This window comes from Oryctolagus cuniculus, chromosome 12 (assembly GCF_964237555.1).
Source record: "Oryctolagus cuniculus chromosome 12, mOryCun1.1, whole genome shotgun sequence".
Classification (NCBI taxonomy): Eukaryota; Metazoa; Chordata; class Mammalia; order Lagomorpha; family Leporidae; genus Oryctolagus; species Oryctolagus cuniculus.
In genome coordinates this window covers 13785472-13857560 of record NC_091443.1, presented here as the reverse complement: position 1 = coordinate 13857560, position 72089 = coordinate 13785472, and the positions used below count along the sequence as shown (strand labels likewise).

The 72089-nt window shown below is 36.8% G+C and overlaps 2 protein-coding genes and 2 non-coding genes across 11 annotated transcripts; all 4 read right to left on the bottom strand.

Annotated features, from left to right (window-relative positions):
* Positions 1 to 21803: 21803 nt before the first annotated feature.
* SNRPN (small nuclear ribonucleoprotein polypeptide N) lies at positions 21804 to 45472 on the bottom strand. 4 transcript variants are annotated; one of them, XM_070053557.1, is made up of 12 exons: positions 45321 to 45461; positions 40712 to 40859; positions 39614 to 39765; positions 38555 to 38666; positions 37981 to 38133; positions 37458 to 37596; positions 37056 to 37181; positions 36324 to 36969; positions 34412 to 34561; positions 33914 to 34093; positions 30506 to 30626; positions 21804 to 22943 (listed from the first exon to the last, which is right to left on the bottom strand). In XM_070053557.1, exons 2-8 carry the CDS (start codon positions 40712 to 40714, stop codon positions 36932 to 36934), a joined length of 723 nt encoding a protein of 240 aa, XP_069909658.1. In that variant the 5' UTR covers positions 40715 to 40859; positions 45321 to 45461; the 3' UTR covers positions 21804 to 22943; positions 30506 to 30626; positions 33914 to 34093; positions 34412 to 34561; positions 36324 to 36931. The 4 variants fall into 4 exon arrangements, with proteins under 4 accessions (XP_069909658.1, XP_069909659.1, XP_008267990.1 ...); XM_070053558.1 differs by lacking the exon at positions 30506 to 30626 and having other exon boundaries at positions 45347 to 45472; XM_008269768.4 differs by lacking the exon at positions 30506 to 30626.
* LOC127484054 (small nucleolar RNA SNORD64) lies at positions 26509 to 26575 on the bottom strand. The gene has a single exon (XR_007910835.1). It is a non-coding gene; the product is annotated as a small nucleolar RNA SNORD64 (small nucleolar RNA).
* LOC127484060 (small nucleolar RNA SNORD107) lies at positions 34287 to 34360 on the bottom strand. The gene has a single exon (XR_007910839.1). It is a non-coding gene; the product is annotated as a small nucleolar RNA SNORD107 (small nucleolar RNA).
* On the bottom strand, positions 40712 to 56277 carry SNURF (SNRPN upstream open reading frame). 5 transcript variants are annotated; one of them, NM_001082714.1, is made up of 4 exons: positions 55516 to 55577; positions 49816 to 49911; positions 45347 to 45472; positions 40712 to 40859 (listed from the first exon to the last, which is right to left on the bottom strand). In NM_001082714.1, the coding sequence occupies exons 1-3, from the start codon at positions 55527 to 55529 to the stop codon at positions 45367 to 45369; spliced, it is 216 nt and encodes a 71-aa protein (NP_001076183.1). In that variant the 5' UTR covers positions 55530 to 55577; the 3' UTR covers positions 40712 to 40859; positions 45347 to 45366. The 5 variants fall into 5 exon arrangements, with proteins under 5 accessions (NP_001076183.1, XP_069909362.1, XP_069909361.1 ...); XM_070053261.1 differs by lacking the exon at positions 40712 to 40859 and adding an exon at positions 44714 to 44749 and having other exon boundaries at positions 45321 to 45472; positions 55516 to 56277; XM_070053260.1 differs by lacking the exon at positions 40712 to 40859 and adding an exon at positions 44714 to 44746 and having other exon boundaries at positions 45321 to 45472; positions 55516 to 56277.
* Positions 56278 to 72089: the final 15812 nt, after the last annotated feature.

Below are 72089 nucleotides of genomic sequence, written 5' to 3'. Positions count from 1 at the left end.
AATCCACAAATTTTTCTCACACTTTCATGATGCTTCCTGTTTAAGTTTTAGTGTCTCCAAAAGTAACAAAGCACCCTGTATTTCAACTTCTGATTGAAATGTAGTCTTCTGACAAGAAGTACAAGATCATCTATTCAAATATAACCTCCAAATAATCATATAGGTCACAAAGTAGGTTTGATGAGAAAGAAATTTAATTTCAAGCAACTCAAACAAAAATATTATCTATTGTTAGCACAGCCAAAAAGAGTAAGCCTTAACGCTATTACCTGTAGGAAATGTCTGCTTGGTCCTTACTTGGGAAAGCTTGTGAAAGAAAACAAAATGGGTGCTTGAAAATATCAAGAATTTTCACTCAGTCATCAAATGAAAGGGTGTTAAGATATATTTTCACCACACCAGGAATGGAATATTCCTCATCTCCTGTATGCTCATCCTAAATAGTCACTAACAGTTCTATTAATTTCCTAAATAATGCACATGGAACTGAAATTCAACTTAATGCTGTCATTACAACCTATATTATACTTGCCTTCGACTTCGCTTTCTTGACATCTTTTCCTATGACATCTACTCATTCCTTATTTACCTCTCTCCATCCAGCATTAATGCATTTATTCTGCAATATTCATTATCAGAGAATATAAAAATTACTAATTGATGAAAAGTAGCAAATAAAAATCGATAACCCATATATCAATAGTGCAATATCAACATTTAGAATTTCTTTTATCTATTCTATTGCATTTAAAGGTAATCACTTCACAATATGACAATCTTTTATGTTTATAGAATTCTTATGAGTTTAGATTTTAAAATACAACAAATTGAATTCAACTTCAAACTGGCAAAAAATTTAAACATACAGCACAACAGAGTGACTGATTCTTACCAGCACAATTGAAGAATGAAGTCCACAAAAATGTTAAGTACAGTTATTTGAATTGATATGCATATGCCATGTAGTGAAGCATCTAAATGTTTTCATTTCTCAAACTGGAAACACCTCAGTTAAAACTGTAGAAAATACAGGGAAATCATGACATACAAAAAACAGCTTATCATAAGCAGAAGGTAAAGTTGGCTCATTCATAAACCTACTATTCAGTCCCAAAATCATTAAAATAGAAAAAACTTTAATTACAGGAAACTACTTTCTAAACTAAACTAACTAGGACTAGTTTTTGTATCTTAATTATTATATTTTCAGAACTTGAACATCAACAGTTTCTGATTTCATAAATAAAAAGGATTCACTCTCATCTTGTAACATTCCCCATTTGCTTCAACTTTAAATATGACCTAGTTATCCTATCAGTCTATTCTCATACTGATCAATATTCTACACCACTCCATGAGGAAGAAATCCAAATGCATAACTGAAAGACACTGGACTATGACCTGAGTGAGGTTTTTGGTTTTTCCTACTGGGAAGGGATTGAAGTATACTCAATAAGCAGAAAGAAAATTCAATATTCATGTCCAGAAGGTATCCTACGGTAAGTAGAATCCAATATATACTTTAAATTTGATTTGTTTCCTGATTTAAAGCAATAAAATGTATACATTTATGGAGAACTTGATAGTTTGATAAGGTATTGATAATTCACAGAGCAATCACCCGTTTTATAGTGAAATATTTGAAATGCATTTATTTTAAAGTATAAGATTTTTTACAATGTTTTTATCTTTTCAAAAGCATTGGAGAAGTACACTTGCCAAATGCCTATTTGTTTTAGGTATCCATGCTATCTATATTGCCAATGTATCATTGTGCATTTAAGAGCTATGGCATATGGCATAACTTTCCAGGATTTCCCCCATATTAACAATGAAGTTCTACTGTCTTTGTGACATGCAGCCCATGAGGAACTCTCATTAGCACAGGATCCCTAATAATTCCTGATGGACAGTTGTTACTATGAGAAATACTCATAGTTCTAAATCACTGAGATTTTCTTACTATCTTAAGTTCTTTAAAGCACATATCCATAAATTATTCCATTCTTCTATCCATCTTGCATTGATTTTGCATTCTCAATGGTATCTTTCCAAACATTTTTATCAACAGTTCTACATATACAGTTCTATTTACAATTCTTAGTTCCATCCAGAAACCATTTCTGGATCCATCCAATCATCCATCTGTCTTCCAAACCACCCTTACAGCAATGCAATTGTATAACAGCTATTCTTACTCCACCAGTATTCCTCACCTGACACCTGTCTAATACTCATTTATGTATGGTTGGGTTTATTTATCCATTCTAGCACTGGCTAAATCATGCAAGGATGTATTCTACTATGTGTATATCAAAACATTTATGAAGGAGGCAGAGAAAGATAGTGAATAAGGAAGACGCTCCAGTGATCATTTCTACACAATGCCAACAATTTGAACACCTTCACAAGAGCTAAGGGACCCACAGAAGAGAACAAAGTCATCATCACTGATCATCAGGTAACTAACTGCACATCCAAGTATGAGATGATATCTATGTTACTCCAGTTAGAAGTTATTATAAGGAATAAAATTTAAACAAATAGATTAAAAAACTGCTACTCCAGTTAGAATGGTAATTATAAAGAAGGAAAAATAAGAGAACCCTTATATGGCATTCCTTGGAAATTAAATCATAACAGCCATTATAGAAAACAGTACAGACTACCATATAACCAAGAAACCCCACTAATGAATATGTACAAAAAGGAAATGAAATCAGTCTACCAAAGAGACATGTGTACTCTCATATTTATAGCAGCACTATTCACAGCAGTCAAAAAATGGAAAAAACCTAAGTGTCAATCAACTGATAAAAAGATAAAGATTATATATACACATGGGATACTATTCCTCCATAAAAAGTTGAAATCCTATCATTTACAACAACATTTAAGTCATTAGGCTACATTAAATGAAATAACCGAAGCCAAGCATTCTATCACTCATCTGTGTAATTTAAAATAAACTGACCTCATAGAAGTTCAAACTGGTACCCCATACATATGTACAGCTTTAATGTATCACATAAAAATAAGAGGCCAGCGCTGTGGCTCAGTGGGTTAATCCTCCACCTTACAGTGCCAGTAGTCTATATGGGTGCTGTTTCTAGTCCCAGCTGTTCCTCTCCCAACCCAGCTCTCTGCTGTGGCCTGTGAAAGCACTGGAAAATGGCCCAGACACTTGGGCCCCTGCACCCATGTGGGAGAGCCAGAGGAAGCTATTGGCTCCTGACTTCAGATCTGCACAGTTCTGGTCATTGGGGCCATATGGGGAGTGAACCAACAGATGGAAGACCTTTTTCTCTGTCTCGCCTTCTCACTGTAACTCTTATCTCTCAAATAAGTAAATAAAAACAAAAAATGAAAAAAGGGTCGTGGAAAAATACAAAAAAGTACCTGCTGTGATAGAATATTTTGAAATCCATGCATTGGTTTTCATAATAAACATTTTAAATCAAATATATGAAGTCTTTTCAATTCGCTGATAAATAGCACCATCCCAGCTGTGGCAGGAAAATTCATATAGCTTGAAGATATTAGGGTACCTCAATATTTAGACTAATTAATTTTCCCCCAGACTACTAGATATACAATAAGCCTGGCTATAAGCTAACTACAAATAGCCTATTTACACCTTCTAACTTTGAAATCATTAACTAGAAGCTCAGCTATTTCTAAAATAGTTCTAAATTGGATTGTCCTGGAATATGTGTAAGTATTCTCTGTAAAAGCTCTGAGAAATAATGAACTTCTCCAATAATGTGTCCATGTCTCACCTCCATATATAATGTGGCTTTAATGATTACTGGACAAACAAGCATAAGTGTGAAGAGTAGACTAAAACGTAAGAATAGAAGTAACACTAATAAAACTTGTTTTAAAATGGGAAATACAAAAGAACTCTATCAATATGCTTCCAGATTCTTAGCTACTACAATTTATTCATGTCAGAAAGTCACTTTCTCATGGAAAATGAAGAGCAACACATACTCCAGTCCAATTTTCTTTTGCATTTACTGTTAAAAAAAAGCACAATGCAAAAGGGGTCAAAGATGACAGGGAGAAATGTTAGCAGCTTAATGAGGGAGGAGATATTGCTAAATAATCTGAATCACAGATCATTTATTTAATGACTTTCATTAAGTCTCGTTGTCCAAAACTTCAACATCTAATCTTCCTTCCTCAGTACTACATAGAAAGTCACAAAGTAATATTAAACAATTTGTGTAACATATACAGTGACTATTTTCACAGAATGCTAAACTTTAACTGGAAAAATAATATTCAATAAATGATCATTTTACTCTAACACATTTTACCTTCAATTTTGCTAATTCAGCCACTCTTAATATGAAAAGTAATGCACTCATATAATCTCCATTCCTCTGTATTAACGTGTGATGCATTTTTTTTTTTTTTGACAGGCAGAGTGGACAGTGAGAGAGACAGAGAGAAAGGTCTTCCTTTGCGGTTGGTTCACCCTCCAGTGGCCGCCTCGGCTGGCACGCTGCAGCCGGCGCACCGCGCTGATCCAAAGGCAGGAGCCAGGTACTTATCCTGGTCTCCCATGGGGTGCAGGGCCCAAGTACTTTGGCCATCCTCCACTGCACTCCCTGGCCACAGCAGAGAGTTGGCCTGGAAGAGGGGCAACCTGGACAGAATCCGGCACCCTGACCGGGACTAGAACCAGGTGTGCCGGCGCCGCAAGGCGGAGGATTAGCCTAGTGAGCCACAGTGCCAGCCGTGATGCATTCTTTTTTCATAGAGGGTTCATAATAAAAGTGTGAACAATGTTTGAAAACTAAACAAAAAACCCACTAATTGATAAAGCATTTGCATTTAATATAAAAAACAAAGAGTAGATTGGGATATGATTTAATGTGACATTTTAGAATGTGTCCTAAGAATGTAATGGATATAGTATCTGACCTATATAATTATAATCATCTTTGGTCATACAATCAAAACATAACAGTAATCCTGCTAATTTTGGTCATACAATCAAAACTTAACAGTAATCCTGCTAATTTTGAAATTCAGGGACAGACACTTGGCATAACAAAGACATTGCTGGAGTCCAGGCTCTACTTCCATTTCCAGTGTCCTGCTATTCCATACCCAAAGGGCACAAGGTAACAATGGCTCAAGTACTTGGCTCCCCACCACATATGTGGGGGAACTGAATTGCATTCTGTGCTCCTAGCTTGTCCCAGCTGTCAGCAGGCAATTGGGAAGTCAGCAGATAAGGCAATAATGTCAGCTCTTTCTCCCTCTCTAGCAATTTTTTAAAAAATTGAAATAAAAAATTTAAATTATGGAATTATACTTTTTATAACATGATTAGTAAAATTTCAGGATCTTTGTTATTATTTAATGATCATTCTATTTCCTAAATTATTTTTTAAAAGTATGGTACTTTTGTAATCAGAGAATTATTCAACTTTTGCAACTACCTAATAGGCTATACTTACTTTTACTTCATTTTGTCAACATGAAAATACTTTTTAAAGTATCTAATTTCCTAAAACTATATTTATAATTACAAAATAAAAATAATTATTTCAACCAAAAAGTATTAAAAAGTAAATAAAAAACCTTCAAATGATATAAGGAAAATTATTTTTACATTTGAAGTGTTTATACAGGAAAATACTTAATTTTGCTGACTCATATTTGTGAAATAAATTATTTTCTTTTCAAGAAGGTTCTCTATGGGGCCGGCACTATGGTGCAGCAGGTAAAGCCACCGCCTGCAGTGCTGACTTCTTCATATGGGCTGCTCCACTTCTGGACCAGCTCTCTGGTATGGCCTGGGAAAACAGTAGAAGATGGCCCAAGTCCATGGGGCCCTGCACCTGCATGGGAGACCTGGAAGAAGCTCCTGGCTCCTGGCTTTGGATTGGCGCAACTCCAGCCACTGTGGCCAACTGGGGAGTAAACCAACAGATGCAAGACCCCTTTCTCTCCCTCTCCCTCTCTCTCTGCCTCTCCTTCTCTATGTAACTCTGACTTTCAAATAAATAAATAAACATTTAGAAAGTTTCCTAATAACTAGAATTTACTCTAAGTTATGTAAATAATATGATTTGTAAGACTCAAGGTTCATACTTTTTTTGTTAAGAACCACAACTATGTTAAAAATGGTTTAATGTGCTAACAGGTATAATAACATTGCTTTCTTGGGCGGCTGCTGCTGTGGCATAGTAGGTAAAGCCATGGCCTGTAGTGCTGGGATTCCATTTGGGAACCAGTTTCGGTCCTGGCTGCTCCACTTCCGATCCAGCTCCTTGCTAATGTGCCTGGGGAAGCAGAGGAAGAAGGCCCAAGTGCTTGGGTCCCTGCACACACACAGAGACCAGGAAGAAGCCCCTGTATCCTGGCTTTGGATAGGCCAAGATCTGGCAGATGTGTTCATTTGAGGAGTGGACTAGCAGATGGAAGATCGATCTCTCTCTCTCTCTCTCTCTCCGCCTCTATAACTCTGCCTTCCAAATAAATAAATAAACTTTTTTAAAAAAGACAACTTTTAAAATGTTATATACTAAGGGATTACTTACTAATTTGCCTTATATTTCCATAAACTGCAATGTGATTATATAATCAACACAAGTATTACATACATTATTGGTGTTTCTACCCACGTGTTATTACAGCCAGAAATTCTTAAATGAGTGCTATGCAATGCCAAGCCCTCCTATAGCCTTCTTACATAAATTCCTTTAATACAAGAACTCCACAGAAAAGAGACAATACACAAGGAATGTCAAAAATCTTGTAAAAAAGGAATTGAAAAATAAGTTTTGGGGGAGAGGGACATCACTGCAATAACAGTTAAGCTAACAGGATACCAGAGTGCCTCGGTTAGATAGCTGACTGACTTCTGATCCTACCTTCCTGCAAATGAAGACCATGGTTGGCAATGGTGAGAGACCTGGATTGAATTTGTGGCTCTCAACTTCAGCCTCCCTGACCTGTGGAAATGGGAACCCATCTGCAAAATGGCAGTATATTCTCTCTCTGGCCATTATTGCCATTTGCAGAGTGAACCAATAGATGGAAGCTCACTCTCTCTCTCTCCCCCTCTCTCTGTGTATGTGTCTACCTCTCTTTCAAATAAATAAATAAAAAATGTAATATATAGACATATAAACCTTATAAAGATAGAAATATACATCTGTAATTTTCAAAATGTGGTAAAATATTGACAATTACCAATTTTAGGTGATAGGTACATAAAAATTCATTAGTTTCTTCTCATTTCCAGTCTACAATTTTTCATAACAGTTTCTGTCTCCGTCTCTCCCTGTCACTCTGTCTTTAAAAATAAAACAAAAAAATGGTCTAAATGCTACTAGTATATTTGATAACTCTGCTACTTGTTTTCTACAGAACTTAAGACAATATTAAAAATCTAACATCACAAGGGTGAGGACATAAACTCTTAAGAGAGTACAGTTGTGTTAACCTAGAGTAAATTCAGTTAGTGTCAACTAAATACAACGAACATGGTAAGCCAAGAGAAACAGGGAAAACTTGATTAATGGGTATAACTTAAAATTACATAAGATAAATAAGTTCTAGTGTTCCAGTGAACAACAGATATGGTTTTCCATGTCAAAATTAGAAATAAAGGATTTTGAATGTTTTCCCACAAAAAATGATAAAATGAGAAATACTGATCTACTCTGATTTGAAAATTACACAATGTATAGTTGTATATAGCAATACCTCATGGTACCTCATAAATATAATTTTTTGTCAATTTAAACATGTAATCCCCAAAGAGCTAAAATTAAAAGGTCAGTTTTAATAAAACACATTTTCAATGACTTATACACAAAGGGAAATGAGAACACTAATTGTTGAATTTTCACACTTCACTATTATAAAAACAACTAGGAGTCAGCATTGTGGTGTACAGGGTTATGCCACCCCCTGTCACTCTACCATTCAAATAAGCCAATAAATGTTTAAAAAATGCACAACCAAACAGACACAGTGAAACCAATACTAAGAAGAATTTTACAGCTATAAAACACTAAAATAAAAAAAAAGACTTCAATTTAACAACTGGAACTGAAGAAAAGAAAGACAAAGTGAGCAAGACAATACAGAGAAGAGATGATCAAACAGAAAATAGAAAAACAATAGAAACAAAACAAAACAAAACAAAAACTCAATTCAACACTACTGACAGGACTAATAACAAAAAGCAGTGATTCTTAAATTATGACAATCAGAGGTTAGTATTTAGACTAGCAGTTACACTGCATCCAATATCAGAGTGCCTGGGCTCAACTCAAAGTTTTGGTTACTGATTCCAGCTTCCTGCCAAAGCGGCCACTGGAAGGCAACAGGTGATGCTCCTGTCATGCATATGGGAGACCTGGATTAAACTCCAGGCTCCAAGCCCAGCCACTGTGAGCATTTGGAGGGTGAATCAGTGAATTACATGGCTCTTGTAAACTATTTACAAAATTAAAATGAGGAAGTAACCCAGTGTCCATAAATGTATGGATAAAGAAAATGAGGTATATACATACAATAGTTTATTCAGCTTTAAATGGTGGGTAAGTCTGACAAATTCGACAACATGAACCTTGGGTCACAAAAAGACAAATACAAAGGGGTTGGCACTGCAACGTGCCAGGTCAAGCAGCCAACTCCCTGCTAAGATGTCTGACAAGGCAATAGAATATGATCCATGAACACGGGTCCCTGTCGCCTTCATTAGAAGCCCAGATGTAGTTCCTGGATTCTTGCCTAGACTAATGTGGCTATAGGGGGAGTGAAACAGCTGACTAAAGATCAATCTCTTTCTAACTCTGCTTCTCAAACAAATAATTCTTAAAAAAGACAAATACAAATATACTTATATAAGATACTCTGCAAAGGTGGATGATAGGAACTGAGGAAAGGAGGCATGGAAAATTACCATTTAATAGATACAATTTACAAATGATATATATGCAGTGGCATGAATGTGGTTAATATTACTAAATGTATAGTTAAGAATGGTTGACAGTAAATTTGATTATATGTATTTATCACAGTAATAAATAACATTTGGGGGACTGATAGCTCATATTCATACATGTATTGCCAGTTTCCAGTAAGGGCTTATAAGCAGTGCAAATCCAAAATAAATGACAAATAGCACCTGTATCTTGCCTCGCAAATGCCATTATCCACATAAAGCAGGAAATTAAGGAGAAATTAATGGTTCCATAATTGTAGCAGGAAAAGAAAAAATGACTCTGGGGGCCAGCACTGTGGCATAGCAGGTAAAGCAGAGAGCTGGATCAGAAATGGTGCAGCTGTGACAGGAATCGGAGCCCATATGGGATCCCGCACTGCAGACCAGGGCTTTAACCTACTGTGCCACAATGCCAGCTCCATCAAAGTTTTTAAAATAAAATAAAACTACTAATAGTCAAACTGAGATATTTGGCACAGCAATTAGGTAAACTTTTGGACACCCACATCCCATATGAGAATTCCTTAACTTTAATCTGGCTCTAATCCCCACTCTAGATTCCCTGGAGGGAGCTACTAAAGATGAAATTGGTTAGCTCCCTGCCACCCACATTGGAGACATGGATCAATTTCTCAGCTCCTGTTTTCATCCTGGTCTAGGTCCAGCAGTTGTATTCATTTGGGAGTTAACTAGCATATGAGGTCACTGCCTTCCAAACAAATATGTTTTTAAAAAGAAAGGCAAAAAAAATCTAACTCAATATTAATATAAATACTTGAAATAATACAGATCTTTCCTTATACTAGAAAATTACAAAACATAAATAACAATTTAAAATCAGAATCTAACACCATACTATTACAAAAAATAAACATTTATGTATAAGAAAATAATATGAAAATAAAAACAGTATTTATATTACTAATTATTACACAGGATAATCAAACTAATAGCACTAAAAATATTGAGAACACAAAGTCACTTCTACAGTATCTTTCCACAAAATGTATAACCTCAATTTCAATGACTAACATGACATAAATCCACACTGAAAGATGAAAATGTTCTATAAAATCTTTAAAAGCATATGGATTATGCTTTTGGAAACATACCAAACAGGAGGCATACGACAATCTCATGCAAACTGGTATACAACATCAAATTACAGACCAATAAAATGATACTAAAGCTACAAATATGCACATGCTACATGGATCAGTTAACATATATCAATGTTAATTTCCTGGTTTAGGTAATTAATTAGTAAAGAAAGAAGAGGACTAATAAAAAAGTGATGTGTACTGCTTTAAAGCCCTTGTGTATAACCCTGTGGAACAGTAGTCATTCTACTTTTAACTTGTTGATAATTTAGCTAGTGGTGCATTAAGCCTGTGAACATAAAGTATACTGAAATTATGTTACTGCAAAAATTAAAGAAAAAAATAAAGGAAGGAAGGAGGGGCGATTGAAGGAGACTGGCAAGGAAGGAAGCATGGTTATCTTACCATTGCTATCTATGAAACACATGAAATCTGTTCTCTTTATAGTAATAAAAATTAAAAGCAACTGATAAAGATTATTGCAAAATAAAAAATTTTCTATTATTTTTAATAGTTATTAATTATTGAGACTGTGCTGAAATTACTCACAATGGTTTTATAGAACCAGTGAAACTATACAAAACCCTACCATAAAAATAAGGTATTATTAAGGAATATAACTTCACAAATTATAAATAAAATTATAATTATTGGAGGGAATATTAAAACTAGCTTTTTCATTCACGATATGCATGTTCTATTTTATAAAAATTTAATTCAAAATGCCATTTAATTAAATCTAAATCTACCATTAAATCTGGTGAATAATATTGAATAAAAGAAGTTCCAAAAAGTAGCATCACAAGTTAATATGACTGTTAACTGTTAACAAAGCCAAGGGTGCTTTATTCCTGTATATTCTGAATATTTACCAATATACTTCATCAAGATAATAAATGTGATCATAAATTATTAATTTAAACCACTAGTTTTGGAAACTCAATGAAATACAAAGTATATAAAAGTATAATTCATTTCAGAATGACTATCAATTACTAAATTAACTTTAAAATACTTAAAATGAAAAGAACCCAATAAAACTGTACTGTGCAGTATTCCAAAATAATAACTTGATTAAAAATAGACATACCTTGCAGTTGTATAGGAAGACTCAATTTAAAGAGATCTAGTCTCTGCTAATTAACCTATTATATTTGGTGCAAATGAAATTAAAACTGCATTTTTTCCAACTTGCTATATAACTGTAGTCAATTGAGTGAAAAAAATGCAAATATAGACAGGGAATATTCTGCAAAAGAAGAGAAATGAGATAGAGCTCAATGGAATAACTGAGACAGTATAAAACATCAATTACTAAAACGTCAATAGAATGGAAGATAAATAAGTTAAAAGAAATTTGTGAATTCTATGCAGAGATTTCCCATATTATTGTGGTAGAACTTAAAATAAGCACTAACTATGTAAGTCAAAGTGAATAATAATATTTAATTCAGTAATACTACAACAATCACTGAGAAAATGATAAAAATGAGAAAATGGAAAGAAAATAATGATACTAACATAAACATGCTTTCAAAGAAAAATAAAACTCAAAAGACCATAACAGAAACATGGTTGTATTTTCAGTACATAAATTTCATCAAACAAAAGTAACACTATATTAAAATAAAAGGGAAAAACATGTTATTTCATTTGTAATGAATGCCAAAATGTTAACATACTTAAATATAAATAAACCCTTACAATTCACAACAAAGAGAATAAGGCTACATGAAGATGACCTCACTCAACATTTACATGACAAGAAAATTCTTATGAAGCATTATTATTAAAATATTGATATCTAATATATACACACACACACATACACACACGATTTTAGGAAATGAGGAATTATCATCCAAACTCTGGTAAGACTTTCTCCAATTAGGGGAAAACCACTCAAATATAGATGTTGTATGTTTAGCCCTGGAAATTGCAACAAACAAAAATTGAGACTGCTCACTACATAGAAACTCTGTAGATAATACACAGCTCATGCAAAAAAATTAAACTCCCCATTGATATGCAAAAAACTCATCAATAGTAGATATGATTGGGGAGTAGAATTAGAAAGCAAACACTTATAAGGTGTAAAAATACTACATTCCATAAAATTCTATCTCCTTTGAGTTCACTCTGTGGTAACTGATAATTATAAACACATGCACTTCATACTTATGGTAGCACTCATATGAAGCCCTTGTAATTCCACCATCCAGAGCTTCTCTGAGCAATAATGTCCTGACTTTCCAAGTCCTTTGATTCAGTCCAACAGTAATAATGAGAGCAATAATTATGTCTAGTGAATATTCTCTTCAATGAAATCTTTTTGGTCACTTGTCAAAAAAGTCCAGTTTTTCTGATCTGCAAGGAGTTTCCACCACAACACATATTAAGGCAACAGTCGTTCTGCATTTTGAAGACCAAATGTTTCTGCTGAAACTGGTGGGATAGCTTCTTTTCAGTCATCACCTGATAGGTCACAGAAAAAAATGGAAAAGATTAGAAGCAAACTAAAAAATGGTTTGCAAATGATGTATTAACAGCCATTCTTATAAAAAACAGTTCAACGTTACTCCGAGATATTAGCTCTCTTTTATATATCTTGCTACTATTGAAATATTTCTGAAACATTATACTCCCATTGTCCACATATTTGGTTGCTTGTATCTCTAGATCACTCATTCATACAGAATGCAGTCTTCATGAAATAGGACAATGGTGCCTGATAATTCCACTGGAAATAACAAAGAGCTCAATACACTTTATGAGAAAAATAATAAAAATAGAGGATGTCTTTAGAGAACATTTAATTCCTAAGACATCCTTGGCAGTGAATAATTCTGACCCACAGAATCCATACATAAGAACATGATTGCTATTTAGGACACTGTTTCAGAGTAGCTTGTTACGTAACAACAAACCAATGCTAACTAGCTGCCTTACCAAAATGGCATAGCTTAAAAGCAAGATATCTCAACTCTAATCAATATAACTCTCAGCTCATACAATCATACCGCCAAAGGGATATTCCAGAGAGAGATCGGAGTGAAGAACATTTGGATGAAAAATTATTGTAACAGATCATTCAGCAGAGAAGTGGCCCTTCTTCGAACTATCATCCCTGGCACAAAAAAAGAAGAACTATTGTAAGTGAAATACACATTACTATAGAGGAACAGCTATGGAAGCAAGTTAGTAGATGTTGATATGGAATATTTCCAAGAACTACTGTTAACAGCAACAATTTCTCATTCATAAATCTTATAGCTGAGTCAATTGATCAAATCAGCTATGATTCTATACCTTTGGAAATAAGGAATGTTTTGTGGTTTCCATTAAGATCTTACTTTCAGAACATCACAAAAATATTTGACACTATCAATTACATAATTTCTAATCATTAAACATTTAGTCATTTACTGCATGTTAAGGTGTCATGTTTGGTCTCAACTCAGCTGATTAAAGGATCACAATTCTGCAACATAATCTTCTTACCTATTACTTTCAATGCAGATCTACAAATTAAAAGTACTCCACAGGAACGTGTTCCAGATTATTTCAGACATACTCAGGTTAGCTGCAAATGTCTTTCTTTCAACATGATCACCTGAGAAATATCAACATCCAATATAGCCACAGTTACACACAAATCAAACCCCGGACTACATAAGTAAGAATTACTAGGCTGGTCAGACAAGGAACAAAGAAATTTAGTGAAAACAGAAAATCCTTGCCCCTAAAGAAAACCTTTGTATACACAATGTGGTATATCCTGCAGCATCTTGATCTAGTTCAGTGTATTTAAGAATGGCACTGTAACTATCAAGAATTTATCATCTTTATATAATGTTTATTATCTTCTTCATTCATTTGACAAAATATAATTGTCTGACACCTACCTCAATTTCCATCTTCAAACTTCTTTTTCTTGGGCATTCCAATACTGTTTCACTTAATTATTTGCGGCACTGCTGTCTAATAGCCTCTTCTTGAAATGACTAAAAAATTATCCATAATGGTCACAGGAAATACAAAGTTGAATAAAACAGCCCAACATTCCCATATTTACGGGTAAGGATGAGACAGGCACAAATGGCTGTCTCTTTAAAATGTCCTCTGTTGTTTAAATGTTCATATTGAAAAAAATATTTTAACATTTCAAGTGAAGAAAATAGAAAAATCTACTTATATTCTGATTATGCAGAACTTAAAATTTTTTGCCCTGTTCTTCCTGTCAGATTTCTATTCATATAAATCATTATGTTCATTCAAGATTTAGTCACAAAGCAATATGCAAATATGTAGATATACAGCCACTACCTTATATTTTATACATATAAAACTATCAAACAGAATATTGAAATGAGCATCTTAACTATTAGAAATATTAGAAATGTCAGAATATTATTTCCCATACAAAATTAACATTTTTTATACTTAGGTATTAACATTTCCAGTTAGAAAAACTGAGACTCTGGTGTATCCTCTGAAAACAGCTAATTGTTGTTAGTTGCTTAATACCATAATTGCAATTATCACTACAAAAGCAATGAAACACTTCCATATTGATTTCTTTTTACTAATGGATATTTCAGGAAAGAGTATAGCATATACTCATTTTTAAAGTGAAATTATTCTTCACTGTGAATTTCTGAAACTTGGAATGAAATTCAAGTTGTCAATTATGGCAATTTGATTGTCATTGCCAAATGGCTGTTCAAAAAATACTGATTTACATTTTAATCAATATCAAATATGATCTTTATCAGAAATATTCCTACTGTGCATTGGAGATAATGTTTGACATCTTTTTCTGATTATCATGCAAAACACCAATATCAAAAATATTTTATAAACATAGATTAGAAAAGAATAATCAGCTGTTTTGTTCTCACATAGATATATAAATACAGAAATAGATTAGAAAACAAATTGTTATCGATATGATTATTTAACATATTACCATACTTTCAGTTGTGGCAATAAGCAGGATCCTGGAAGTGTGTGCAAGTTTGAAATACTAGTTCCATAATTTTTAATAACAATTAAAATGTAAATTAATAAACAAAGAACTGACATAAGGGTTAGCCCCTTGAAAGAGCAATATCTGACATACCACTAAATCTGATTTTCAGTATTCATGTAAATATAAGCATATACATAAAAATTAAGTATAATAAAGTGTAGTAAGTAACAACAATAGGGGTATTTATCACTGATTAAAAAGGATATTTCCCTAGTGTATTCTCTTAGTCATACTAAGAGAAATATACTTTGGGATTCTTTGTTATAAGCATACTATACACTGAAAGAATAATAATTATTTTTCTTGTTAAGAAACTCTAACACTTGGTAGTGATGGGAACAATTTGATGAAACAGCACTCCTGAAAACACTCAAATGTTACAGTCTTAAGAGGCCCATTATTATGCAAAACACTTATAATGACATATTTACAAACTTATACTTTGTTGAGACACCATGCATCTGAAAAATCAGTTTTTTAAATTCAACATATTATCTACAAAGTTGTCTTCAACTTTCATACAAATCCAAATAAATACAAAACAGTATTAATTCCAAGAGGTAGAAGAAAAATTTCCTTAGAACACATTTCCTATTACAACTATAAAACTATGAGTTAGTATATTTTTTAAATATATAACCCATGCCCTAATCTATGGTTAGGATATAATACTTTAGATGAGAATACAATGTAAAAAATATATTCTTCTAATGTTTTCCTTCTATAACTATCCAATAAACAGATACTAAAATACCTACATCACAGAACTCACAATTTTATCAATTTCATTACCAAAATATTTGCAAAATACAATGAAACCATGAAATTTTACAATGACTTATTTACAAAATTATACTTTGTGAGACTCTGTACATCAAGACTAGGTGTTAAAAATTGTGTATCTGTGTACTATTTACAAAGTTGTCTTGAATATTGTCATGCAATCAAGTGAGCACATACAGAACTTTATATAGTTCCAAGAGGTAGAATAAAATATTTTTGATGAAGTATTTATGTCATATATTAACAGAAAGAAAAAGACAATAACAAAATATTCTATCAGGATGCTTATGACACCCAGAAAGGCAAAAATGAATTTACATAGCATTCCATGTTAGGCTTTTTTTTTTAAAACATGCAACTGATACTTCTAGAGGCACTAGATGTTTAATATTAAATACTTACAAATGTATTTGGTTATTTCTATGCAATGACAAAACACAAAATCGCATAATATAAAATGTAGGAAAAATGAACCACTATTGTGAATTTCTTTATATACAGGAAAGCAAAAAAGAACTCTATGTTCTTTAAATAGACACAAATTATACATAAAAAGAAAACAATTTAATGATTACAATCTAATTCTGCTTCTAAAAACACGTAAACCATTTTCTCTCTCTAGCTAACTCTATATATGCAAATAACATGTAAGCTGTTTAATAACTCAATATGCCAGAAATATTTGACAATCCCAATGAATACAATGAAAATACCACAAAATGAAGGCCGGCGCCATGTCTCAATAGGCTAATCCTCCACCTTGCGGCACTGGCACACTGGGTTCTAGTCCCGATCGGGGTGCCGGATTCTTTCCCGGTTGCCCCTCTGCTATGGCCTGGGAGTGCAGTGGAGGATGGCCCAAGTGTTTGGGCCCTGCACCCCATGGGAGACCAGGAGAAGCACCTGGCTCCTGCCATCGGATCAGCGCGATGTGCCGGCCGCAGCACGCCGGCTGCGGCAGCCATTGTAGGGTGAACCAATGGCAAAAGGAAGACCTTTCTCTCTGTCTCTTTCTCTCACTGTCCACTCTGCCTGTTAAAAGAAATAAAAAGAAAAAAAAAAAAAAAGAAAATACCACAAAATGAAAAAATCTGTGTTCATCATCTGTTTGTCAACAATCCATATATTTAAAAAGCCGAAACTTTATAGATGACTATGTCAAAACGTAGCCGTTTAATAGTAAATCTGACTGTGTATACTAGAATATATTCCTTCAAAGAAGTGTATTTTTCTACCCAGTATCCAAATTTCCTCTTTCCTCCACCCTTTGTATATATCATGAATAACCAGAAGAAAGGAGGTTGATGGCTCCAAAGTAATAAGTTAGAAATATTAACCTGATTTGATAAGTACATATGATGTATACACAGAAATATCACATAATTACTGAGAAATATGTGCAACTATTCTAATAATTTTTGAGACATATTTAAGGATGAACAAAAACGATCATACAAAAATAAAAATCTGTTTTTCCTTAAGTGAAAAGAAAAAAAAAACACCAGAGGGCCACCCAAGTCTAGCTCTTAAAATTTCAAAGTTAAACATTTCAACTTCTTATATATAATTTAGCAGTCACAATTTATATAATAGATGAAAATACCATGATTGCATATTGCAGATGAGATCAAAATACATCCAACAGCCTTTATTCATATAATCTCCAAAATATATAGAAGTTAATTCATATTAGTAAAAGGTTGTGATTTTTAAAAATGTATATCAGCTGTATGTATGTAGACACAAAGAGGTTTTTAACATATAAATCACTACATATATGGCATTCAAAAATTGCCACTTATTACAGAGGTTTGTTCTAACATTTCACTTTAACAAACAAAAACCCTATACTTTTGAGAAAAACAGTCACAGAATGTAACAGAAATTTCTTTTGCATCTACAAGTGTGAAGGACACAATTACATGCACACAACTAGCAGTGAAATAAACCTCCCCATACAGTCTCAATGTAAACATAGTAGGGTTAACATTTCCATGAGCAATAGAGCTTCGCTATACTCTATCTGCCTGTCCCATTACCCCAAAACCTAATACATAGAGAAGAGCTACCAATGAGAATGGAAAAAAAGTACGCAAATTTATGTGCAAACAAATATGTCCAAACATAAATTAACAAAGATTATCTTATTGAAAAACCTTTAAGGATTCATACGAAACATACAAAAACCTAAGCTAATTAACAAAGATACTAACTCTATTGGTTATATACTAACTCTAACATTTGCGTCACAAGGAAAATTTCCCAATATGACTGACACTGCAAATACAAAAAAATCTAAGACATGAATGTTCTATATAAAGCAAGGTTAAAACATAGTCTCAATGAACCAAATAAATCTCAAAGATAGTCTAGCAATTTAATTGTCAAACTAACGTGTTTCTACTTGTACATAGCAATCTGTTATTCAAAACATATACAACTACCAGCAATATGAAGACAGACCTGTTTATCATATCTGGCATCAATAAACGTCTTCTAGCAATTGAATGAAATTTCTATGATTTTAATAAATTTTACACTGGATATTAATGTGAATACAACCCTGTATATACATGTGTGTTCAGAGATCTCTATAATCCCAAAAAATGTTAAAGGGAAATAACTATATGCTATGTATACTTATCTACTTTTAACAAAAACACCCCTTAGGTTATTCAACTATTGGAAAGAAGACTTTAACTGTGTAAATATTTAGAAGACATGCAAATAATGCAACACCAACATTTTTCATAATGTAATCAGTCTATTATATAACACTATTACAGTGGTCAGCCAATAATCTACTAGATATATTATAATTGTTATCACCCACATAAAACTTACAAATTCCTGTTACAAGCATGTCTATATTAAATAGAAAATAAAAATATTATTGAATAAAATCGAATTCAATTGGGAAATAAAAACTTATCTAAACCATGATATTTGGACACATGTTGATTTTATGTTATACTCAAGAACAGTGTGGATTTTCATATAAACTATAAATCAGAGCAGACCAAAAGTTGCAATGTCATTTCTACTAGGTTGCATCTGTCAAAGTCTCACTGTCTTCTATGATAAATAAATAGATGTATATATATTTAGGATACTATAATAATATTTCCTATAATTATGACAACCTAAAATTTGAGCCAAATGATACAATGAGCATGGGTTTTTCAAACAAATTGGCTATATTGTAGCACTTTCATAGGAATTTATAATGTTTATATCCATATATCTAAAATATCATTTTTAAATTATTTAAAATGGTAACATTGTTCGTAATAAATATTCAACAGTATCTACCACTTAGTGATTCATATTGAGAGGCCATTTACTGAATTAATGTTCAGTGTTACTTAATAATCCCATAGGCAAAGTAGGGAAGAAAGTCTGCCTCTTTAACATTAGGATATTTACAATTTGTATGTATTCATTTGCACCCAACATATATTCATGGAATAAAGCCTAGAAGCCATATAAAAACCATATTGTCACAAGTTTCTCAAAATTCTACTCTTTCTTCTATTTTTAGCTACCAAGGAAATAAATGTCAGTCCAAACATTTGATTCTACCTCCAAATTTTCAAATTACAAATTTAAGATCAGTATCAGTTCCTTTTTTATAATATATGGGATAACAGAAAAGAACACCCATCCCTGAATACCTAAGTTTTGACGGAAGTTGATTTCTTGAAATTCCATCATTACAAAAAATCTTATACCATATTAATTTTAAAACAAAGAAGTCTCACATCTACATTTACAAATTCCATACACAGCAGCCTTCATAAAATTCTTCATAACATTTTACACTTAAATTTCTCCCCGGGGGGGGGAAATCCACAGCAAAAATCCAATAAAATTTTTTTTACATATATCATTGAGATATTCTAACAATTCCATTTCTATAACCCAGCACTGAAATATTTATACTTTTTAGCAACTTTGCATTAGAAATCTACCTCAGCAAATGTCATAAACAATATTTTGTATTTTATATAATGTTGTCAAATGCACATGAACAATGTCTTATTTTTTAATCAACATAAACCATTTCCATGACCCCTTGCTTCCTACTGCCCTTTATCAATCAAAAACCGAATGCAGAATTGTATATAGATTTGACTGAGAATGCCTCCCTATGTTTCAAAGGACAATTTTACCATTTTTAACAATGTCGATACAAAGCCAGGCATGTCATGACAGCAATCATTAGAAAGATTCATTTAAAAAATTAAGTATTTCTGTCTGATTACATCGATTTCTAGAGATCAAGCCAATAAAAATAAAACATGAATCAGTAAAAAAGCTGCATATATAATTTCATTCTCTGCCTCTTACGCTCCAAAGAACAGTTTGTACACATCCAAGATGAAATGACAATTTATATTTGTTTCAATACCACTATTCAGTTTTTCCCAAGTACTTAAACAAAATACATGAGCTAAATATGTTCAGAATTGAACTATCAATAAATATAATTTGAAGAGTTAGAGGTGTTTTTTAATTCTAGAAGGAAGGAGTAGTGTCGGTTTAATGCATATCCTTACAAATATTGTACATGCAGTACTTCTACTGGTAAACCTTTCAAAGGCACCTGGGTACTCCATTACAAGAAAAACAAACATTCTTCATTTTTCTTTCTCCAAGTCCAAAGATTATACAATGGAATATTAAGTATTTGAATGACAAGATGAAGCACAAGGTAGTAGTAATCTGTTGTGAGAGGTTTTGTAGCCAGTGCAGCTTTTAGCTAAAACCACCAAGTGATTCCTTCCCTTTCTAGGAATATATTCCTGTAGAGTTAGCTTGTCAATTTGCGTTTGTGTGTACGAGCTCAGATATTTGAAGTTTTATATACTTGAAATTATTTCCAATTTGAAGGATAGTACTTAAATGTACTGCCTAGCAGTGATTCAGAGGCCATTTTGGAGAGAAATCTGGAAAATTGCTGTCCTGATGCCTGCACTGCAAAGTATCCGGAGATTGGTTTTACAATTTTACAATTTCATCCTCACCAGACACCGTCTGTAAAGATTTATCTTTCCATAGCAGACCGAAATAAAAATCATCCAGAAGTGCCAGAAGAACCTGTGACTTCAGTTTTATCAGATCAGGGCAATCACTCAGGATGTAAGTTCAGCTTATGAATGTCAATGGAAAACAGGTTTGCAATTCTACCATAAACCATCATAGGTTGTGGTATGTTTCCTGCTGCACAAATTTCTGGAAACTCTTAAGGAACAGATGATGAAAGTAAAAGAATGCTGCAAAATGAATGAATCCAAATGTTCAGTGCCTACAAATGGTAGATTTCCAGTTTTCACTATGACAAAGCATACTCAAAATATTATCAGTTTAATTTTTGTAATCTTTGTCCTCTTCTTTGATTATATTCCTAACATTCCTGAAATAGGCCAACTTCAGATTAATCAAGAAAACCTAATGAGATTTGTTCTATCTTCATGAACACTGCTCCTCAGATAGATGAATTGAAAAGTCTGATGTTAGAAGCAAGGGAAAGAGATTCAAGATTATAAACATAGTTTAGGTAAAAAGACCCTCAGGTAGAAGAGTAGCTCCACAATAGTCACATAATCATCTGTGAACAGTGTCCGATGTGTAGGTTTCTAGAGGATGTCCTGATCTATGTTTCATGGGACAAATTTTTTCTAATAAATGAATCAGAGCTCTTTATCTCACTTCAGGCTGGCATCTTTCTACATCTTGTCAGAATTAATATTCAAATATGCTACAGTAAATTCCAGTTATTTCTTGTTGAATTATGTTTTTTACATTTTAATGATTTTCAATCTTTTACACTGAGTTCCAGATGCGTATTACAGTAATCAATACACTAATCTCTTTTGCCAACCCTTAAATGACAGATACATTCTCATTTGTTTTAATGTAGTCATTTATTACCCTACCCACTAACAATTTTGTATTATTTTCCTCAATAGCAGTGCCACCCTAACTTCTAAAATTTATACAAAGAACAGATGCCTTCAAAAGAAACTGGGTATATTTATTCTCCAGTGAGCTAGCCTGAACCAGGAAGACATTTAGTAAAAAACAGAAGATTCCCATTCCTCTTTCCACAACCCTGATATCTTGTAAGTGCCTCATTAACTGATGAAATAGGGAACTATAGTTTAACACAAGAGTATTGCTCCAATTTCTAACTGTTCTCGATCTATAAACTCTAACAAAGAATAAGAGAAATTGGGGGTTAACAATGGAAGTCAAACATTGTCACTTTTCTTTTTGTGGGCACATTTCTTGTACCACCATGTATTTAACCTAATTTTGGTTATAGAGCAGAACAAAATTTGCCTACCCATCAAGCACATAAAGTGCTATTATGTGAAGCCTTGGAGAAAAATAAAAAGGGGACACAGGCATTTAGCAAACCATTATGTTTTCTCTATAAAAGAACAGTATCATAAATCAATTTTATAGACTCTTGGAGCTATATTTTCAAACTCTGACATGCATCTTAAATAAATGAAATGTGTTCTTAAGTCAAGAATTCTGTGAAAATACTACTATGACTTCAACAATTTCTTACAGAATTATTTTGTTGCTGTTTGTTCCCTTATCATTATTTAGGATCACAATTCACTTGGTAGATAAAATTCTCGATCTATGTAAAATTTCAAGCCTTGATTTTCAGCCGAGCTCACTAGAGAGGATTGCACATTATACAATTGATAATTAGAATGAAAATGTATCATGTGTCACACTTTTTAGCAAAAATAACAAAATAATTGTATTAATTCTCAGTAAAATCACATAAAAGCCACATTTTAAAAGTCTTCAGTGGTATCTTCTTATTTTATTCAATCCATCCCAAAAAGGAGTCACCTTGTTTGAAATCTGTGTTTCTTGTTCAGTTGCTTTATCATGGGGAATGACTAAGACTTAATCTTAATAGGTCCATATTCTTCAGCATTTCCAACCCAGTGGAGTACCAATGAAAGTGGATAATTTTACAAAGTAGCTATACACTCTGTTATAACACCATTCCAGTGGAGAACTGCCATGAGAAAACAAAAAAAAAAATCAAGAACCAAATAAAACATTTATAGCTACACTATAATAGTGATATATAAATTTCCCACAACAAACCCAACTCAAATGAATACAGGGAAATTGCCAAACATGGACCACATAAAATAACCAAAAGTTGGAGGCTGGAATGAAACAAAAAAACTATTCTTGCTTACAAAATATTGATATGATGAGCTCAGTATTTAAGAATAGGGTTACCTTTTCCTCAAAATGATAAATATTAGGTCAAAACTGTCATGTCTAGGTATCAACAGAGTATTCACAAAGACCACATCATCTTTTTATACTGTACTGCTTTCTGAAATTTTAACTCATTTATCTTTTACTATCCAATGTGATTTCAGTTGATTAATATAATTTAGTGAAACTTGCATTAAAAATTTTCATTCTTGATTCACTATTAGAATTTATCAAAAATAATTTTACTTCTTCAAAAGAGAAGCATAATTTAATTGTATGTTACCAATTTGTTCTGAAAATTATATATATTCATATTCCCAAGGAAATTAAACATTTATGTCTTTCCAGACATTTGACCATAGTATCTACTAACATTAATTCTTGTTTCTTACAACCTTTACAAGAAAAAAAAAACATTTCATACTGATTGTGATTTTTCAGACAACTTTCTTTCAGTATCTTCACATATAAAAATGTTGTATTTTAAGAAAATGAATGTTGCATACTGAATGCAGTTATTTTCTAAATGTTGTACCTTAACTGGTAGCATTTCAGGGTACAATTAAGGGACCGGCACTGTGGCATAGTGGGTAAAGCTGCCGCTTGCTGCTCCACTTCTGATCCAGCTCTCTGCCGTGGCCTGGGAATGCAGTAGAAGATGGCCCCTGCACCCAAGTGAGAACCTGGCTCCTGGCCTCAGATGGGCGCAGCTCTGGCCTTTGCAGCCATTTGGGGAGTAAACCAGCAGATGGAAGACCTCTCTCTATCTTTCTCTCTCTCTCCCTCTTTCTGCCTCTCCTTCTCTCTGTGTAACTCTGAATTTCAAATAAATAAATAAATCTTAGAAAAAAAAAAAAGACTTCCAGGAGAAGTTTGAGAATGACTGACTTAACCAAAGTTGATTAGAAATATATAGACCTTTATCTATTCTAATAACTTTAGATATTTTTATCAACACTTCTTACTAATCATAGTAATCTCAACAAGATATGATCCTACCTATAAGGTCATCTCTAGAAAAGTGACAAGTAAATACTAAAATACACATCTGGCTGAGAGATGTAATTGATGATACAAATGACAATTCTTAATCTTCCCTATCCCCATTGTTCCAAAATTCAAACTTATTGTCAAAAGGTAAAACACATCACCACTACTCTGTTTACTTCTTACAATTCAAGTCCAAAAACTTTCTTTACTCTTTTTCTCTCCACTCACTTACTAATAACTCATTCCTTCCATTAATCTCTCATCATATTATCTTTGATCACACACATAGTTTTCTGGAACGAAGATTCCCTTTAAATAGAAACATCAACAAGTGGAAGAAATAAACAAACCTTATCACAAAGCCAACCCTTCACACACTATCCAACCCTTAACACACACATACAAAAAAAAAAAAAAACACTATTCTCTTCTGCAGATTCTAATTAGTTTATTTAGTTCAGCTGTGAATAATAATAACAATCATGTCATAAATGGGGTTATTTGGACTGAAGCAGCAACTGCTACTGTGGCTTCTAGGTTGCACCAAACATCCTGTGGTCAAGGAACTGATGCCGACACTATACAGCAACAGAGCTCACATTAAACACTTCCTTTCTCATTATATGGCTTTCCTCTAATCTAATTCAGGAAGAAGGTAACTTACTTCTCAGCCTATGCAAATATAGCCCTAACAACCATAATTAGGAACACTAAGAAAATGTCAAGAAATCCTGGAACTTACAAATGTAGTTACCATTTCAAGCAGAAATCAATAAAGTAAAAAATTATACAAGAACTTCTCCACTTCACTTTTAAATAAATGTTTATTTCTTTGAACCTCAAAAGCTTTTCACTGTAAACTAGTCTCTTAGCATATGGGCACAAAGACCCACAGATCATTTATTAACATGCACACATTGATAAAAAAGATTACATTCAGATCTTATCAACTAATTAAGATCATTTGAGAATAAGGTATTGCTACATTCAACTCTCTGTGGTAAATATTCAATAGTCTATTTTAAAATTAACTGAAAAATCACTATTGCTCACTCATAAAAAAGTACCAAAGCTAAAGCATATAGGCATAGGACCTAACTACACAATATCAATCACAGATTTAAAAAAGGTGTGGGGAGAGGACACTGGTTCATATCCAGGCTGCTCTACTTTGATCCAGCTCCCTGTTAAGGCCTGGGAAAAGCAGCAGGAGATGGCTCTAATGTTTGGGCTCCTGCCCCACACATGGTAGACATGGAACAAGCTCCTCATTCATGGCTTTTGCCTGGCACAGCCCTGACCACTGCAGCCATCGGGGGATTGAACCAGCGGAGGAACTCTCTCTCTGTTTCTCCCTGACTTTCAAATAAATAAATATTTTAAAATAAAACACTCATCACTCATAAAAGCAAAAATAAAGAGAATAATGTGAGATAAGAGAAGTGATACAAGAAATACAAAGTATTTAGCAAATCATTTCATAGCTCTGGGACTCAGCATCAATTACTACAGAATGCTAATTACATTTCCTTAACTGAATTATCAAAGGTCAAAATTTCTAAATCACCATTTATGCCTTGCCAAGTTAGAGAAAATGGTAACTTACTGGGAGGATAATTAATCTTTCTGAATGTATATTTAGCATTCTGCAAAATTATAAATCAAGGGAAGTCCCACCTTAGAGCAAAATGATGGCTCACTAACAAACCAGCAGTTTCTAATATTTCTGATTAATGGAGAACCTGCTTCCAAGGTAGGGTTTGGGAACAAATTGTTGAGAACTGGGTGACGTTAGTAACAGGGAAAAAAGTGTAACTTTTAAATCTGTACTCTTGAATTTATCACTCAAACATTCGGTGTAAAACACAAAGGTAGGGGACTGGCAATGTGATGTAGCAGGTAAATCTGCAGCCTACAGTGCCAGCAACCCATATGGGTCTGGGCTGCTCCACTTAATACTTTGCTCCCTGTTAATGTGCCTGGGAAAGCAGTGGAGGAGAGCCTAAGTGCTTCGCCGACTGCACTCATGTGGGAGACCTAGAGGAAGCTCCTAGCTCCTGATCAGCTCAGTTCCCATCGTTGCAGCCATTTGAGTAGTGAACCAGCAGATGGAAGGTTTCTCTCTCTCTGCATCTGCCTCTCTGTAACTCTACCTTTCAAATAAATAAATCTTTAAGACAAAGAAAGGTACACTATATCAATGCTTTGAATATAGAAGATCTTCTACAAAGGGAACTGTATTAGTAGATACGGAAACAATTCCCTGCTACTACAGTAGAAAAACCTACAGTTCTATTAAAGTATTGATAGGAAATGCTCATAAAATTTATGTCCTGAGTCCTTGGACTGACACTTAGGCTGGACTTCAGAGTAATCACATGGAGCCTCCCTTCATTATGCTCAGTAAATACAGCTCATCATAAATCCAGCCCAGATCTTTCCAAGGTCTTCCTCAACCACTAAGGCAACTTTGTAAAAGTATTAATACCTGCAAAAAGTACATTTCTACTCATACTCCTTTGCCCTGGGAGAATAATCCACTTTGTGACAATGGATGTGAAACAGAAACAAAGTAATTCAAGAGACAGAATTATAAGGAAAAGAGAGACAAAACACACACACACACACAGCCTTGGCAATATGCCAGAATAATACTGAGATCATTGGTTTTATAAAATTAAACATAATACTAACAAATTGCCACACGCAACGAAATAAATTGAAATTAATACACTGAAAGTGAAAATAATAAAGTGTCACCACAGTCAAATGACATAGATATTAGTAACTTTCTATTCTCCCCAAACTTTTACAAACTAATTCAAGGACTTAAAATTAGACTGAAAACATTCAAAGTATCCCTGAGTTATATGTAAACTAAAGAATGAAATAACCAAGGTGAACAATTAAATAAAATTGCTAAATAAGAGCCAGGGCAAACATGAAGCACGAAGTACAACAAAACTATCCTAAAGTTCTAAGATAAGTTCTCACATCTCAGATACAAGGATCCCAAGTATTTCTGTGGCACAGTTTAAATTATAACAGAAATAACAGAATCCAAACCACTCTTCCCACTACATGTCACACAGTTAACATGAAATTAATAATTTTAGAAACTGCAATGTATTTCTGCTACCAAACCACAAAATGGTTTAATAGAAAAAGAACTCTTTGGAACTAGTACCACGGCTTAGTGGGTAAAGCTGCTTGCCTACAATGCCATCATCCCATATGGGTGCTGGTTCGGCTACCACGTGCTCTACTTCAGATCCAGCTTCCTATTGATGGCCTGAGAAAAGCATTGGAAGATGGCCCTAGTACTTGGGCCCCTGCCACCTATGTGGGAAGACCCAGATGAAGCTCTTGGCTCCTGGCTTCAGCCTAGCTCAGTCCTGGATATTGTTTCCACTTGTGGAGTGAATCAGTTGATGGAAGACCTCTCTCTCTGTCTCTCCCATATTCCTCTGTAACTCTTTCAAAAAAGTCAATCTTAAAGAAAAGGAATTCTTTAAATATCAACACAAATAAATTATATAAGATGGGAAAGCAAATAATCCAAACAATTCAAATACATAAAATGTCTACCCTCACCAGCTCATTAACGCACAATGACCCCCATTCATCAAATATCCAGTTGCGCTATGGAACCACTTAGAATCTATCTCATCTGATTCTTGAATCATGAGCACTTAACCACTAGCTCACATATTTATATTTAAGAGGCACAGTAAGAGACAAGGAGGGAAAAAGGGGGAGAGAAACAAAGATAAATCTTCCATCTGCTAGTTGAAGGACCAAATGGCCACAGCAGTCAAGGCTGGCCCAGGCCAAAGCCAGGAGCCAGAAATTCCTTCTGAGTCTCCTACATTGGTGACAGGAACCCAAGTACTTAGGCTATCATCCCCCGCCTTTTCTATCATATTAGTAAGAAGCTGATCAGAAGCCATGTTGCCTGGACTTGAATTAGCACTGATATGGGATATGGGTATCCCACACAGCAGCTTAATCCACTGCACCACAATGCCCATCACATCCTCAAGAATTTTTAACTTAATATTCCTCAACAACATAATTCATTTCAACATGCTTTTCCTACTAAGTATTCCTATTCTACATTATTAATAATTTTTTTAAAGATTTGTCTATTTTATTTGAAAGGCAGAGTTATGGAGAGGGGAGATATTTTCTGTCTGCTGGTTTTCTCTCCAACTGGCCATAACAGCAGGGCTAGGCCAGGCCGAAGCCAAGAGACAGAAGCTTCATCTGGATCTTTTAAGTGTTTGCAGTGGCCCAAGTGTTTGGGCCATCTTGTGCTGTTTTCCCAAGACTTGAACTGGTGCCCATGGGGGATGCCAGCATTTCAGGCAGCAGATGAACCTGCCATGCCACAACACTAGCCCCCATTATTAATCCTTAAATCAAATAAAAGTACGTATCACAGGCATATATAATTTCCTTTTTTCCTAACAGCTTCAAGATTTGTGACAAGCCTGCGTTCTGTAAGCCATTTTTCCAACAGTTTGTTGTTTGGTTCACATATGGATCACATACTGATAATTCTTACACTTCCAACTTTTTCAGTATTTGTTATGGGATCTCTGGTGATTTTTGATATTGCTATTCTGTTTTTGGCACCATGAAATGTGCCCAAAGACAGCAAATTTCAGAGAAAAATGTGTGTGCAGAATGATCCACTAACCAGTCGTTTCTTCACCATCCCCTCACTCCATAGACCTCCCCAATACCTGAGAAACAACAATATTGAAATTAAGCTAATTAATAACTCTAAAATGTTCAAGTGAAAATGACAGCTTCATATCTCTTACTATAAATCAAAAGCTAGAGATGCAGGGAAAAGATTAGTAGAGTGGCTTGGGTTGCTGTGATGAGACCTGGGTCCCATATCAGAATGTCTGTGTTTGACACCTGGCTATGCCCCTAACTTTAGCTTCCTGATTATACAGAGGTTGGGAGGCAGCAATGGTGGCTCAATAATTGGCCTCCTAAGTGAGCTTCCATTGGTCCTGCTCTAGCTGTTGCAAACATCAGAATAGTAAAACATATGGGAACTTTCTGTATCTAAAGTAAATGAATAAACATTTTTTAAAAGTTAGAAATGGTTAAGGTTATTGAGAAAGCATGATGAAAGCAGAAACCAAAGCATAGGCCTCGCACACCAGACAATTTCCCTAGTCATGAATCCAAGTTCTTGAAAGAAAAGTGCTACTCCATGAACACAAGAATGGTGAGAGAGTACAGCATCCTTATTGTTGATAATGAAGTTTTTAATGGTCTGGACCACTCTAAGCCATACCAAGACCCTAACAAATCTTCAATTCTGTAAAAGCTGAAAAAGGTAAGGAAGCTGCAGATTAACAATCTAAAGTATCAGAGGTTGGTTCTTGAGGTTTAAACAAATAAGCCATCTCCATAACATAAATGTGATACTGTAGAAGTGCCAAGAAGTTATCATGGTCTAAGACAACTGATGAAGGTAGCTACATCACAACTTAGAAACAGATTTTCAACAGACAATGCAGCCTCTATTGGAAGATGGCAACTAGGACTTTTACAGATAGAAAGGTCAAGTTGACTCCTGGTTTGAAAGGATAGAAGTGACTCTCCTATTAGGGGATTATTTTAGTTGTTGGCCTTAAAATGGAACTAACACGTACTTACTATTCTGAAAATCCTAGGGCCCTGGGATTTACACTACATCTACCCTGCCTGTGCTCTATAAACAGAACAGTGAAGTTTGTATACAACACATATGTTTACAACATGGTTTATTGGATATTTCAAATCAACTGTTGAGAACTACTTGTAATAGAAGTATTCCTCTTTAAATATTACTCAATGACAAAGCACTTGGCCAATCAAGTTGTTCTCAATGCCTGCTAATTCAGATCCTTTTCTGCAGCCCATGAATCAAGTAACACTGTCTTTCAAGTAAAGAATTAAATGTCATAATACTACAGCTGCCATAAATTAAGTCCTTTGATGTATCTGAGAAAAGCAAATTGAAAACCTTCTGAGGGCCAGATTTTTACTGCAGTACATTAAACCATTGGTTGAAACACATCCCATATCAGAGTGGCATGATGCTTAAAGTCCTGGCTACTCTGCTTCTGACCCAGCTCCCTGCTGATTAGCCTAGGGAAGCAGTGAAAGATGGCACAATTACTCAGGCTCCTGCCATCCACATGGGATACCTGAATGGAGTTCTAGGTTCCTAGCTTTGGCTTGGCCCAGCCCCAGTTGTCATAGCTATTTGGGGAATAAACCAGTAGTTTTAAGATTTCTATCACTCTGCATTTAAAATAAGCACAAAAAAGATTTATAGAAATAATTCACCTTTATTGATGTCATTAAAATCACTTGTATTTAAAGGAGGAGGTAAAATGATCAACATTTATAAGTGTATTTCAACCCTCACAGATATTTGAGGGGCTCAAGACTTCAATGGAGGCAGTAACTGCAAATGTAGTGAAAAAAAATAATTATAACTAGACTTGGAGACTGACGATGTGACTGAACTGATGTAATATCATAATAAAATGAATAAAGAGTTGCTTTTTATGTTTCAGTCAAGAAAATGGTATCTTGAGGCCACTGGGCTGGCATAACCAGTTACATTGCTACTTGTGACTTCGATATCCTATATTGGGATGCTATTTCAAGTTCCAGTGCTTCTCTTCAGATGCAAATCCCCACTAATATGCCTGGTAAAACAATGGCTGATGTCCCAAGAACTTGGGTCCTTGCCAACTACAAATGGGACCAAGATGGTATTCTGGGTTCCTGGCTTTGCCCTGGCCCAGCCCCAGCTGTTGCAGACATTTGGAGAATGAATCAGAAGATGGAAGATCTTTCTATACCATTTTCTCCCTCTGTTGCTAGGTCTTCTAACTGAATAAATCTTTTTAAAGATTTAAAAATTGGGGTCGGTGCTGTGGTGTAGCAGGTAAAGCCGTTGCATGCAATGCCAGCATCCCTTATCAGCACCGGTTCAAGTCCCAGTTGCTCCATTTCCAATCCAGCTCTCTGCTATAGCCTGGGAAAGCAGTAGAAGATGGCCCAAGTCCTTGGGCTCCTGCACCCGCATGGGTAGACCCAGAGGAAGCTCCTGGCTCCTGGCTTTGGATCAGCTCAGCTCTAGCTGTTGCAGCAAATTGGGGAGTGAACCAGTGGATGGAAGACCTCTCTCTCTCTCTCTCTCTCTCTCCTCTCTCCTCTCTCCGTTAACTCTGACTTCCAAGTAAGTAAATAAATCTTAAAAAAATTAAAGATTTATTTATCTATCTGAAAGGCAGAGCCACAGAGATAGCAATCCTCTATTTGTGAGCCCACTCTCCAAATGGCCACAACTACCAGAGCTAGGCCAATCCAAGGCCAGGAACCAGGGCCCTCTTCTAGGTCTCCCATGTGGGTGCAGTCACCCAAGCACTTGAGCCATCTTCTACTGCCCTTACAGGCACACCATTAGGGAGCTGGATTGTAAGCAGAGCAGCCAGAACTCCAACCCACACCCACGTCGGATGCTGGAACTGCAGGCAGCGGCAACTTTACCTGCTATGTCACAGTGCCAGTCCCTAAATAAATAAATCTTTACAAAATAAAGTCTGGGCTAGCACTGTGGCACAGTGGGTTAAAGCCCTGGCCTGCAGAGCTGGTTCAAGTCCTGGCTGCTCCACTTCTGATCCAGCTCTCTGCTATGGCTTGGGAAAGCAGCAGAGGATGGTCCTAGTCCTTGGGAGACCTAGAAGAAGTTCCAGGCTACTGGCTTCAGATTATCTCAGCTCCAGCCATTATGGTCATTTGGGAAAGTGAACCAGGGGATAGAAGATCTCTCTCTCTGTCTCTGCCTCTCTGTAACTCTTCCTTTTAAATGAATACATCTTTAAAAAAATAAAAAGTGGTATCTTGAGTTATACTCTTCTGAGACAAATTCTGTGAATATTGTAGAACTGGCAACAAAGGATTCGGAACACTATCATAATTTAGTTGACAAACCAGCTGCAAGGTTTAGGAGTACTGACCCTATCTATAAAGGCAGTTCTACTGTGGGTAATTTTTTGTCCATTGGGGCAGGCATTTGACCCAGCAATTAGGATGCCAGGTAAGAAACCCACATCTAAATAAGAATGCCTGGATTCAATATCTGCCTCTTGTTCCTGATTCCAGCTTCCTGCAATGTAGGAAGCAGTGATAATGGCTGTTCCTGTTACCCACATGGGAGACCTGGATTGATTCCTCAGCTTCTTGATTTGGCCAGCTGTGAAGCAGTAGATGGAAGATCTCTCTCTTTCCTTACGTCTCTCCCTCTGTCTCTCTGCCTCATAAAAAGAAATAAAAGAAAGGAAAGCAATAAAATCTTTAAAAAATCTTTCTGTCTTTCCCTCTCACTATCTGTAACTCTGCCTCTCAAATAAATAAATATCTTAAAAAAGGAAAGCAAGCTTTCAAATAGCACATATATACACAATAATGAGAAATCTATTTTGAAAAGATTCAATCAACTCTTGTTATATTTTAAGGAATTGTCAGAGGCCGGTGCTGTGGCACTGCAGGTTAAAGCCCCTGGCTGCAGCGCTGGAATCTCATATGGGCACTTTTTCTCATATGGGCTCCACTTCCAATCCAGCTGCCTGCTAATTTACCTGGGAAAGCAGCAGAGGATGTCTGGTGCCACATGGGATGCTGGCACTGCAAGTGTCACCTAACCTGCTGTGCCATAGCACAGGCCCTCCTTTTGTCCTTAAAAGCTGAAACTCCCCAGCATAGTTCCACATTCCTTTTCAAGTACTATTCCTTTGTTATATGGTCAGAAAACTCTTGGTTTGCCTCATAAGTATGTTTTGCAATAACTTGATTGTTGGCTATATTATCATCCAAGCACTTCAGCCATTTCCACAGGCACATCGCAGGGAGCTGGATCAGAACTGGAGCAGCTGGGTTTCTAACCAGCACCCACATAAGATGCTGGCATCACAGGCAGTGGCTTAACTGCTATGCACCACAATGCCAGCCCCTTGAATGTACATTTTTTAGGTATAATGCTATTACTGCACACATAAGAGTCTTCAGCATAATGTAAATATAACTATTATATTCATTGAAAAACCAAAAATCCCCTGTCCCTTGTTTAAAGTAATCACTTTATTGTAGTGGTCTAAGACTAAACTAGAAATAATTCTGAATTATGCCTGTTTATTAGCATAGTGGAGGCCAATGCCTGACAAAAATGACATAAAATGTAGGACTATTGTAACTGTTTTTGTTTCTCTGTATTCCCCTCCTTGATATATCTCTTCATGTAGAACATATATATCCAGGAATTTATCTCAAATATTTATCTTAAATTAAGCACCCCATGTCAATAAGGACTTCCCACTGTTATCTCATTTATACATTTGTTTTTAAACAAATAAAACATCTACAAAAACACATTGTAAATGACAGGGTACTAAATGAGTCCTGGTAAATACTAAATAATTCAACTTCCCACTCCTTAGGTATAGCTAACTAGAGTGAAGTCAGCTGTCAGACAGGCTTAGATTCTAATTAGATACTCCATAAGATATAACTAATGTACCTACAAACATGCTTTCAAAAAAGTTAGTATTGATGCTCTCTTTATTTCCTTTTACTTATTAAACATCTATGTACTGAGTTGTATTCAAGTTTATCTCCTGCAGAAAACTAAAAAAAAAATCAATTGTCATAAAACACTAAGTGTTCACATGAAGGTATCATACTCACTGTGTTTCAATATGCTTCAAAAATATTATTCTTCCTCCTTTCTGGATGTAAATCAGAACCCTAGAATGCTGGCACGTTTTTATGGAAGAGGTGAAAGTCGCAATTTGACATGTCCATGTTTCTGTCTCAGCATATGCTATGCTTGTGCCTTCTGTGACTCAAGGGCAAGCTTCCTTTTAGCTTTCAATAATATATAAAGTGTAGAAAAAAGAAAAAAAAAGGATTAGCTCAGAATATCCATTAAATAATGCATACTGGAGGGCTGGTAAAGTATAATATTACTCCTGAGATTTCTACATATCCAAAGTTCCCCCATGTTAGGTCAAAATTGAGAATAATGTGCTCTAATGTTCTAAATGAGGCACACTGACTGGATTTCAGAAAGTCACTTTAGCTCAAAATTTGAAATCATTATTATTCAGACAAGGTCCTATGTCATCATGAACCTAGCCAAGGCCTCTGGAATATATACTATTTTTCCTTACAAGGTTACTTTACCTGGAATAGTTTATGTTTCTGTCCTAAATACAGCTAACACGATTTTCAGCCTTGTTGCACCGCTACTGGATGGCTAGGATCCACAATGATGCCACATCATAAATTTCAGTAAACAAATTCTCTTTGAAACTTTCAGAGTCACCAACTAAGCTGAAAAAGTTGCAACACAACATCCCATTTTAGGCACATATCACTCTACCACTAGAGAAAAAATTTTAATAGTATGTATGCTTTGCTTGATTTCATAAAATTCATATACTAAGAATTACATATGTAAAAAGGTTCAAGGATGCAATGATTAAGAAGACAGAATCATCAACTAAGTATAAATACCATACATTTGAAAATTTCAACCTCTATCAGAGCAGCTACAACTGATGCTTGCTGAAATTAACAAAGGTAATACTGAAGTGAACAAACTATGCTTTTCATAATATTTGAAACAACATTATGAAAATTCTAGGGAAGTAGCAGTATGATCACAATATTATGTCAATTAGTTTCTACTTGAAGTATCTTATTTCAAGTAAAAACATCTAAGAAACAAAACACTAATACATCAATTCTAATATTGGCATGATAACCTAATTAAGGACTAATGAGCTCAGAAAATCAAAGTGCTCCCCCTTTTTTAAAAAAAAAAAAAAAGATTTACTTATTTGAAAGTTAGAGTTAGAGAGAGGGCATGGGCAGAGGCAGAGAGATAATTTACTCCTGAAATGGCCGTGTGGATCTGAAACCAGGAGCTTCCTCAGGGTCTCCCATATGGGTTCAGACATGGCTGCTCCACTTCCAATTCAGCTCTCTGCTATGGCCTGGGAAAGCAGTAAAGGATGGCCCAAGTCCTTGGGCCCCTGCACCCGCGTGGGAGACCCAGAGGAAGCTCCTGGCTCCTGGCTTTGGATAGGCACAGCTCCAGCCATTGCAGCCAATTGGGAGTGAACCAGCAGATGAAGACCTCTCTCTCTCTCTCTCTCTGCCTCCCCTCTGACTTTCAAATAAATAATAAATAAATTAATTAAAAAAAAGAGATATTAACAATAGTCAAAGTTGCATGGGAGTATATGGACATTCTTTGTACTACTGTTTTCTAAATGTGAAATTATTCTGAGATTAAAAATTAATATATAATTCCAATGACTCTCACAGGCTTAAATGTATTCCACAATTAAAACAATCTAACAGTAGCACTTAACAAGCTAACTCCTACATCAACAAATAATTCATAAACTGCATAGAAGCAAAATCTAAAATTATCTCCCTTTTAAAAATTATTTACTGGGGCTGGAATTGTGACACAACAGGTTAAGAAGCCACTAGCAAAGCTGGCATCCCATATGAGCACTGTTTCAACTCCTGGCTGCTTTGCTTCTGATTAAGCACTCCACTAATGCGTCTGTGAAGGGAGCAGAAATGGCACAAGTCCATGGGCCCATGCACTCATGTGGGAAATCTGAATGGACTTTTAGGGTCCTGGCTTTGGCTTAGCTTGATCCCAGCCTCTGAAGCCATCTGGGGAGTGAACAAGCAGACAGAAGAGCTCTGTCTCTCACACACAACCTCTCTCTGTAATTCTATCTTCCAAATAAACAATATAAACCTTAAAAACTAAAAATGATTTCCTTTCCATAACTAACACAAACAGCATCTTGATATAAGGGTATTCCTTAGCTGTTTAACTCCAAAAGATATTTCTCAACATTTCTAGTACATCACAAAGTAATGCAGCTGGACATAAGCATAATATACACAAGTAGTTTAATGTGTCAATTAATTTTAGAATGTAAGTTAACTTCATTGTAAGTAACACAGCTTGATTATCCTAATTATCTCAATTATCTCAAATACACAATCCCCTTCCTCCCAGGACCAGGATGGTCATGCTTCTAGTAATTTGTAAATGAATACTTACTGGTAGGAATAATTATTTCAGAAGTAGATCCTCTGTTCTGATCACAGGACACTGTAAATATTGATCAACTGAGGAAAACTTCAAGAAAAAGAATGACACCTAGTGCAAATGCTTTTTAAGAAGTATATGATACTGACAAGTACTACTGTCCTTCAGATAATGTGCACAGTAAAGTGAGGAGCAGGAGGCTAGGTATGAACCACAGCAAAAAATCATAAGCCCTCAGGTCATGAGTATCCCAATTATGGAGATGTCACCAACACCAGTCAACACGCAAAATCAAAGTAAAAAAAAAAAACAACAAAAAACCAGAAACAAATATCACAACCATATGCTCCAAGAATTAAAGAAAAAATATTTGAATGAATTGCTTAATAGAATTCAATTCACTGACAACAACTTCAAGATAAAAAAGTTTCACTCTGACCTGAAAAAAATCAGTAGGCAACAAAAAATGTACAACGGTACCTCACAGTTTAATTGTTCTATGCATTTATTATTAGCTATTATCAATGCATAAAGAGGGGACAAAAAGCTCACAAACACTCTGCACAATTTCACAAGACGCATTGGAGGGGAAAAAGTGACTGAGACAGATCAACAGTATCTTAGGGTCTTGGTGGGCGCATTCCTGGGGGAGGTGGACCTGGAAAGTAAAAGAAAAATCCCATGAGACAGAGCATATAATTCAAAGGCCCTGGCTGACAGCTAAAGCTGCATGCCCCCATTCACCTCTAATTCCTGGAGGAGGGGGTCTCATTCCTGGAGGGGGCATGCCTATTGGTGTCCCTCGAGCAGGGGGGAGCCCAATTGGTGGACCCATGGGTGGTCTCATACCAGGTGGAGGTGCCATAATTCCTACAAAAAAAAACATCAGAAATAAAGTCCTCCTAATCTGGCTCAGGAAAGTTGTTAGAATTTAGTCCTAAGATAATACTGAAGAAATGGTCCCTGACACCAGTAAATTTAAGTCTTCATTTCTTGGCTATTACCCCTGTATGCTATTTCCAAAGCAGCTGGGGCAGTGTTGTGGTGCAGAGGGTTAAGCAACTACCTGCAATGCAGGCATTCCACATCACAGTGCCAGTAATTCCCATCAGAGACCCAAGTTACTCCTGTTCACCAATCCTTTACCTGGAGGTGGGGTTGCTCTGCCAACAGGTGGGGGTGGAGTCCCTCGTCCTGGTGGGTACTGTGTTGGGGCTCCAGCAATGCTGGCAGTAGCAGCAACTGCAGCAGCTGCAACAGTGCCTCTTCCCTGTGGAGTCATTACCTGAAAAGAAAGTAAAAGAGGCAATCTCTCATAAAGTGTTCAAAAACAGAAAAATATAAAGTAGTTATAACTTTAACTTACTAGATACTAAACACAGGAATTTCTCTTCTATCATTACTCCCATATTGTAAAAAAATCATGGCATATACAAGCTCTTTTTTTCCCCAACTATGGTATATTCACTTATTTCTCCTATCAATCAATAGTGGTTATTTACTATTATCAAAGTAGCTAACATACTAACTTTCTCTAGAATAATCATCCATTCATTCTAAAGCATCTGCTACTCAGACCATAAAAAGATGTACAGCATCTTAAACCTTAACAACCTCACACTCTAGTCACACTTTTTCTATAATCTAAAACTCTCTCCTAGTGTCTTACCTGCTGTGATGGGCCTCCAACTCCTCGGACAGGGCCTGCTAATCCAGCAGGAGCTTGGGGAATTGGGACACCAGCTGGTACACCTCTTCCAGCAGCCCTACCAACTCCAGGGCCACCTGCAGCTCCAGCAAGTGGTACCCGAGCAATTCCAGTCTGAAACAAGAAAACTGACAGCTTAAAATGAAATGATCCACTTGAGCTTTTACTCACAAATCACTCCTCATTTTTTCCATCCTACCTATTCCATTATTAATTCTGCATTCCAGTGAATAAATAAGGGCACCATAGTATAACCCATCAAGTAAAAATAAATCAGCCCATTCCTGTCCTTATCTAGATGGTACCCAGCATATAGAACAACACATCAGAAAACCCTTAAATCCTAAACTACAGACAAACAAGAACTGACAGTATGTGATAGGCATATTTGATAAAGGTATACTGTGCTATGTCTGTTTTACCACTTTCCACAGTCATAAATAATTGAATGTGCTTCCACACCAACATTCTGAGTCACTTAAATGCATTTTTTTAATTATTAAAAAAAGTCTGTCCTGTTTCACATTTTCCTTACATCTTTGGGAGGTGGCCCCTCAACAGTCATGGATACCAAGTTCTCTCCACGTAGCAACACCAGACCCAAAACCCGCTTTTCTTCACGCTCTGGTTGTTTTGCATTCTTTGGCCTATATATCACAATGAAATTTTAGTTAAGATAAATTTCAATGATTTCTAGATCAGTCAGCAAAAACATTTATAGAACATTTTGAAGCATCAATTAACACCTGATGCCAAGATGCTGAAATAAGTTTTTGAGTTATTTTCATCCTCACAAACAAACCTAAGCTCAATGCAGAAAGAGGGGACAAAAAGCTCACAAACACTCTGCACAATTTCACAAGACACACTGGAGGGGAAAGTTACTGAGACAGATCAACAGTATCTATGTTTCCCTTAATGTTACACCACAGGAAAACAAAATACTTTTCTCAAATACAGATGGAAATGCCATGGCTAAACTAGGTAAGACGGGCAAAATTAAAACATCAGTTACTATATTAAGAGGAGCAGAGGAGAGGGAGAGAGCAGAGAGCTTCTATCTTCTGGTGTACTCCTCAAATGCCAGCAATGATCCACCTAGGACCATAGCTGGGAGCTGGGGCCTTAATCCAGATCTCAAACATGGGTTGCAGGGACCCATTCATTTTATCCATTAGCACTCCCAAGGTCTACATTAGTAGGAAGCTGGAGTCAGGAACTGGGGAAAGGTATTACCTCAGGGTACTTGTCTTAACCACTAGGATGAACTCCCACCCCTACTATCCTTTATTTCAATCAATATTCCTTCAATCCAAAAGACTGTTACAGAAGCTAAACAATAACATATCACTCTGTTTTGACCTTACCGAACAATTTTATTACAAATAAATCAATGATTGTTTTCACATTTAAAACAGTTACTTGGATGCAAGGCTCTGACCTAATTCAGAGATAAGGCCAAGAGCTTAAGCAGACATGTACTGTAATTGCTTCGCTATTCAGTTATCCTTTAAAAACCCTGCATCAGCTCTCAACTTGGTTTGCCCCTGCCTCGGACTCCATCTCCCATTATATAAACCCAAACCACCCTTACTTTATCTTCCTGAACTCATCACAATCACAGAGGATCAAATTCATATGCTTGTCAAAAGCCTTAAAGGTGCCAATGAAGATTCGGCCATCTTGCAGGATACATCTCATTCTATAGTCAATGTGCTGTAGCATCTTGCTACTCTTGCCCACAGTCTAGAATTAAGAAGATAAAGTCAGTGATCAGCTTGCCCTTGTCCATTTTCTAACCTACATCCCTTTTCTAGTCTACCATAAATTTATCTTATCTTTTTCTCCTATATTCCTCCACATTTAATTTATTGGGCCAAATCTGAACTTGGAACCACTAAACTCCTCTAAAAAAGGTTCCCATCATAACTAAAACTTTCCCCAGAGATCCACGAGCCTCGTTTCTTTATAGAGCTGAAATTTTAATCTTACACCTTTACCTGTCTAATCTTAAATCCTATCTTGGAACACAGCACATTATCTTGTTGACAATTTCTTTTACCCTGGACAAATTCCTACTTCAATTAAAACTTGTCAAGTTCCTAAGGTACCATAACATGCAGACATGTTGTATCTCTATTTTTGCAATGTGACACTGGATGACCAAGCATTAAGAAGCTTATGACTGTTAACAAATCCTAGCAATTTTAACCCCTTTGGGAATGGTATCAATCATTTGATAATACATGCTCTAGACTGAGAACCACAGAACTCTGTGGTTAGGATGCTGGCTGGTTTATGCTCACTTGCTCCCTCCCTTTGCCAATTGTTCTCCTGTGTACTAATCAAGCCCTTCAAGTTTTGAAAAAGCTTTCCACATAAAGTAGTCTTTATGTCTACTATAATCTGACCTAAGAGTCAAGATAGTCCCCTAATAACAATGACCAAAAAACTGCTTCTGAATTTTCTCATGTTCTAAAACACCTCAAGATGGTTTTGAAACCAATTTGCAGTAATTAACAAGAAAAGAAACATTGCTAATCCCTGTTTTTTTTCAATGCATTTAGAATACATGTCTACATATTTATTCAAATTTTCAGAACCCAAAGGCACCCACACACAACTGCAAACTACTATTTGATGCCCTTATAACAACTTACCACCCCCCCATCTTAATACATAAACATCTTACCATGATTGCTGTTCCACCAAATTCAATGTCCAAAGTAAAATTTCAGGACCCTTAAGACCTAAGGGAAGGCTATAGATAAAGGTATGATGGCAGGTTCTCCTAGAAACAATGCAAGCTGGGCAGAAGCTTCACAAACAGTAGATGGAGCCTGCAGAGGAAAGCATGTTACAGCTGCACTACAATCTACCATGTTTTAAAATAGGCAGACAATTTTGCACAGATATCACTGCAAAACACATTCAAAAAATCCTTTATCCCATGACTCATTCACTACTCCTTCATCTTTAATTCCCACATTCGACATAGCTAGCACTGATGAAACTCACTAAATTATATTTTACCAGTAACTTTCATTTAAACATCTCAAAATTTTACTATTCTTCCTTTCTACCTTTAAGGTTATTGCTTTACTCCCACACCTAAAATTAATTAAGTATCTCACGTATTTATAACACAAATTATTCCTGAGTTAGTTCAAGATTTTGTTGTGGGGCCAGCACCCTGGCTCACTTGGTTAATCCTCTGCCTGAGGCGCCGCGCCAGCATCCCATATGGGCGCCGGGTTCTAGTCCCGGTTGCTCCTCTTCCAGTCCAGCTCTCTGCTGTGGCCCAGGAAGGCAGTGGAGGATGGCCCAAGTGTTTGGGCCTCTGCACCCCCATGGGAGACCAGGAGGAGGCACCTGTCTGCTGGCTTCAGACCCATACAGCGCCGGTTATGGTGGCCATTTGGGGAGTCAACTAACGGAAGGAAGACCTTGCTCTCTGTTTCTGTCTATAAATCTACCTGTCAAATAAATAAATTAAAAAAAAAGATTTTGTTGTTGATACTTTTTGTTTGAACAACCTAAATATTCAGCTGTAATATTCTTTCCTTCCCAAAGAGCACCTTCAAATGTAGTCTTCCCTCACCTAGAACCAAATGTATTATGAACGTGCTTAAGACTTTCTATGTCAAAGGCTGATACATAACTACTTAACAGAAGCTCATTGACAGCTTTCTTGTTTATCAAAGCGTCATGCATAACAAATTAACATTTTCACCATTACTTTTTGTAAAAAAAAAAAATGCTATCAATATGGCAATCAAATTTAGCCAGCATCTTATTCAGTGGCTGAAACTGCTGATGGTACAAAGAGACACAAATTATATTATTTTTGAGTAGGAATTTGGAGTTAAATATAAAAATAGAATCATATTAAAAGCTAAATTCCACTAGGATTGTTCTTCACTGTTTCCAATAGATAAAATTTTGAAACAGCACATTAAATGTTAGGTATATTCTGAGTACTTCATGGTTTGAAAATAATCATTAAAATCATGACTATAAACTACATGAACACCAAAACAATAAAGTAAAATAAGTTTTGAGCACATATGGAATTTTATGCCAACATATAAAAGAACATAAAAATACGTGATAACTCTTTCCATAAAGTTCTAAGATGTTTAAGGGATGTTTCCTATAGTTCTAGAAGCTTAATTGCAGTAAGACATTCCATGAGATCTTGAGAGTTCTTAGATCTTAAGATCCAAGAAATCCCTAACAATTTTTCAGTATACCCAACAACCTACATTTTCCACATACAAGCTTTCATGCATTCTTTTTAAAGTTTATGGTAAACAATCTGCTTATTCCCTCAATATACTGTCTATACTGCTCTGTAAGACGACTGATAACAGATTATACTATCTATGTACCTACTTATATCTACAGAAATGGCATCAAGAATACTCCAGTGCCCAAGATCCAATGTTTGTACATGAGGTAACACATTATCTAAAATTCATGAGAAAATCACAGGCAACTATTCAAACAAGGAGACTGAACTACTACTTCAATCATGTGTAATCTCTGACCCAAAATAACATAATGAATAAGAGAAGTTTAAGCCTGTGAATAGATGTCCTGAACAATAAAGAATGGGAGAATATACAACTAATTTGAAAATATTCTTCCACAGAGCACGGCCAACTAAATACCACATACTTTCCTTCATTGGAAGTGTTTATTTAAAAACTAAGAGTTGTAAAGAGAAACTAACCACTTTTAAAGTTTGTATTAATTATTTGAGACAGAAAGACACAGAGAGCTCTCATAAATTGGAATCCAGGTCTCCTTTGTGGGTGGCAGGAACCCAATAACTCATGCCATCACCACTCTCTACTAGAGCTGTTTTAGTACTAAGCTGGAGTCAGGAGTCAGAGCTGTGAATCAAATCCAGGTACTCTGATACTGAACACAAATGTCCAAATACCTACCTCTAGTCTAGGAATGTTCACATCAATCAAGACTTCCTGTGATGCATTTAAAAATCATTCCAGGGGAAATCATCTGGCATAGTAGTTAAGATACCATTAGGATAACTGGATACCACATCATAGTACCTACATTGGTGTCCTGGCTTCACTCCATATTCCAGCATTCTGCAAACACTGTATCTTGTGGAGGCTCAAGTATTTGGGTACCTGCAACCTACATGGGAGACCCAGATTGAATTCCTGACTGCTGGTTTTGGCCTGTCCCACCCTGCCTGTTTCAGTTATTTAGGAAGTGAATCAGTGGATGAGATCTCTGTCCATTCGTTCATCTTTGTATTTCAAACCATAAATATTTTTAAAAAGAAAAAGATTCACTCTAATATTATACCCACACTTGGATACTTATCCTTTTGTACCAAGAAACAAAACTAGAGGTTCAATATCCCTTTTCCAAGATGCTTGGAATCAGACATATCTTGCATTTCAGATTATTTTATACGTGATTATTGGCATCTGCAAAATAATGTTTCATATACAACTTACCCACATAGCATACAGTCATTTTATATGGTACTTTCGTGCATGAAAAGAGTCATGGTGTTTGGAATTTTCCACCAGGGGTGTCAGTGCTCAAAAAATTTTGTATTATTTTCAGTTACAAGTTTGAGAATTAAGGATGCTCAATCTGTAATATTCATAAATTTACTTTCCAATTTTCCTGGCTATCACATTGTTCAGATGTTTATAATTAAAATAGGAAGGTATCAATTATTAAAGTACCCTTCAAGTGAAATCCATATGATTTCCAGACCCTTCTCTTACTGCAGAAATACCTAGTATTCTACATACTTCATATACAATCTTTCAATAATCCCTTTCTTCAGCACTTTGCTATACCCCTTGGCACCACCGTGGTGTTTTCAATTAATCTGTGTCTCTAAAATAATGATCAGTAGATGTTTTTATATAAAAGAACAAGATATTAAATATTTCATGCTATCCCTATCATCTGATCTGTCAAAAAATTGACACTGTAGTGTCATGTAGCCATGAGCCTTACATAGACATAGCTATAGATCAATAAAAATCTACAAAAATATGTAGTGGGACAGATACTAACTCCTACTCTAATGAAAGCCTAATAGCTATCACTGTTTAGGTGAAACTAGCAGTTGGACACAGAATAACATAGGATATGATTAAATATGAGAAAATGAAATGGTTCTACTGGCAGATGCTAATACGTAATTTAAATAACATACTTAGAAGTTTTCAAGAGTATTCTAACTCAACTGAGAAGCCAAAAAATGTCTAGACACAAAGAAAATCAACTGTGTGTGTGCCTACTCATTGAAAAATGCCCTGAGGGGCAATTTTCAGATTCCCTAGCTTATTTGCAACAAAGTTCATCTTGGAATGTTGGATATTGAGGATTCAACAGGGAGGAGTTCTCAGAAAATATGTCTTCTCAGATTTAAATTCAATATAGTAGCCATAAACAGTCCTAATTAATTCAAGTTGAGGGGCAACATTTCAAAAACAGAAATAAAAATCTAGTAGAGAATTCACCCATATACCCTTTCTGATTCTATTTTCTAAACAGTATATAGCAAATTCTCTGAAATAAGGGCATTCTATTTTTAAAACAGAAAAAAATGAAGTAAAAACAAGGTACTGAATCAATGTGAATAACTTTCTAGAAAATATAAATCAACATAAACAGTAAATAAATCTACATCACATTAAAAATTTATGGATAATCTTTATTGCATTGTCTGCTGATTCCAGTAAGAAATACATTGGTGAAAACAGAAAAGTGAGAAAAAAGACAAAACAATGAAAGAAGTAGTTAGTGAATAACCAAGGAAATATTTAGATTCTCTAATAATCTTGATAATGATGGTATATTCAATAAGTATAAATGATATTATAATTATAATAAGACTGGTAAGTGTATTTTAAATAGCACACTATTTTATGGCAATGAAAACTAATGTTACTTTACAAACTCTTGCAAAATAATTAAATCACTCACAAAGGAGAATTATAAAGCATTAACTAACAGTTTTTTTTTTTTATATATAAGGTAAAGTTGAAAATCAAATAGAACATAAATAAAACTATCCAAAAAGCACACACCACAAAGATTGGGACACAAAAACATTGTCATGGCAGGAACATTAAGGATTTTCTTTTACTCTTTTAAAATCTTTATGTAATTTGCTTTTTTATAAGAAGTATTTATTTTTAAAAAAAAAAGTCTTTTCAAGTGCCCAGATTACTAAATGAACACCAAACACCCTTTTTTTCAATGATTTATTTTCTCATCATTACTACATCAGCTCTAACCTGGTTTTTGCTTAGAAGTCAGCTACCTTGATATTCCAATACTGCTTTAACCACCTCTTGGTGTCTCGGCTAAGAATGCCTGTCTTAGTTCCGCCTGGAAATCCACCACAGGTACTTGCTGCTGTTGAGAACGTCTTGGGTACAACTGACACCTATGATAAGAGCATAGTATACATAAATGACAAAAATATTTATTAATATTAATCATATCAAAGAATACACAGACTCTTCTATTTATGACAATCTGCTTTAATGCTCAGAGAATGCCATTACTTTGTTAGGAAACTATAAAATAAAACAAAAGTCTCTGAACACAAGGATGTGCGAGGAAACAGTGAATACTTACCCAGTCTAGGAATATTTCCAAAGACCCAAAAGACCAAGAGTTGTTAGTTCTGCAGAAAAAGTATCAGCATCATGGCCACTCAATTTACAATCATCCTATGTGGAAACCATCTTTTCTCCCATAGGCTGGGTGAAGAATTTGGTAATGCATTTTCAAGGCAATCATCCATACTGATACTCCTAAAATATCACCACCCGAAAAAAAGCACCTCAAGGGTACAGCTTGTTGAAGAGCTCCAAAACTAGGTAAATCATACATCTATGAATAAGCAGGGCATTTTAAAGAAAAGACCTCAACATACCCCTGTGGATCAGTAACCTGATCCTGAACAGAAGAGATGTAGAAATTTAGTTTGTTATGCAACAAGACATGCCTAGGACACAGGAGGAGAAATCACCAACAATTATGCCCTTGTTGATAAAGGAAAAAAAGAGATAAGAGGAGGCTTCAAAAGTTTCATGGAATATTCACCCTAAGATTTGTTTGTTTATTTGAAAGGCAGAGCAACCAAGAGATGGAGAAAGGTGGAAAGAGATACAGATCGATCCCCGAAATGGCACCAACAGCCAGGTCTGGGCCAGGTTGAAGACAGGAGCCAGGAACACTATCCTAGTCTCACACATGGGTGGCAGAGAACCAAACTGTTGGGTCATCTTCTGCTACCTTCCCAGGCATATTAGCAGGAAGCTGGCTAGGAAAAAAAAAAAAAAAAAAGAGAAGCCAAGACTCAAACCAGCACTCTGATACAGAATGCTGCATGTGTCTAAGCAGCTGCTTAATCTGCTGAGCCAAAAGTCTGCTCCCCACAACAACTTTTAATTCCATTTTTCAACAAACTTTCTGAAGCTTCATCAGTAAACAAAAATATTCATTAGCAGTTGGATTTGGAAATGTGGACAGTGGTAAAAGATTTTCTACTTCATAGTTTTTCAACATTTTCATCACACTGTTGGATGAAGAGTTTAGCAGGCCATGGTCCCTAGTTCAGGGGAGGTAACTTCTAAATTCTAGAAATTTACCCCAAAGGGGGATTATCTTTTTATTCCAAGTGAATTCTTCAGATCACATCTGAGTTTATGCTACTCCGATGACTCAGGATGGTGCCCAGCCCTACCACAAAACACCAAGGTAAGAGGGTAGTGGTTATAATTCTGATATCTTAGTTGGGGGATGGTCAGTGGAAACTGAGCTCAATCACATTACCAAGGATTCAATCAATGTTGACTATAAAATGAAAATACAATGAAATCATTAATATATAAAAGTTCTGCTGGGCTTCCTCGTTGGTGCATCTTGGGAACAGGGAAGCTTTGAATTTGGGACCCTCCTAGGTCTTAACCCATGAGTATGTTCTTTTCAATCATTTTATAATAAAAATTTTACTTCTGTGAGTCATTTTAACAACTTAGAAAATCTGAAGGGGCAGCAGAATCTATTGCCAGTTGTCAAAAGTAGGGGTAGTCTGGGAACTGCAGAGCTTGTAGCTGATGTCTGAATTCAAAGGAGTCTAACAGAGAGATGATACAATCTACCTATGAAGTCTGCATTAAGTCTTGGTTAGTAATTAAGCCTTAGTATCTTAATTACATTCTACACACTGTTGGAATTTCCTATTCCAATCACTGAATAATGGAATCTTAATTTGGCCATTCTCTATTCTGATTTCTGTTACCAAATGGCAACCAAGTCTCTTATCTAATGAAGTCCTATAAAGTGTTTCAGAAAGAAAAAAAAATTCAGCTTCTTAAAACCTATGGGGCCAGAGCCGTGGCTCACTTGGCTGATCCTCTGTCTGCAGCGCCAGCATCCCATATGGGTGCTGGGTTCTAGTCCCAGTTGCTCCTCTTCCAGTCCAGCTCTCTGCTATGGCCCAGGAGGGCAGTGGAGGATGGCCCAGGCGCTTGGGCCCCTGCACCCACATGGGAGACCAGGAAGAAGCTCCTGTATCCTGGCTTCAGATTAGCGTAGCGCCGGCCACAGTGGCCATTTGGGGGGAACCAATGGAAGAAAGACCTTTCTTTCTGTCTCTCACTGTCTAACTCTGTCAAATAAATTAAAAAAAAAAAAAAAAAACTAAAGAGAATTTCCTATTGCATTAACCCTTTGAGTTTAATTGTAACTCAACAAAAGACTAAACATAAGAAAGTAATGTTATTCAATACCAAAGAACAGGAACAGATTTGGTGGTATATCTACTAAGGACAGAATAATCATCGATATTCTAAATGAGAAGAAGGGGGAAAATGAACTTTTATTATGTCCATGTTAATCTGTGGAATATTCTGTTTACATGTTATATTGGCTTTTACTTGTTTTTGGATTTTTTGGAAGGACTACTAATGATAACCTTTTATTGGTCTCTAGGGCAGATACTTTCACAATGCCTCCAGGAAGACTGATAAGCAATACTTATAGTTTGGAAAAAGATGGCAGATTAATAGAGATAAATACTAATGAACATTCATCATATATGTAAAATATTACTATTAAGTGTACCAATCCTAAGCATATGAAACATAAGGCAGACAGTATCTACTGAAACCTTACACATTCCTGCAACCCCTTACACTCAAAAAGAGACAAAGGAGAAAATTAGAGTTTCCCTCCCACCTCATATCCTTCCAATTCAAGAACCTATAATATACAGAAGGTCAGGAAAATTCAAGTTATTTCTTCTTTAAAAGCATCCAAATATTTCCATATATTTGTACAAATAAAACACCAAATGAAGCTTACCTCATCCCAAAACAAGATTAAATATGAGATGATTAGTTGTATTCAATGTCACCGAGGCCATATAGGATAAACTCTTAACAAAACATAAAATACTAACTACATCCCCTCAAGAGACTCTAACCACCATCTTTATCTCCTGTACAATCTCTCTCAATTATCCCTTGGAAACTGTAGGGTATTCCCAGAAGTGCACTGACACTTTTTAAAACTTTGCAATTACTAAAGGGGAAATCAAGATATTATAACAAAATGTAAAATCAAATTATCTATTTTAAAGGACAAACTATCTTTCATAATATACTAATATTTATAAATATTTATAAATAAAATGTAAATATTCCTTTCAAAGTAATTTTCCAAAAGTGTAATTTAAACAATACTTGGAAGAGAAAAATAAAATTGAGGGCAAACAAATAGTCCTTATTCTCCCTAGGTATTTAAAATATGCAAGTCTTTTACAATTTTTGTATATAAAATAAGCACATGAAAATAACACACACAAATTTAATATCTACCTTCTATAATTAAAGTTAGATGAGGAAATTAGTATTAATACACTGATTTTCAGAGCAACCTGCTATCTTGTTAATAGTTAAGAAATACAAACGAAATAATGCATAGTTAGATTAATGATTAAAACAATTATAAGATAGGTATGCACACTGATCTGGAAAAATCCCAAGGAATATCTTCATACAATACATACAGCAGTATCATGCAGGCAATTTTAGAAATGTGTCCCGCCTATTCTCTTCCTCTTCTCTCCCTACTTCCCACATAGACAAACCCACAAGAGCAAGGATGCACAGGTCTGAAGGATAGAGACCAAAGTACTTATAGGTTATCTCTGTGGAGGGAAGGGAAATAAGTTGGTAGAGGCTTTAAAATTTGACTCAATTTTTATGGAAATGTATGTCAGAATTTTAGGGGCAATGATAAAATGCCAAACAGTCACTGTATATACGGCGTTTCTCAGGTCACTGAAATGTTTATGTACTCTTAATTAAAGCTGTCCTTTAGAAACCTAAATTGTGTGACAGCCCCTACATGTATATATTCTAATAAGAGGAAAAATTATGTATACACTAACAGAAAACAAAACCATTATTGCAGAATTAAGAATCAATATAATGTTCCACTAATGCACAGAACATTTTTCAAGCATATAAGTAGTGATTTAAAAATATAAGAAATTGGAAATTGTCCTGTTGAAAGATAAATACAAAAAAGAAAATCCAAGTTGGGCTGGATTAGGACTATGTAATTAAAAACAATTTAATTAAGGATAATTTCATTGTTATATATGCATGTACTTCAATTATCTACATTTTAATCTCTTTATTGCTCACTTTACTCTCTTCCAACTGAAACAGGAGTCAACATGAACTACTTTTCAACCCAGTGTATACTCACTCTTGATTGCTCAATGAAGCAGTCCTCCTACGTTTAACTTGGACTTCCACTTCTGGCACGTGCTGCTCTGTAGTCCGTCTCAGGTGTAAGCGATCCCTAAAATAGGAGGATTTGTTTGATCAACTTCTTGAATTCTGAAACAACTATTTATGTAAGGTATATATTTGGAGCTACATTTAAGATGGTGGACTTTTAAGAAAAAATACCCCAATATTCAAAATAACAAGTATTAGATCATCACTCTTTAAACAGAATGAATGTTGCAGCAACTTTCTCATTTTACAAACCCATCATGTCAGAAAACTAGGCTGAACCAAAAAGTTAGGAAATAAGCTAAATGAATATATTCACTACTATGTATCTTCACATACACTTAAAAATGAGAATTAAAAAATTAGTGGAAAATGGAAAATGTTTATTGTGGGGTACAAAAATTGAAATCCATGCAGTCTTTTCATAATATACTTGTTCCATTAACTTTCTAAAGGCTCTTTTATATACATGTATACATCTACACACACACACACAATACAGTCTCAATAAATACTTATCCTCCACTACAAAAATAGCAAAAATGATTCTAAAACTAGTTTGAGAAAATATATTCATTTGGTAGAATGGAGTGGTAGAACAAAAGCTTAAATCACAAAATGTGTACATTAAAACAATGCTGTTTTCTTAGGGTTTGCCAAACAAGCAGAAAGGCTTAAACAAAAATAATCAACATAGCAAAAAGAAAAAGAAGGGAAAAAACTCCATTTTATGAGCAGAACATGTCACAAAATGGCTGGTCAAGGGAACTGACTGAGTATAAAATTTCCTTCTCAGGTTGTATACTTTAGGAACTGTAGAAATCACTCACAAAGTTGTAATTTAAAAGCACTAAAGCAGAATGAACAGAAAAAAATGAGCCTTTTACAAGTCATGCAACTTACATCTCAGGGGGAGAATTCAGACACATTCCAAAAACTAATTCTCTGAAACTAGATGTTTTAAAAACATTTTTTGACTTCTCAATAACCTATGTTTTTTATTACTAAAAAAATTTAAATATTTAAAACTTAACTTTTATACATTTGAAAAAGCCGGGGGTGGGGAAGATGTCTCCCATTTGCTGATTTACTCCCCATATTCCTACAACAGCTGAGGCTGGGCCAGATTTAAGCCAGGATCCTGGAACTCAATCTGGGTCTCCCCAACAGATGGCAGGAACCCAAGTATGTGAACCATTACCTATTGCCTCCCAAGGTATGCTTAGCAGGAAGCTAGCACATGAAGCATACACTGGGCTCAACCCAGGCATTTTAATGTATCCCAGGATGTAACACATGTATCTTACCTGCTGTACCTAATGTCCAACTTTTAAATTATTTTTAAAGTCAAATATACATTATAGTCTTAAATTGTAAAATTCTATACTTTGCTAACCTTCATTACTTTGAACTGAATGTTTCCCCACAAACATGACACCTGAAGTACAAAAACCTTAATAGACACACTGAATTTCATCAAATACGAAAGACAAAAAAGGTCTGCTTCAAAGGATGCTAAAATGTCTACCTGAACTCAAAAATAGTGATTACTGGAGGCTAAGAATAGTCAAGGAGGGGGATAATGGAAGTTTAGATACAGGGTAACAAAACACACAGGACAGTTTCTAGTGTTTCATAGCACTATTTGGTTACTCTATCACAATAATGTATTATATACCATGTAAAGAAGTAAAGGAGAGGATTTGGTTGGCTCCATATATGGAGTAAAGGTTGGTAGATGGGATGCTAATTGCCTGATTTGAGCAGTTCACAACGCATACATAGGTCGAAAAATTTGCACTGTGACCTATAAACATGTACAATAATTACATGATAATTTTTTTTCAAAATAAAGAAAAAATATAACGACAATAATGGCAAAAAAGATTTGCATTTCATGCAGCTGATGAGTCTAGTTTCCAAAACAAAACATCTAAACAATAACAAAAATAGAGAGGAATGAAACTTTTTGTCAGTGACAAAGTTTAGAGGACTGGTTATGGTGAAGGTTGCAAAGGTGTATGGTATATACTTCTAACACATCAATATATATACTTACTTAAAACTTTCTGTATGGTAATCATATCTTAAAGTGTTCTTTTAAAGTCTTGTTCCAGAACACATAAGGAGCTTTTACAATTAAACAATAAAAAGGATTTAAATAAGCAGTTAGGGAGGAAAATGTAATGTGTGTATGTGTATACATACATATTAATACAATATTAATTTTTGTTCCCAAAGCATTTTCATTTTTAAAAAAATCTGGAAACAAACTCCAAAGTAAAAGACCAATGGGATCCTACAATATCATACTAAACTTTTTAATTTTCTATAAAATATTTAATGTGCCTTATATAAAAAAGTGGGATAAAAATTAACTCTGTTCTTGGTGATTAAAAGAGTGTGAGATTCTTTCCCTCTGCATTTTCACAACCAGAAGAAAAATCAGTATATCCAATACAAAACCTGGAGAGAATTATCAAAAAAGAGAATTTTGTGTCATCTGGCATTCTGGAACTGGAGAACAAAGAAATGACATTCATCCCCTACCTTAATAAGTAAGAGAGGCTGTCTTAGCCAGTAACAACTGTCACTTTAGCTCCATTCTGAGCCACAAATAAGAGACAGTACCAGCCACAGTCTTAATTCACATGGAAGAAACAAGATTCTAAAAACTCAATGTTTCCTGACATGCTAAGGAGAGCACTCATAACTTGCTCACTTCAAGGATTCCTCCTAAAGCACCTAAGTAACATAATGCAGTGATGATTAACTTGGAAATCTACATCCAAAATGTGAAATGTTAGAACTTTAGCTAGAACACAAATTGAACATTAAGAAGATGGTAAGGAGAAAACAAGAATGTAGATTGATAATAAATAGGAGAAATGCTTCATCAATAAAAACCGGTCAGATAAATTATGGAATCAAAATTTTTATAAATCTATGAATAAACCCAAATCATGACCCTGCTTCAAATAGCAATATAAAAGTCCTTGCACTAAGCTTCTTCATTCCAAATCACAAGATGAGCTCATATTCCCCTCATTTTCAAAATTCCCTAATGTACTGAGCCAGATATTCACTGGATAGGAGAGAGACCAAACTTCCCAGGTCTTCCAAGGGGATCCGCCATATTGAGATCCTGAAGCTGAAACTACAAAATGGCGGACCAGAATGAACACTAAGCCTGCATAGACAAATGAACTACAGTTAAACCATACTGGTCTCTTTATACAAGAACTTGACAATGCCAGACCTCTGCTATTTTTATACTAACCAAAAAGAGACAATTACAAAATTAAGTTTTTCAAGCTTCCCTGATTTACCTTTTTGTGAATTACAACTCAGACACACCCTTAATGATAAATAGGGAGCGGAGAGGAGATAAAGAAAAAGTGCATGAAAATAGTGAAAAGGAAAACAAAATTCTTAAACATCTTTTTAAAACCAAGTAGAATGTAGAAAAGCAATTATCCTGCTCACGGTCTTTCTCATTAATTTTCATAGCAGCTCCAACTTCAAAATGGTCCAAAATCATTAATTAAGAAATCTAACTAAAGGCAATTAACTCCTGACCCTACACACACACCTTTAGTCCCACAGGGTTCTCCCCACTTTTCTGATTCCATTTTTTCTGAGCAAACAAAATTTCAGCTTTCAGTTCCTAGCCCTGTGTTTGATACACCCCTCACCTTGGTTGGGACCATACCCCGATTCCCCCAGCCCTTCCCCCAACCCGGTTTAAGAAAATTATCTATGCAACAGCTTCACAATGGAAAATCCAGAGATGAAGGATAAAATTCTTGATGAAGCAACTGTTCAGTTATCAACTCTGGAAACCAGAAATCAAAAGCTATGGGAGAGTTACTGAATCCATTTTGATAAGAGAATTAGGCTGTGTACAATACAATCAAAAGAGAATTTATGAAACTGAAAGATAAGCTTTTCCAGACAAATCTCTACCAAGGATGCAGCTGCCTGCAGCACAACAGGTCCTGAAATGGCTGTGTGGCTGGTGAGTTCTAGACCCCCACTGCTCCAGTCTACTGCAACAGTATGGCAGAATTACACTGCAGCTGCCATCCCACACAAGCAGAGGCTGTAGAAATCCCTGACCTCCCCCTCATTCTTTCCATCTTCCACTGCAGCACTGTGGAGAGGGGGATGCTGCAAAGCCTTCCATGTGGAGCCTGCACTACCCATTCTCACTGTTGTACTGTGCTGCAGCAGGAGCGGGAAAGCGCAGTAGCTAGAAGAGCCAGGTAGAGGGGGTAGCTGCTATGCTCCTCTGCCAGAGGCTACGCAACCCCCTCCCCACAACCCGCCCCACCTTAGGCAGAAGTAACTGTCATGTCCACTGCGCCTGCGCAACCTCCCCACTGCGACACTTTGAGTAGTGGGCAGCCATTCATTTCAACCTGCTAGATTCCTCCCCTTTGGAATGTTTGCTGGTAGAATTCTAAAAGGGCGGAAGCCGGGCGGACTTGTGCTACCTCCTTGCCTGCTATATTGTGGGGAGGGGGCAGCCGCCCCCCACCCTGCCGCGCTTGCGCAGATCCGCGACTCTGCAGCAGCGGCCATCTTTAGAGAATTGCACAATGGCGTTGACAGGCGTAGGACCACCGTGCGATCCCCAGATTCCCTAATTCGAAACACAAAGATAAGCCCCAAACAGAAAAAGAAGCCCCTGTGATGTCATTTCACGCACGTCAAAATATGTATAAAAGTTCTGCACAGTATTTACCTAGCATACCATTCCCCACAAACGTGACGGGTAGTAAACCAGTAAAATACAAGGAAAACAAATGTTTCTGCAGTCTTCGCTTCATTGTAGGGGCGGAGCAGTTTTAAAAATAGCATGATCACAATTTGCAAACTAGACCACTGCAATAAGCCACAGAAAATCTTAAATTCTTGTTTTCCTCAGACTAAAGCCTCCTCAGCCCCTCTTATCTTCCTCTCACGTCTCCCACATCACAGCGATCAACCTGCAGCTTCCACCCAGTCGCTTCTGACAGACAAATCTTTCCGACGCCAGAGCTGTGCTCACCTCGACATACAATCTTCCCATTGCACTTCAGATGTCCCGGTGGCGCCACTGCCATGAGAACTGAGCAGACCTCATCTCCTCCCACCCCTCCGATGGCGCGGTCACTCTGCCGCGAGACCTCCCTCTCCACAGGTCGGGATGACTGTGGCCGGCCGTGCCCCCTCCCTACGTCACGGACCTGTTGATGTACCCTCTCCGGTCGAAGCCACCTCGGCATACCCCAGCCCGCACCGCGCCGCCGAAACCTTGACATACCCCCCGGAAACCCTTCCCGCGGTGCGCGCGGCTGCTCCTACGTACTCCCACCGCCACTGCCGCCATCAACACACACCCTACCGCCAGTCACTGCCTCAGATCGGAAAGACAAAGCTTCACTCACAACACGACGAGATCGGACAGATACGGGGACATGACCGCGCAGCTCGGGTACCCATGGCGGCAGGATGGCCGAGTCCCAAGCCTCCAAAGGCGTCCAGTCTGTTTCTCCAGAACAAAGGATTTTAGGACCCTATTTCCCAGTTCATTCAATACTCCAAGTCCTGCAAACTTGGAATAGCTGAAGAAAAATGAACATTCCTCAGGCTGCTTCTAAAAGAAGCCTGCCGCCGCACCGACCTTGCTCGCTCCATCGCGTCACTGACCGCTCCTCAGGCCGAAGCGTCAGGCATCTCCGGCAGCGCCGGAACTCTGCGCCGGACTCGCTGCCGCAACGCAGATTTATCGTACCTCCCCGACTGCGCACGCGCGTCAGTTTGCCGCTGCGGCCGCGCATGCGTGCCCGCTTGCCGCAGTGCGGGTTGTGGGGGGCAGGAGTGGGGGGCAAAATGCTCTCTGACCCAGAAGACCCTGACGGGAGGGGGCTACTGGACCCCCAGCTCCGGCTACAGTGCTACTCTGAGAGAAACTCTCTAAAACCCGGATATTCAGATATTTTCTAGTCTAGAAATATTTTCGCGGCAACACTGTCCAATCATGCTTAAAATTACCCTTAGGTATTCCTATAGGCCGTTCAGAAGCTCTGATTTGGAAAGTTAAATTGAGCGGAACCCAGGCCGGCACTGTGGCGTATCGGGCCGGAGCCAGCATCGCAAATGGCCACCGGTTCTAGTCCCGGCTGCTCCACTTCCCACCCCGCGCTCTGCTGTGGCCTGGGAAAGCAGTAGGAGATGGCGCGAGTCCTTGGGCCCCTGCACTCGCGAGGGAGACCCGGAGGAAGCTCTGGCGCCTGGCTTCGGATCAGCCTGAAATCGGAGATGACCCCCAGCTCCAGCCTCTGCGGCCATTTGGGGAGTGAATCAGCGGAACGAAGACATTTCTCTCCCCCCACCCCCGTATCTCTCTCTCTCTCAAATAAATAAAAATCTTTAAATTGACTAGAGCAATAATCAATGTAAAAGTGCCAGTTTCTTGAAATTTTGTCCAGAATATCTGTAACTCTAAAATAGATGCTGCATTATTCACATTTGGTGTGATGTTCCCCCTTTTTTTAATTTCTAGATTTTTTTATAAACCATGAAAATTATTCTCACTTGAATCTTTTAATTAAAGTCTAAAAGAGAATGGATAGTTCAAATAGGAAAATCAGCTATTGTTCTCTTTAAAACAACTTATATCTTTATCTACAGTCTTTAAAATAATCTTTCTTTACCTGAAGTAGGATACATTTTAAAAAATAAGCTATGCTAACCAGAATGGAGGAACACAGGTACATTCATACAGTTTCAAAAAACAAATATACAACCTTTGACCTAGCGATATCCTGTCTACAGATGTAACAGATGCATTGGTAACTCCAAAATTTCCACATTGTTTGTAGCCTGGGGAGAAAACAATGCTGATAACAGGAAGCTGAGGAAATAATCCTTAAGCTATATTTGCATAGTATTTTGCATACCATTGCCCTTTTCTCAATTGTCCCTCTCAAAGAACTAGAGGTGGTATTGGATTAATGGGTAACAAACAACTAAAATCCCCTCTTTAACTCCCTAAACTACTATTCACTTTCCAATGATCCTGTATTCACACAAGTATGCAGAAACACCAATACCCAGTTTCATCATAATAAAACCTTAGAAACTATGTAATGTGCATTAGAGTGAACAGCCTAAATAAGTTGTGTACACATAAACAATACAATATGGTTGTCATAAATAATGTCTTATAGGATGAATAATACAAGTTATCATATAAAGTTATAAATACCCAAAGGTTTTTTGAACTACAAAAATTTAATTTCTAATGGTTAATTTTTAAATGTTCAGTATAGTCACATGAGACATTAACTATAATCATGAAGGGAATAGTAAAATATAATGTAAAAATAAGTATATGAAAATACATTATAAACATTTTTATTTTCATATTGAAAAATTATGAAATAATATATACCAGTACAATCTAGTGCAGAAAACAATATGTTTGGATTCAGGGTCTGTGGATTCAAATTCTAGCTTTTGTGCTTGACAACAATGTAACCTTGGAAATTATGTGCACTGTTTTCCAAATCTGTAAGATAAGGGTTATATTTATTTTAAATAACAATTTGACAAACTGAAAATACATATTGAGAACAGGGCCTATAGAATTGTTGGGTCTTAGAATGAATTGCACCAAATATTACATTGATACTTCCTCTGGGAATAGGATTCAGGTATTTAGTTTTTGTGATTGTTGTTAAATAAAATCTATGTCTTATTCAGATTTCCTCAGTTTTCTTTTTTGCTAATGTCCTTTTTTTCATTGCAGTATACCACACATAACCGGGTACACACATCAGAGTCCTCTCTCAGAAGCTTCTCTTGAATGTAATGATTATCTTTTTTCTTTTTTTTTTTTACTTTTTGTTGTACAACTTTTTGCAATGATCATGAATTACTTTGTATAACTAAAATGCTAGTATTATTAAAATTACATGTAATTCTTAACTCTAAGTTACTTGACTATCTAGTTTCTTAAACCTATTTTCTCCAGGTTCTGGCCTGCTCTCTTTAAAAACTCTGCCCATCTCATAATCTCTTGTTGATTCAACTGAATGAGAATGTGGACTTTGGGGGGAGGGGATGAGCACTGTGGTGCAACAAGTTAAGCTGCCATTTGGGACACCCGCATCCCATATCTGAATGTTGGTTCTAGTTCTGGCTGTTCTATTTCCCATTCAGCTTTCTTATAATACACCTACAAGCAGATGATGATGGCCCAAGTAAATACATGAGCCCTTGCCACCCACATGGGAGACCACATGGAGTTGTGGGCTCCTGGCTTTGGCCTGACCCAGCCCAAGCTGTTGCAGACATTTGAGGGGTGAACCTGAAGACTGGAGGTCTCTTTCTCTTTCTATCTCTGTTGCTCTTTCAAGTAGATGAAAATAAATAAATCAACAATTAAAAAAAAAAAAAGAAGAAGAAGAAGTGGGCTCCAGATTCTTGAGAAGGCCTTGGGCCTTACAGACAATCCAAAGAAAATTTACATTTGGCTCAGTCATCTCCTTAAGGGCATAATTTATGTCAGTTTTAGCAAAGGTACAGAAAACAAACCTGCCAGTAAAGTTTGCCTTGGGTATGTTACTAGACCCTAATATGTCTCAATAATTTCTTTGTTTTAATACAAAGTCTGCATTACCCCTAAACTAGACACTTAAGAATATGAGCTTATGGGGCCAGTGTTGAGGACTAGTGGGTTAATAAAAGAAAAAGGATGTGCTTATCATTTCAAAAAGATGAGCTTAAAAACACTAAATCTAGAATAAAACTAACTTTTTTAGAACTGACACTAGAGGATCTGAGAAAAGTAATCAGAAACCTTGCATCACACCATATACCCAAATTAACTCAAAATGGAACACTTATATGTAAAATTTTAAAATATAAAATTTTGAAATTCACTTAGAATAAAATATAAAACTGTATAACCTTAGAGTAGGCAATGGTTTCCTAGTTGTGATACATAAAACATAAGCAACCAAAATAAAGTTGATTTCAGTTACATGCTTCCAAGCACACTATTAAGAAAGTGAAAAGACAAACAGAAGAAATGGCTAAAATGTTTGCAAATGATAAAGCTGAAAAGGATATAGCATCCAGCATAGTAGAGAAAATTTTCAACTTAATAAAATCATAAGAAAAATTTAAGTAGGCAAATAATTTAAATATATAGTTCTGCAAAACAAAACAAGAAAAGGTATACAGATGTGTAATCAGCACATGAAAAGATCCTCACCATGAATCATTAGGAAAATACAAATGAAAAGCGCAGTGAGATGCCACTTAGGGTTGAAATTAAAAGGACAATAACAAGTGTTGTAGAGTAGGTGGAGACATTGCTAAATGAAATGTAAAACTGTGAACTCACTTTGGGAAAAGTTTGCAAATGCCTAAAAATGTTAACCATAATGTTAACATGTGAGTGTGACCAACAATTATCTTCCTAAGTATATACCAAAAAGAACTGAAAATACATCCATACAAAAATATGTATATGAGTTTTCAGAGGCCTTATTCATAATAGTCAAAAAAAGTGAAATGACTCAAATGTCCATCAAGTAATAAATGGATAAGCAAAATATAGTATGGCATGGAATAGCCATGTAATGAAATATCATTCAGCCACATAACCATAAATGAGGTATTGATTCATGACACAACATGGATGAACCACAAAAACATTATGGTAAGTGAAAAAATCCAAACACGAAAGGTCATATATTGTATGACTCCTTTATATGAAATGTTAAGAACAGGCAAATCTATGCAGACAGAAATATTATTAGATATTCTAGGGAATAAGAGAGTAGCAAATGTGGAGGGATTGCCAATAGTTAATGAGGTTTTCTTTCAGGGATGATGACAATGATCTGGAATTAGTTAGTAGGGATACTGAGAAAATACTGTGAATATAAAAAAAAAAACAACACTGATTTAGGTAATTTAAAAAGGTGAATTTTATGTCACGTGAATTTTAAGTCAGTTTTTTGAAATCCCAATTGAAATACATTATAAAAAAAACTGACCAGTAATCCTCAAAACTGTCAAGGTTATGAAAAACAAAGTCTGGGGCCTACATTGTGGTGGAGCAGGTTAAGTTACTGCGTACCAGGGCCAGTGCTCTGGCTTAGTAGATAAAGCTGCCACCTGCTATGTTGGCATCCCATATGGGTGCTGGTTGAGTCCTGGCTGCTCCACTTTGGATCCAGCTCTCTGCTATGTCCTGGGAAAGCACTAGAAGATGGCCCAAGTCCTTGGGCCCCTGCACCCACATGGGAGCCCCGGAAGAAGCTCCTGGCTTCAGATCAGCACAGTTGTTGCTGCCAAACGAAGGTAACCAGCAGAGGAAAGAATATCTCTCTCTTCCTCTCCCTCTCTCCTTCTCTCTCTCCCTTCATCTCTCTACCTTTCAAATAAATAAGTAAATTAAAAAAAAAAGATACTGCCTGCAGTGCTGGTTGGAGTCCTAGCTGCTCCACTTTTTGATCCAGCTCCCTGCTTATATGCCTGGCAATAAAGGAGAGGATGGCTTAGGTCTTTGGACCCCTGTCATATGGGAGATCTGGATGGTATGCCAGGCCCCTTGCTCATGGCCATTTAGGGAGTAAATAACAGATGGAAGGTGTCTGTCTCTTCCTCTCTGTTTCTCTGCTTTTCAAATAAAAGAATAAGCATTTTTTAAAAGCCTGAGAAATTACCACAACCAAGAAGAGTATTGCAAAATGAGTACTAAATATAGTGCAATATCCTGAAAGATCTGAAACAGAAAAGGGACACTTTGGAGAAGCTGAAGACATCTGAATAAAGTATGAACTTTAGTTTGTGGTAATACACATGATACCAGTACATTAATTGTAATATATGTACCAAAGAACATGTTAACAATATTATGTACGTATAAAACAGCTCTGAAATAAAAAGCAGAGGAAAACAGAAATACAACCAAACAGAAAAGGATATACAAAAAATGTCCTTACCTCAAAGGAGAAGACAACTGGTGGACAAGAGTAGAAAACTGACTTCTCACTGAATAATCTCATTTTTCTTTACTAATCTGTCATTGAATTTATGAACTGCACCAAATAAACAAGCAAATGTTACAGTAAAAGTTGTTCAAGTAATCTCTCCTGAAAACAGCACATAATAAGCAAAGGTAAAAGAAAAGAGGCAAGAGAACATACTTGTAGTATACTTAGATGATGAATATATACCCACTACTTCAAAACTTCACATAAATCAGTAATAAGAAGGGAACTTCAAAGAAAAAAGTGTGAAGTGGCAATCTTTTGCCATGATGAAAACATTACTTTGCATGAGGCAGGGGTAGGGTGCTGGCAAAACAGTGGGTTGAGTCGCTGCCTGCAATGCTAATTTGAGTCCAGGCTGCTTCACTTCCTGTCCAGCTTCCTGCTAATGGCCTGGAAGAAGTAACGGAAGACGGCCCAAGTTCTTGAACCGCTGTAACCATGCGGAAGACCCAGATGAAACTCCTGGCTCCTGGCTTTGACCTGGCCCAGCCATGGCCATTGTAGCCATTTAGGGAGTAACCAGCAGATGCAAGACCTCTCTGTCTCTTTTTCTCTGTAACTCTGCCTTTCAAATAAATAATTATTCTTAAAAAAAAAAATTTTGGATGCCTGCATCCCCTATTGGAGTGCCTGAGTTTGAATGCCAGCTCTACTCCTGATTAATTCCAGCGTCCTGCTAATGCAGAGCTTGGGAGGCAGCGGTAATGACTTGGATATTATACTCATGTTAAAGATTCAGGCCAAGTTCTGGACTCCTAGCTTCCGCCTGGTTCCACCTTGACTTCTGTCAGCATTCAGGGAGTGAACCAGTGGATAAGACATTAATTCATTCATTCTCATTCTCTCTCCTCGTTTTCCCTTAAAAAAAAGAAAAATCAATCAATAAATAGTGAGTCTATAATAAGGTGCATTTTTTTTTAAAAGTGCAAGTATGCCCAGGAATTATGAAATATTTGCTCTTTATGATATCCCTACTGTGAACTTGCTGTAGTTCTCAACTGGGTATAATTCTCTATACCAAAGTTGTCCTTTCCACCTTTGGGTCTTGCATAACTAAATCTGCACATCGTGGGATTTCCCAGGCTCCCTACTTTGCAATGCAGTGGTTTTCTCAAACACTGTCTACCATCAGGAAATTTTGACTAAGGAAAGACAAACAATGGAAAACATTCAAAAAGAGCCAGAAGACAATGGCTGGATTCTAACCTCAAAATCTTTAGGCCTTAAACACAGACATTCTGCTCCACTGAAATTCTAGTTGGGCATGATGTACAATTCTTACAGCATTGTCTTTTAATTTTTTTGCTTTTTGTACAATATAGGTAAATAATAGCTTCAAATATAGTCTAAATTTTCATAGGAAAATAGGTCCACTCTAGAGGAAAAGATTGAATGATTTAGAAGATTTCTACTCTAAGCTTTTATTAAATTCTCAAACACTGATTCAACATTAAGAAATTCTAGTCTAAAATGTAATGGTAGATTGGAATCTTTTGAATCATATAAATTCCTTTGTATTTTCTTAGTTTTTGGCAGCATACAAAGTTCAGCCCAGGAATGAAAATAACACATACTGCTACGTGGGTAAAGAGCCTTTTTTTTTTTAATTTGACAGGTAGAGTTATAATAGACAGTGAGAGAGAGAAAGACAGAGAGAAAGGTCTTCCTTCTGTTGGTTCACTCCCCAAATGGCTGCCACGGCCAGAGCTATGCAGATCTGAAGCCAGGATACAGGTGCTTCTTCCTGGTCTCCCATGCGGATGCAGGAGCCCAAGCACTTGGGCCATCCTCCACTGCCTTCCTGGACCACAGCAGAGAGCTGGACTGGAAGAGGAGCAACAGGGACTAGAATCTGGCACCCGTATGGGATGCTGGGATGCCGGCACGGCAGGCGGAGGATTAACCAAGTAAGTCATGCTGCCGGCTGTAAAGAGCCTTTTGGAGGCAGAAAAAATATCATAAAAGATATACAACTACATGTAAAACAAAATAGAAAATCAGGTTAGGTTTTAAATATAAATGATAGTAAAATTTCATTTGTGGTCCCCAAACAATCCCCAGTCCACTTTCTCTGCCAATAGTACTTTTTGTGGAAGAGTCTTTAAAACACAATACTGATCTTAAATAACATTTCAACTAATATTAAAATAATGGGGCCAGTATTTTGGCTAACTGGGTTAAGTTGCCACCTGCAATGCCAGAATCCCATATACACGCTGGTTTGAGGCCCAGCTGTTCTGCTTTGGATACAGCTCCCTGCTAACTGTATGGGAAAAGGAGCAGAGGGACACCCAAGTGCTTGTGCCCCTGCTAATCACTTCAGAGACCTAGAAAAAGCTCCTGGCTTCAGCCTAGCCCAGCCCTGGGCATTACAGTCATCTGTGCAGTGAACCAGCAGATGGAAGATTTCTCTCTCCCCTACCCTTTTAAATAAATAAATATATTTTTAAAATTAAAAAATGAAACAATTATACTTACTAAAATACTTATTTAAGTTATATTCTAATGTGTTATACCAAAACAAATATAAAAGGCATACCAATTATAAGACACAAATAAATTTGAGGCTCTTGTGAATTTATTTTAAACCTTAAAAACCTATGTGATGTAGGCAACAACAATGCAAACAATACTTTAGAGGGACTTAAGCCTTTTTATGATATATTTAAAAATTTAATGGCAATCATTTAGCCTACCAATTAGTCCTTTATCAGAGTACTTGGGTTGGACTCCAGGCTCCAGCTCCTGATTCCAGCTCCCTGTTAAGGTGAGCCCTGGGAAGCAGCAGATGATGACTCTAGTAGTTGGATCCCTGCCACCCAGGTGGAGACCTGGATTGAATTCCTGGCTCCATTTAGCCTATTCCAGCCATGGCCCTTTCAGGCAATTGGAGATTAAACTAGTGTGTGGAAGTACTGTATATCTGTCTGCCAGCCACTCACAGATAGATATATGTAGTTATACACACATGTAAATATTAAATTCATGGAAAATATATTTAATATATAATTTTAAAAATTCAGAAGCATAAATATAAGGTCATAAGACTTTAAAGACTAGATGGTTTGAAATTTGCATTCCAGGTGTTTGACACAGCAGTTAAGCCATCATTTGAAACCTTGGGATGCCTGCATCCCATATGAGAACACCTGAGTTTGAATCCTGGATCCACTATCCATTCAAGCTTCTTGCTAATGTATACCCTGGAAGGCAGCAGGTGATGGCTCAAGTACTTAGATCTCTGCCACTCACCTGGGAGATAAACTGATCTCCAGCTTCCTGGTTTCTGCCTAGGCTGGCCCAGAATTGTTGTGGACACTTGGGGAGTGAACCAGAGACAGGATCTCAGTATCTCTCTCTGTCTCCCTCCCACAATAAAAAATAAATAACAGATTTTAAAAATTACATAATATGTGAGCAGCTATCTTTATTTTTTTTTTCATTTACTTGTACACGCACATACCCTGCCTATTTCTCTAGACAAAATACTTTTCTGGATAATTTAACAGCAGCCCATACAGGGGCCAGGACTGTGGTGTAGCTGGGTAAGCCCTGGTCTGTGATACCAGTATCCAAGATGGGTGCTAGTTTGAGTCCCAGGTGCTACATTTCATTGTTTTATTTTTTAAGATTTATTTGAAAGGCTGTGTGTGTGTGTGTGTGTGTGTGTGAGATTGAGATTGAGATTGAGAGAGAGAGAGAGAGAGATTCTTCCATCCACTGGTTCAGTCCCCAAATAACCAGGACTGGGCCAAGCCAAAGCCAGGAGCTTCCTCCAGGTCTCCCACATGGATGCAGGAGTCCAAGTACTTGGGCTATCTTCCACAGCTTCCCCAGATGCATTAGAAGATAGATAGATAGGAAGTGAAGCAGCCAGGATTCAAACTGGTGTTTGTATGGGATGCTGTCTCTCCAGGTAGCAGTTTTACCTGCTACACCACAGTGCCAGTCCTGATGCTCCACTTCTGAACCAGCTCCCTGCTAAAGTGCCTGGGATAGCAGCAGAAGATGGTCTAAGTACTTGGGCCTCTACACTCATGTAGGAGACCCAGATGAAGCTGCTGGCATCAGCCTGGCCCAGGCCCTGATCACTGTGGCCATTTTGGAAATGAACTAGCAGATGGAAGACCTATCTCTCTATCTTTCCTTTTCTCTCTCTGTCTTTCAAATAAGTAAATAAATAAATCTTAAAAATCTTTAAAAAAAATAGTGATTGGGGGCAGGTGCTGTGGCATAGTGGGTAAAGCTGCTGCCTGCAGTGCGGGCATCCCATATGGGCACTGGTTCAGCCTGGCTGCTCCACTTTTGATCCAGCTCTCTGAAATGGCCTGGGAAAGCAGTAGAATATGGCTCAAGTCCTTGGGCTCCTGCACCCGCATGGGGGACCTGGAAGAAGCTCCTGGATCCTGGCTTCAGATCGGCACAGCTCCTTGTGGCCAACTGGGGAGTGAATCAGTGGATGGAAGACCTCCCTCTCCCTCTCTCCCTCTCTGTATAACTCTCTCAAATAAAATAAATAAATCTTCAAAAAAATAATGATCCATTCAACAGCTAAGTGAGCTAGTTCTCTTCTTTATCTCTTTCACATATTAGGAAAGTCAGGTCCAGAGAGGTAAAGAATCATACTCAGGGGCCAGTGCTGTGGCATAGCGGGTAAAGCTGCCGCCTGAAGTGCCGGCATCCCATATGGGCACCAGTTAAAATCCTGGCTGCCCCTCTTCCTATCTAGCTCTCTGCTATGGCCTGGGATAGCAGTAGGAGATGGCCCAGTCCTTGGGCCCCTGCTCCTGTGTGGGAGACCCACAAGAAGCTCCTGGCTTCAGATCAGCACAGGTCTGGCCATTGTGGCCAATTGGGGAACCAGCGGATGGATGACCCCCCTCCCCTTTCATTCTCTGCCTTTCCTTCTCTCTCTGTGTAACTCTTTCAAATAAATAAATACATAAAAATCATACTCAAAGTTGTATAGCTCTCAACTGGTTGAGATTCAAGCCCATCACTCTGGCTCCAGTGTATTAGCTCTTAACATTGCCCTACTCAAGGAGTTGAGAACCTGCTACCCCGAAATATGGTCCTGTCAGATGGTAATTATTTAATATTTTTATAATTATTGGTGCTGTGGAAGGATAAAAACAAAATATTATTTTATGACAAGTAAAAATTATATGAAGTTCAAATTTCAGCATCTATAAATAGCTATTGGAACATAGCCATGGACATTTGGACTAGATTTAGTAAATCGGTTTACCCTGCATAAAACAGGTGGGGCTTGGGCCTCATCCAGTCAATGGAAAGCTTTATGAGAAAACAGAAGAAAGACCTTTAGGAAACTAAAGTTCTGCCTTTGATTTACAGTTGCCACATCATCTCTTCTCTGGGTCTTTCATCTGCTCTGTAGATTTTAGACCTGCCAGTTTTTTTTTTTTAAAGAATCATTTTATTTATTTATTTCAAAATCAAGTTACACAGAGAGAGAAGGAGTGGCAGAGAAAAAGAGAGAGAGGTCTTCCATTCCACTGATCCACTCCCCAAATGACTGCAACTGCCAGAGCTGAGCCGATCTGAAGCCAGGAGCCAGGAGCTTCCTCCAGGTCTCCCACACGGGTGCAGGGGCCCAAGGACTTGGTCCATCTTCTCCTGCTTTCCCAGGCCACAGCAGAGAGCTGGATCAGAAAAGGAGCAATCAAGACTCAAACTAGTGCCTATATGGGATGCTGGTGTGACAGGCTATGGCTTTAACCCATGGCGCCACAGCACCAGCCCCTAAACCTGCCAGTTTTAACAATGAGTCAACTCCTTAAAATAAATGAAGAGAAGGAGAGAGGTTATATCCACAACCTATTCATTCTGTTTCCTTAGAAAACCCTGACACAGATTAACACAAATGCTACTAGAGAAACCAAAATATAAATATTATGAATTAGTTCTGGGATTTCTGGAATTAGTACTCTAATCTGACTAGATTTAAAGACACTAATGACCATTTCCAGGAGTAAAAATAATATGCTAATCCATGATGGGATGTGCAACAGATACACACAAATATCACCATTGGATACTCCAAACCAAATAATGATGAGGCAAGGTTCTGGGTAAACATGTACAAGGGTACTTCAAAGAAACTCAGAGAAAACAGTATTAAAAGTTAAGTTTACCTTGGTGTAAATATTTTGAAATTCATTCATAAAAGGGATCTTCAAACTGCTCATGGAAAAAGTATATTATTAAAAACTACATGATTTTGAAATTTTTTGCACTAAAATGCTATGGCACAATACCAGCCCTATGTACTAACATCTTTTAGGGCTGGAGCAAGATGCCCTGGAGACTGTAGATGCTCTAAATCATGTATGATCTTGTTAGTATTTTAATTCGGAGATTGAGAATGGTTTAAGGAGCTGCATGTGGGAGCCATATTGACAATGGATGAACTGGTGATGTATATTTTATGTGTTGGCTTGGCTGGGCTATAGTGTCTATTTGGTCAAAATTAGCCTGGATATTACCGTGAATACATTCTTTGGGTGAGATTAACATTTAAGTCCGTAGATTTTGAGCAAAGCAGATTACCACCCATAATGTAGGAGGGCCTCATTAAATCAGTTGTAGGCCTTCCTAAAGAGAAAACAGACTTGGGTCACTGAGAAAGGGAATTTTCAGACTCATTCCTCCTAGTCTTTTCTCAGTCCTCAGATTGCCAGTTTACTCTAAAATTTTGAACTTGCCAGAATCCAGTATCCTCTTCCTCAAACACACACACACACACACACACACACACACATACTGATGTGCCTTTTAGAGAAAAGGGTTGCTGAGCTTGCTCTGCAGAATAAATGTTGTCAAGAATCCTGTTAAGAATAACATGACTAACAATCTTTCTCATTGCATTTATTCCTACAAGTCACAGTAGAAATGCTAGAAATTATGGTACATATACACATGATGGACTACTACTCAGCCATAAAAAAGAATGAAACCCTGTCTTTCACAACAAAATGGTGCAATTAGAAATAATTATGTGTAGTGAAATAAGCCATTCCCCAAAACACAAATATATATTTTATTTGTGGTAGCTAATATATGGAGTACAAAAAAGTAATGTATATGAGTGAAATTGACATTTTGAGATTTGATTATTGTTTATAGCACTTGTCCATACTCCTGAGAAACTGGTTTTTCTACTTATTATTTATTGAATTCTTTATTTAGTGCAGGATTAATCTTGTGATTATAAAGTAAATTGAAAGTATGTCATTGAAAAAATTAAAAGAAAAATAAGAAAGGAAAGAGGAAGGAGGGTGGTAGTAAGGGAGAGGGAGGGAGGGAGAGAAGGTAGCATGAGAAGTATCACTATGTTCTTAAAAACTATAAATATGAAATACATGAAATTTCTTCCTTTTATATGAATAAAATTTTAAAAGTAAAAGATAACCCAGGTACAGAGCACTGTATTAGGTAGTGGTGATACCCTCCTTTTCTTCCTATTATCAAAACTAAAACTGATTATACACAGAGACCTGGAACAAGTAACAAGCATCCTAGTAAAAACATTAATGTTTAATATTCATCTGGGAGGACAACCCTAAACCATGATAGCCATGGCTGAGAAATAGCCATCATGCTTCAAGGCAAATGCCTAATGGCACTGAACTACGGCTGGAAAAACAAAGGTGCTCCTTTCAGTAACCAGTTAGCAAGAAACCCAGGACTTTCAACGGATGTGAAAGTCTATGTTTAAGGTAAACCACAGCCTTGTTGTGCCCTTTACGTTTTCTTTAGCTTTCTTACTACGTTTCTGCTTATACTCCTTTGATGTTACCAACTCAATATCTCAGTAAGTTTTCCCCACATTTCAGTAAGGAAAAACTCCTAGCCATCTAGACTTCTGTAAAGCACCTTTTATATACTTCACTGTCTCTTGACATCTTGCAACCTGAGCACAATAGCTGAGTATTTGAACAGTGGAGGTGATTTTACTAACAAGTAAAAATGTGTTCCTTTGTCCAGACATAACCAAAGTTTCTTCATAAAAAGTTGTATAAACTGAGAATTGCTGAAGATGAATTTCAAAGTAAAAAAACCTAGCTGTTTGGGGCCAGTGCTGTGGCGCAGCAGGTTAATGCCCTGGCCTGAAGCGCTGGCATCCCATATGGGTGCTGGTTCTAGTCCTGGCTGCTCCACTTCCGATCCAGCTCTCTGCTATGGCCTGGGAAAGCAGTGGAAGATGGCCCAAGTCCTTGGGCCCCTGCACCCACATGGGAAACCCGGAAGAAGGTCCTGGCTTTGGATCAGCACAGCTCCGGCCATTGCAGCCAGCTGGGGAGTGAACCATCGGATGGAAGACCTCTCTCTCTCTCTCTCTGCCTCTCCTTTTCTCTGTGTGTAACTCTGGCTTTCAAATGAATAAATAAATCTTTTAAAAAACATACCTGTTTATAATATAATCAAATGTATATATAATATACTTCTAAACTATAAATTAAAATCATAATAAGACTTATGAAAGACTTACCAATGTTAGCATAATGTAAAACATAGAGATCAATGGAATAGAAGGCCCAAAACAAACCATCAAATATAGTCAAATGATTTGACAAGGGTGCCAATAATATTCAATGTAGGAATCTGATCTTTTCAACATGTAGTGCTAGGAAAACAGGATAAGCATATTCAAACGAATAAAGTTGGATCACTTCCTTATATCACATATAAGAATGAATTCAAAATACATCAAATATATAGGAGCTAAAATTTTACAACTCTTGGGGCCACAGCACTGTGGCATAGCAGGTAAAGCTGTCACCTAACAGTGCTGGCATCCCACGTGTGCACCAGTTGGAGTCACGCTGCTCCACTTCTGATGTAGCACTCTGTTATGGCCTAGGAAAGCAGTAGAGGATGACCCAAGTTTTTGGGCCCCTGCACCCATGTGGGAGACTAGAAGAAGCTCCTGGCTTTGGATTGGAGCAGCTCTGGCTGTTATGGCCAATTAGGAAGTGAACCATCAGATGGAAGACCTCTTTCTCTGCCTCTCCTTCTCTCTCTGTTTAACTCTCACTTTCAAATAAATAAATCTTTAAAAAAAAATAAAATTTTACAACTCTTAAAAAAACTTCCAAACATTGGATTTGGCAATTATTTCTTTAATATGACTAGATCTAAAGTTAAGAAAAGAAAAAATGCAAGAGTATTTCAAAAGTTTATGGAAATGGGCTGGCGCCGCGGCTCACTAGGCTAATCCTCCACCTGCAGTGCCGGCACACCGGGTTCTAGTCCTGGTTAGGGCCCCGGATTCTGTCCTGGTTGCTACTCTTCCAGGCCAGCTCTCTGCTGTGGCCCAGGAAGGCAGTGGAGGATGGCCCAAGTGCTTGGGCCCTGTACCCACATGGGAGACCAGGAGGAAGCACCTGGCTCCTGGCTTTGGATCGGCACAGTGCACTGGCCACAGCACGCCAGCCATAGCGGCCATTTGGGGGGGGGGGGTGAACCAATGGAAAACGAAGACTTCTCTCTCTCTCTCTCTCTCTCTCACTGTAACTCTGCTTGTCAAAAAAAAAGTTTATGGAAATGTACATTATAAAAAAAACTACACATATATTTAAAATCTTTTGCACCAAAAACTTTTTATATTTCATTTGCCATGAATTAAAATAATTATATTTCATCTACTTGAAAGGCAGAACAAATGAGACATACATATGTACACACAGAGCTAAATCATCTACCTACTGGTTCACCAACAGCCAGGGATAGGCCATGCTGAAGCTAGGACCTAGAACTCAATCCTGGTCTCCCACATTGCTGACAGGGCCCTGTCACCTTAGTCACCTGCTGCTACCTCCCAGGATGCACTAGCAGAAAGCTGGATTAGAAGCAGAGTAGCTGGGACTCAAATTGGTGCCCTAACAGGAGATGTGGGCATCCCAAGGGGCAGTTAATCCACTGTACCACAACAGCTGCTCCTTCATGAACTTTCTGAAGTAACATCACAAACAGGAGTACATCAATATTAAAACATTCTGTGCATCTAAGGATGCAATCAATATAATGAAAAGGCAGTCCACAGAATGGGAGAAAATATGTGCAAATCATATACCTAAAATATATCTAAAATTATGTATACAAAATACACACAGAACTTCTACAACAAAATAAAAACCCAACATATTTTAGGGACAGGCATTTAGCCTAGTGATTAATATCCTCATGTTCCATATCAGCATACCTACGTTCAATGCCTGGCTGCAGCTCCTATTCCAGTTTCCTGTTAATGTAGACCCTGGGAAGCAATGATGACGATTTAAATAACTGGGTTCTTCCCACCCACGCGGGAGACCTGGATTGAGTGTCCAGCTCCTGAATTTGTTCCAGCCCAGTACTGCCCACTGCAAGCATTTGGGAAATGAATCAGCAGATAGGAGTGCGCCTGTTCCCCTCTCCCTCCTGTCTGTTCCTTCCTCCCTCCCTCTCTCCCTCCCTTCCTCTCTCTCTTTCCCCCTGCCCAAAAAAATTTTAAACAAGAACCTGATTTTAAGAAAATGGGCAAATGACTTGAATAGAGTTCTCCAAAATAGACATGCAAGTGGTGAAATGTATACAAAATCATTAACCATCAGGGAAATGGAAATCAAAATCACTGTCATGCCACTTCATATTCATTAGATCGGCTATTATTAGAATCAAACAAAAACGATATAAATGTTGGTGAGATTGTAGAGAAACTGAAGACCTTGAGTAATGCTTGTGGGAATGTAAAATAGTGCAATCACCATAGAAAATAGTATGTTGTTTATTCAGAAAAGTATTTTTTTCTTTAAAGATTTAATTAATTTATTTATTTGAAAGAATTACATAGAAAGAGGAGAGGCAGAGAGAGAGAGAGAGAGAGAGAGAAAGAGAGAGAGAGGTCTTCCATCTGATGGTTCACTCCCCAACTGGCTGAAACTGCCGGGGCTGTGCTGATCTGAACCAGGAGCCAGAAGCTTCCTCTGGGTCTCCCACATGGGTGCAGAGGCCCAAGGACTTGGGCCATCTTCTACCGCTTTCCCAGGCCATAGCAGAGAACTGGATCAGAAGAGGAGCTGCCAGGAATAGAAGTGGCACCCATATGGGATGCTGGTGCTTCAGGCCTGGGCATTAACCAGCTGCGCCACAGCGTCAGCCCCTCTTCAGAAAATTATTT

What these genes read in the sequence shown, in the direction of transcription:
- SNRPN (XM_070053558.1), bottom strand. An exon ending in GATGAGTTCAGGAAGATAAA is followed by an intron (nt 38,667 to 39,613) that starts GTAAGGGTGGTT and finishes TGTGATATATAG; the next exon opens with GCCAAAGAATGCAAAACAAC. An exon ending in AGGGGCCACCTCCCAAAGAT is followed by an intron (nt 38,134 to 38,554) that starts GTAAGGAAAATG and finishes TTCTTGTTTCAG; the next exon opens with ACTGGAATTGCTCGGGTACC.
- SNURF (XM_070053261.1), bottom strand. An exon ending in GCTTCATTGAGCAATCAAGA is followed by an intron (nt 45,473 to 49,815) that starts GTGAGTATACAC and finishes CTCTTATCATAG; the next exon opens with GTGTCAGTTGTACCCAAGAC.